Source organism: Dunckerocampus dactyliophorus, chromosome 13 (genome assembly GCF_027744805.1).
Source record: "Dunckerocampus dactyliophorus isolate RoL2022-P2 chromosome 13, RoL_Ddac_1.1, whole genome shotgun sequence".
In the NCBI taxonomy this organism is placed as follows: domain Eukaryota; kingdom Metazoa; phylum Chordata; class Actinopteri; order Syngnathiformes; family Syngnathidae; genus Dunckerocampus; species Dunckerocampus dactyliophorus.
This window is the reverse complement of record NC_072831.1, coordinates 30,056,647-30,117,594: the sequence shown is the minus strand read 5'-3', so window position 1 is coordinate 30,117,594 and position 60,948 is coordinate 30,056,647. Positions and strand designations below refer to the sequence as shown.

The 60,948-nt window shown below is 43.2% G+C and overlaps 3 protein-coding genes across 7 annotated transcripts in view; all 3 read right to left on the bottom strand.

Annotated features, from left to right (window-relative positions):
- Positions 1-1,226: 1,226 nt before the first annotated feature.
- On the bottom strand, positions 1,227-32,421 carry LOC129192776 (synaptic vesicular amine transporter-like). The gene is made up of 16 exons (XM_054797102.1): positions 32,346-32,421; positions 32,141-32,277; positions 27,543-27,876; positions 18,578-18,636; positions 18,383-18,466; positions 17,278-17,370; positions 15,910-15,999; positions 15,742-15,785; positions 15,387-15,447; positions 15,095-15,190; positions 11,250-11,328; positions 8,498-8,549; positions 6,529-6,592; positions 6,343-6,462; positions 5,910-6,043; positions 1,227-2,476 (listed from the first exon to the last, which is right to left on the bottom strand). Exons 2-16 carry the CDS (start codon positions 32,271-32,273, stop codon positions 2,369-2,371), a joined length of 1,551 nt encoding a protein of 516 aa, XP_054653077.1. The 5' UTR covers positions 32,274-32,277; positions 32,346-32,421; the 3' UTR covers positions 1,227-2,368.
- Positions 32,422-37,209: 4,788 nt separating this feature from the next.
- On the bottom strand, positions 37,210-47,034 carry si:ch211-125o16.4 (neuroblast differentiation-associated protein AHNAK). 3 transcript variants are annotated; one of them, XM_054797560.1, is made up of 6 exons: positions 46,880-47,034; positions 46,105-46,254; positions 44,206-44,265; positions 44,019-44,130; positions 43,779-43,954; positions 37,210-40,967 (listed from the first exon to the last, which is right to left on the bottom strand). In XM_054797560.1, the coding sequence occupies exons 3-6, from the start codon at positions 44,209-44,211 to the stop codon at positions 37,443-37,445; spliced, it is 3,819 nt and encodes a 1,272-aa protein (XP_054653535.1). In that variant the 5' UTR covers positions 44,212-44,265; positions 46,105-46,254; positions 46,880-47,034; the 3' UTR covers positions 37,210-37,442. The 3 variants fall into 3 exon arrangements, with proteins under 3 accessions (XP_054653535.1, XP_054653534.1, XP_054653536.1); XM_054797559.1 differs by lacking the exon at positions 46,105-46,254 and having other exon boundaries at positions 46,880-46,984; XM_054797561.1 differs by lacking the exon at positions 46,105-46,254 and having other exon boundaries at positions 44,019-44,143; positions 46,880-46,950.
- Positions 47,035-56,269: 9,235 nt separating this feature from the next.
- The window catches only part of exo1 (exonuclease 1), a 15,429-nt gene continuing 10,750 nt past the window's right edge, over positions 56,270-60,948 (bottom strand). Inside the window, exons 10-14 of one of the 3 annotated variants that reach the window (XM_054797730.1) lie at positions 59,896-60,088; positions 58,634-59,099; positions 58,477-58,548; positions 57,623-57,813; positions 56,270-56,450 (exon numbers count right to left, since the gene is read on the bottom strand). In XM_054797730.1, the coding sequence (XP_054653705.1) occupies positions 56,375-56,450; positions 57,623-57,813; positions 58,477-58,548; positions 58,634-59,099; positions 59,896-60,088 (998 nt within the window). In that variant the 3' untranslated portion in view covers positions 56,270-56,374. Of the gene's footprint in view, positions 56,451-56,724; positions 57,025-57,597; positions 57,814-58,476; positions 58,549-58,633; positions 59,100-59,895; positions 60,089-60,948 lie in introns of those variants that run through there. The other 2 variants (XM_054797731.1, XM_054797729.1) reach the window with 2 other exon arrangements.

Sequence of the window (60,948 nt, the reverse complement as noted above, 5' to 3'; positions counted from 1 at the left end):
GACGCAAGGTGGCAGGAGTGCGTTTGATAAGAGCTCGTGTACGTTAAAGCACTCCACGGCAACGAGGAAGTGAGAGCGTGGAGGAGTGTAGCGTGCAGAAGGTTACGCATTGTAGGGAAATGTTAACGCATGCACACACAATGCTTGGTTCCAGATGTGAGAATTGTAAATAGCTGATGGTGTTATATTTGTAAATAAATTGTTTTGATGCAAAACAAGCCTTTTTGGTGTTGTTTATGTTGGTTTAGTTGTTTACATATTTCAGCCGTCACAAAAGCAACAAATATTTGTGCCAAAGTGGAAGTTATGCTTGAAATGTGTCTTTTCACACAAATTTGCTTCACTCCCTTTTTTAGTCAGGAACTGATATTTTCCTGAACCTTACCTGTGTTCTACTGCTGATTACTGAAGAAATGAAAACAGTTGAAACAAACTTTTTTTTCTGATGAAAATTGGGAGTGTAATGTTTGTCCTTGTAGCTTCCGTGTTTGTCGAACCACACAAGACAATATTCTGAATGCCTTGGAATAATCAGTCAAAATGGCCGAGTTCATATTTCAACTTTATGCTATTTTTTTCTCAATATAATGACTTTATTCTCCTAATATTTTGTTTTCATTCCTGTAAAATGACTGCGCTTTTTTCCATTTTTGCAGTTTTTAAAAATTGTGTTCTTAGAATGTGCCAATAACGGCCGTCGGGCCGCACTGTGGACACGGCTGGTTTATGTTGCTATGCATTGTAGTGTTAAGGTCATCATTATGAACTACTGTCTACTTCCACAGCACTAAGACCTGCACACTGTCACTTCCTGTTCAGTGCAAAGTAAGCGTCAACATTTCAAAAACATCCAATTAAATGTTTAAAAAATGTACTGTAAATTAGGGTAGAATTCACATCTTCCACACAGGGAAATATAGAAAAAAACATACGCATGTCTGACTGGGGGCATTTTTATGGTAAATGCCTGGAACGTTTGGACACAGGAAGTGTGGAAGTTCTTGTTTTGCAGATGATTTAGGAAGAAAATGGAAAATGCTGCTACTGCCTTGAAAAAACATCCAGTCCCCGTACGACATGATTTTTTTCATCATAATACTCCTGGACTTTTCCCGCTGGCCGTCCCGCGGGCGTGATGGTAGCGTTGAGTATTTGTTGCAATACTTCATCAACACACTAAGAAGACGGCAACCAGTTTTATTTGATCATTTCATTCTACAGCTGGACGACCACAAGCATCAACACTGACAATCTGTTTGTTTGGCTTTTTTTCTTGACACACGTGCGTGAAAAGTGGCGTCTAATGGAATCACCGACGGCACATGCATGCGGCAAATAGGCACCTTCTGGTATTACTTATATACTCGAATACTTGGGACTTCACATTTACTTCCCGCCCCTCTGATTCAAGTGTTCCCAAAAGTGAATCCTGCGTGTTGGGTTTGTGATGTCTACATGCCGTAGAAGGCGGTGTCACTTTTACCGACACCGTCGTCCGCTACTTCAAGGAAGGGGGGGGGACACTTTTTCAACAACACATTTAATTATTTCAGAGTCATTTCAAACAAAAATTCAAAATAAAACAGGCTTTTCATGGCATGGAAGAGGATGCGTTAGGATTTTTCATCCAGGGTGTCCCTAAAGTCTGGAAATATTGTTCTAATCTGCGTACGTTATCGCCACAAGAACAATGAATCATGAATGAAACAGAAAGAAAGTGGTGCAAACAGGGAATGATTGTAAAAGTGTCCCACTGATGAGACAACGGCCACCACAGGAAGCACGCGGCCCACAAGAAAACAACCAGGAAGCCTAGCTTACGTCTCATTTATGTCTAATATGTCGTATTTCCTGTTATGATGTCTGCTGTAGTAGCTCATAAGAGTCTAGGGATGTTATTTCGCATCTAGAGGGCTCTAATAATGTTGAAAACCGATTTTAGAAGGTCGTAAACAGGTTTTCTGTGTTCAAACTATGAAAACATTTCTACTTTGCGGAAATTCACTTATCACTGTCCGTAAAGGAGGGATTGGTGTGTATGAATGTTTGCTGATGTGTCCAGACTTTAGGGACGGAGTGTGTTTGAAGTGAACGAGTGAACATGTGCTCTTTAAACACGAGTGTGATAAATAAGGCGGTTGGCTGCAAATGTCTCTCACACGATGCGCCTGCAAGCACGGATCAACTTTGGTTTCCCGCTACGAGCGCTGACAGGACACTGGACAGAGACGACGCAATGCAGGACATTCACACGGAGACATCGCGGCCGCTTTGTTTTCTTGCTGTTTTTTCCACGTTCCTCATTTTTCTACAACAAAATAGATCATCTGAACCCTCGCTCGTGTTACCCTGCATGGCCGCCATCCTGTTAGTCGTAGTCTTCGTAGTCTGGACCCATGCCTTCACGCTGATAGGAGCCCCCCTGCGTGGAGTAGGACCTGGTCTTCATTGAACAGTTGGAGTCCATCAAAATTGCCTGAAAGACAGTTGATGGAAAATTCCACATCAAGCATCAAAATGAATCAACTCCTCACCGACATTTTCGAAAGACATGCGGGTGTCACGTGCCAGTCCTTCACAGGTATACTTGGGGGGAATCGCCCTTTTGAAAGCGCCGGACCCCCGTGCAGCATCTGTATCAGCGTACACGTGCTGACGTCACGGGGGTCCAAACGCCACAACGTGAAAAATGCAACTTTGCAGCACATGTAGACATGCTAACAGTGCTGTGGTTCCTGGTGTGTTTTGCATGTTTGTCACACTTAAATGTTTGACATCATCAAAGAAATGACAGCATTAGTGGACAAGGGTGGACGCTCGTTACACCCCCGCTACAAAGCAACACACCGCGGCTGCTAAACGCCCACACGGGAGCAGCAGTGATAAATGAATCCAGCAGCAGATAACAACATCAGCCTGAGACTGAGGAGCTCCGGGGGCTGGAACAGCAAACGGAGTGTGCTGGATGTGGAAGGGGGGGTCACGTCCCACTAAGATCCCAAACAACCAGCACGAGATTGCATGAGCAAAGTGAAAAATGCCACGTACTGTTGGTGGGTGTCTTGTGGGTGAGGACTGGGTGAGGCTACTTAAACCACCATTGGGGATTTGGGGGGCCAGAGTGACCATTCATAAACGAGGTTGAAGGCATGGAGTTGGAGGTCTCGATGAAGGACGCATCATCATAATAATTCCATGCTAACGTAGTTTGCCTGCACCCTTCCTGCTCCTGCTCGCCTTGGCCGTTTCATCAAGCCTGACACGGCCTCTGCCTTTGCCTCTCTGCTCGCCACTGCATCTCGGGTTGCAACGGCTCCAGACGCTGCTCTTGATACTGAGCAGCTAATGAACTGCTTTACTTCTACCTGTGCTGATGTCCTGGACAGTCTAGCCCCGCGTAAAACCATGCGCCCTAAAACTAAACAGGATGTGTGGCTCAATGATGTCACACGAGAAGCACGCCGCGAATGCCGAAAGGCCGAGCGCAGGTGGAAGAAAGATGGTCTGCAAGGTTCCTTTGAAACCCTCAAAGCCAGTTGGAGGCGATATCAAAACATAGTGAAGGCTGAGAAAAGAAAATACCTCTCAGATGTGATATCAAAAAATATAAACAACCCATGTGTTCTTTTTAAAACTATTGACTCTGTTTTAAACCCCAGTCCATCCACGACACTGGAAGTCTCATCTGACACTTGTGAACATTTCCTGCACTTTTTTAATAATAAGGTTGCGTCTATACGAGCCAAATATATCACCCCCCTCTATTAATTTGTCTACAGTGACACAGTGTTCTAAAGTTTTTAATCAGTTTGAACCTGTGTTGCTGGCCTTCATTACCAAGGTAGTTGATGGTCTTAAGCCTTCTTCCTCTCCCATTGACCCACTCCCCCCTCGCTTTTTTAGGGAGGTGTGGGTAACTATTGGCCCCTATGTGTGCAATATCATCAACAGCAGCCTGTCCTCTGGTATTGTTCCTTCCTTTTGTAAAAAGGCTGCTGTTGAACCTTTGCTTAAAAAAACAGGTCTTGATCCTTCGATTTGATCAAATTATCGGCCCATTTCTAAACTACCTTTTATCTCAAAGATTTTAGAAAGAAGTGTTCTTGCACAGATGCAGCCTTTTTTAGATGAAAATGGGATTTTAGACACCTTCCAGTCAGGTTACAGGGCCTTTCATAGCACTGAGTCTGCACTTTTAAAGGTTTTTAATGACCTGTTTTTAATGACTAATAATGGTGGTTCAGCCATTTTAGTGCTTTTAGACCTGACTGCTGCCTTTGACACAGTGGACCACACTATTCTTTTATCTCGCTTGGAAAACTGTGTGGGTGTCAGGGGGACTGCCCTTGATTGGTTTAGGTCTTACCTGTCAGGGAGATGCCTTATGTATGTATGTTTGTATGTATGTACTTTATTTATCCCACAGCGGGGAAATTTACTTGTTACAGCAGCAAGCAAGCAAGATACGCAAGTAAAGAGTACAGTGTAAAGGATGCATATTGACATAGTTACTGTGGGACTTGGTGACTCCACCTCATCTACTGCCCCCCTTGAATGTGGAGTCCCCCAGAGATCAATCCTGGGCCCCATCCTATTTGTTCTCTACCTAATCCCACTTAGCACAATTTTTAGAAAGCATGGCATCTCCTATCACTTTTATGCAGATGACTGCCAGATGTATTTACCAATTACAAGAAATGACCATGCCCCCCTGACTCCCCTTCTTGAGTGTTTTAGTGACGTCAAGGTCTGGTTGGCTCAACATTTTTTAAAGCTCAATGAGGGGAAGACAGAAGTTATCATCCTTAATAATAATGACCCCCACTTGGACTTGGGTCCCATGAAAAACCATGTCAGTCCCACAGCCACCAGCCTTGGCGTCATCATTGATGGTGATTTTAAACTTAATAAACAAATCAATGCCGTTGTAAAATCTTGTTTTTATCATCTTCGGCTTTTATCCAAAGTCAAATCATTTTTATCATTGCAACATTTCGAACAAGCCACGCACGCTTTTATCTCGTCACGTCTGGACTACTGTAATGCGCTTTACTCTGGAATAAACCATAAATGACTCTCTGGCTTCCAGTTAGTCCAGAACTCTGCAGCACGGCTTTTAACAGCAACCAAAAAGAGGGAGCATATTACCCCAATTTTAGCTTCCCTGCACTGGTTGCCTGTGCGTTTTAGAATTGATTTTAAGATTTTATTGTTTGTTTTTAAGGCTTTGAATGGGCTGGCCCCTCAGTACATCTCGGACCTCATCCAAATTTACACTCCAGTGCCACTTTGAGTCCGAAGGCCAGCTCCAACCGGTGGTGCCTAAGACCAGACTTAAGACCAGGGGAGACCGGGCCTTTTCTGTAGTCGGCCCAAAGCTGTGGAACACTCTCCCCCCTCATGTAAAAACGGCCCCCACAATTGAAAGCTTGAAGTCTCGTCTTAAAACCCACTTTTATTCTCTGGCTTTTAACTCGGCGTGAGTCGTGTGGTCCTCTGTGTCTTTTATTCTTTTTTACGTTTTTATTGGTTCTATTTATTTTAGTTTTTTAAATTAAATTTACTTATTTATTTTTTACCTACTTCTTGGACTTTTGGCTTTTATTGTTTCGATTTCTTGTTTTAAATATTTTATTGTAGTACGTTTCTTTGTTTCTATTTCATCTTTTAGTTTTTATTGTGGCAATTTTTACTTATTATTTACATTTACATTCCTTTATTTACTTATTATTTATGGTTTTGTTAGTCTGTGCAGCACTTTGGAAACAGTGTTTATAAAATGTGCTACATAAATAAAGTGGAGTGGATTGGATTTGTCATTTCATGTGCAGTGGAACCTCTGCTAGCATCCAACGTGCGTGTGAATGGAAACGTTTATTGGTTGTTTTTCAGAACCAATGAAATCTTACTATTTTCTCCTCTTGTCCCGGGGGGTTCCTGAGGAAGAGACAAAGCGGAGCAAAGATAATGTCCACGATTCCAATGATGGTCATCAACCAGCGGAAGCCAATGGTCTCAGCAATGGATCCTCCGATAGACGGGCCTGAAACACAAAGAATCCTAGCTGCCTGTTTGGAGGAGACTGCTAACAGCAGATCCCCGCACATTCAAGCATTCACGCAAATATGACTCATACATATATAGATGTACTGTGTATGTTTTCCTTTTCCTGTGGGTGTTTGTGTGTTTTGGATCAGTTGCCCGCTGTCGAGCACCATGCAGAAAGACCCTCGATAATGTATCTGTGTAGTTCCCGTCCACCGCCGGGGGCCAAAATGCTAAAGTGTGTCCAGAAATGAGGCCATATGTTGTAGCGTGGAAGTTGTGGGCCTTCATTCTTACCCAAAGCAAATCCCATGCAAAAAGCCACATCAGCAATGGCATACACACTTCCATAAACTGACACGTGCCGCAAATCCACCAAGTATCCCATGATTGGCATCATAGAAGAGTCCACCATGCCTGGAACAAGCAGTCAACATTCAGTGGGGAATACGGAGCTTATTTGGAAACAGGTAGCATTCTTACCGATAGCAAAACCAATCCCGAACATTGGGAGAATGAGACCATAAATACTTGCTGCAAATGGAACCTGCAATATGGACACAATAAAAGGCTCAAGTGAAAACAACCAATGGAAATAAAAAAGGAACAGGAAGTCCTCAGTCTACTCCTTACTTGTCCTGCACACTGGAAGGGGGCGTTGCAAGGGAGGGAGAGACAGGCTTATAGGGAGGAGGAAGTCTCAATAATGAGAGCTCCACACGGCTTAGTTATCACTGTCTATTTCATAGGAGCTCAGAGACGCCATCTTTATCCTTCAGGATGGGCGTTGGAGCAGCTTGGAGCGGGTATGCCACTGATGTTGATTTCTCCGCTTTCTGAACATTTGACTGATGTCTTAGGGCCCTGGCACACCTTGACGATTTAGCCAGCTTATGCCAACGTATGAAAAACTTGGCCAATACGCTGGCGTACGTCCAATAAGTTATGGGTACGTTTTGTATAAGTTAACAGTACGCGGAAGCACGCCGGCACACGTCATAGTACGTCTAAGTCATCCAAAAGTTTTGTGCCTGCACAAAACTTTTCGACGTACATCAACGTATGATTCATACATGAATGGAAATACTCCTATGCACTTACGTTGACGTGATCAATAATGCTTGATTAAAACGTGCATTGTTTCTCTCAGACGAAGCGCAAAAAAATAAAAAAATAAATGTTAGTTCCATTCCCAGTGTCACAGTGCCCTCTACTGGTCAAGCTAAGATAGTTCTGTCTCAAGGTATGTTGCCGTATTACGACTTGTGCATAACTTACAAATAACGTCTGTGAACAGGTGTCAACGATCGCATAACTTATTGCCCGCGGATGCGGGACGCATGAATCATACGTTGACATACGTCAAAAAGTTTTATGCAGGCACAAAATTTTTGGACGACATAGAGGTATGCCGGCGTGCTTCCGCGTGCCAACATATACAAAACTTACACATAATTTATTCGACGTACGCCAGCGTATTGGCCAATTTTTTCATACGTTGGCGTAAGCTGGCTAAGTCGTCAAGGTGTGACAGGGCCTTTATTTCACTTCACTAAAAAGAACAAGACTGACGTCGTCCGTCCTCAGCGTAGTGAGGTGCCGCCACGTATTGTTCTGCCGCATGCACGTGCAGTACCCTCCAGAGCCCACACGTGTTGGGACAGTGAGGCCAGTTCCCTTACTTTTACTGAAGGCTGAAAACCAGGGTTGTCAAAGTTAACGCAAAAGCTTCCCTTATCCACCCATCCATCTTCTACCGCTTATCCCAGGTCAGGTCGCGGGGGCAGCAGCCTACCCAGACTTCCCTCTCTCTCCCCGGCTACTTCGTCCAGCTCCTCCCAGCAGATCCTGAGGCGTTCCCAGGCCAGTTGAGAGACATGGTCTCTCCAACGTGTCCTGGGTCTTCCCCGAGGCTTCCAACTGGTCGGCTATGACCGATGTTCTGATTGATGTGACATCTTCTGTCACATTCACAATTGCTTGTTTTTCACCCGTAGACGGCTCTCTGGTTTTCATGTTGTTTTCACCTCTAAATGCAGTCAATGCAGACAAAACCTATCCTACACTATCTGAAGCTGAGTAGGCGTTCAGTGTTACTTATTGATTGAAGAAGTCATGTAATAGGACACGCCTGGCAACAAAACACACCAATTCTTTTGCTCACATGAAAAATGGGCGGGTTCAACCAAACGGTGCTATCTTCTAAGTGGTGCATCCGATCAAATAAGAGCTGAAATGTTTCTCATTATTTTTAATGTCAAACCCAAATGTTTTCAGTAAAAACTAAGGAATCTGCCTCACTGTTGCAATACTTGTGGGGGTGGGGGAGGCACTGTAAGTACTTCTCGTTGTCTTTTTGTACAGTATTAATAACTTGTGGGAATGCGTACGTAAACCACGAAATGCCGGAACACGAGGACCACCTGGATAGTAAAGAAACAGCGGTACTTACCCCTATCGCACAGACCCCCACCAACGCCATTCCGATGAGGGCAGAAAGCCATCTGTTTGGGAGGAGACCCAACAAATTGATCAGGTCATGCAATTTACAACCTTGTCTGCTATTATCACATTGAAGTATTACATGGAAGTATCACATGGAATTATCACATGGAAGTATTACATTGAAGTATGACATTGAAGTATGACATTGAAGTATTACATTGAAGTATTACATGTCAAACTGCGTACAAATAATGCACACATTAAAATTCGATATCACCTTAAAAATGATTTGAAACAGTGCTGGGGAGGAAGATGACTGGAATATTGTTCAATTTCACTTCCAAATTTAAAAAAAACAAAGCATGCCAATCATTTTGAATATTACCGTCATCCCTAGCCACATCACAACTCCAATTTTGCAGCTTCACGCTAACATGGTTTTTCAAAACTGTATTAAAGATGAAATCATGCTGTTTTGTGGTTAAATGCAGCCTATTATTAGCAACAAATACGCATATTGAGGCAAACCTTACATATTTCCTGCCTAAATTAAGCACTTTCAAGCATAAAAATGGCTAAACGAAGTAAAATACAAATAGGAGGCATTGAGAAGACACATTGAAATCGGATATGCAGTACTCTACACTGCTCACTAGGTGTCAGTAGGTGAAACACACAAGCACCAAACTTGGTTGCTGGAACAACAGGCTTTTACGGCAGGTCTGAATGATATAACAATAACAAAAACATAATAATCATAATGATGCTAACAAAAGCAACAACACAGTGTAAAGGTGACTATAGGGGTGTTATGTCATGTCTAGAGGGCTCTAATCATGGTACAAAGCGTATTTAAAAGGTCATAAAAAGGTTTTCCATGCTCTAACTACAAAAATATTACATTTATGAGGAAGGAGTTTTTTATCTGATGTTTTTAGAAAGTGATGCAAACGTGATGCGTGAGTGCACTCTGCTGCATGTGATGTCATCCCTGAGAGGCTGCTGGATTTGTAAATATTATTGCATTTTTTTTGTCATTTATTTGTCCAGAAAGACTTGAAAAGAGAGCTACAGGGGTGTGAAAAAGTATTTGCCCCCTTGCTGATGTTTGTCCCACTTCAATGTTTCAGATCATCAATCAAATGTAAATAGTAGTCAATGACAACACAACTCAACACTTGATGCACTTTTTACATGAAACTTTTTAATATTATGGGAGGAAAAAAAAGCCAAACCTACATGTCCCTGTGTGGAAAAAGTGACAGCCCCCCTGTTCCAAAACATGGAACAGTGGTGAACCTTCCCAGGAGGGGCCGGCCAACCAAAATGATCCCAAGAGCGCAGCCAAGACTCATCCGTGAGGTCACAAAAGACCCCACAACAACATCCAAAGAAGTGCAGGCCTCACTTGCCTCAGTTAAGGTCAGTGTTCATGACTCCATAATAAGAAGGATGCTGGGCAAAAACGGCCTGCATGGCAGAGTTCCAAGACCAAAACCACTGCTGAACAAAAACAACATTAAGGCTCCAAAAACATCTTGATGATCCCCAAGACCTTTGGGAAAATACTCAAAAGTTGAACTTTTTGGAAGGTGTGTGTCCCATTACATCATAGCAAGAGTAAAATACGGTGGTGGTAGTGTGATGGTCTTCAGGACCTGGAAGACTTGCTGTGATAAATGGAAGCATGAATTGTGCTGAAGGAGAATGTTGGTGACCTCAAGCTGAAAGCAACTTGGGTTCTGCAGCAGGACAATGATCCAAAACACACCAGCAAGTCCACCTCTGAATGGATGAAGACTTTGGAGTGGTCTAGTCCAAGTCCTGACCTGAATCCTATTGAGATGCTGAGGCATGACCTTCACAAGGAAAAGCCTCCAATGTGGCTGAATGACAACAATTGTGCAAAATCCCTCCCCAGCACTGGAAGAGACTCATTGCAAGTTATCACAAACGCTTGATTGCAGTTGTTGCTGCTAAGGGGGGCCCAACCACTTATTAGCTTTAGGGGGCCATCACTTTTTCACACAGGGACATGTAGCTTTGGATGTTTTTATCCCTTCAGAATAAAAGGTTTCATGTAAAAAGTGCATCAAGTGTTGAGTTGTGTTGTCGTTGACTAATATTTACATTTGATTGATGATCTGAAACATTGAAGTTAAAAAATAGAAATTAGGAAGGGGGCAAAAACTTTTTCACACCCCTGTCTATTCTCTGACAGGGTGATATCTATGATATCTTCAGTATTTCTATGAGTCGTTAATTCCAGAGATTTTCAAGTTATTTTGTACCACTGAAACTCATCAAAGAGATATTATTTTAGACATAAAAAGATGTTGAGTGATCAGAATTTGTGTCTTTGATTATTAGCTAGTATTTTGTAATATAATAATGTTCTACCTACACTGCGGAGACATTGTTTAACCGTTGTGAGACGATGACATCTATGAGTAAACTTGAAGTATCATTTGTGCTAATGAAAGTGTGGTCTCTGTAGAATTACATATTTTGCGTGTAGTAGTCTACAATCCACCCACTATGGATCCACGACCCACCAGTTGATAAGCCCTGCAGGTCTAAAGTATTCAAAACCAACCTTTCCACGCAGACATCATGGATGCACTGAAGCGTCACGCAGGCCAGGCTCACTAGCATTAAAAACACCAAAATCTAATTTTGAAAAGCGGAAACAGATATCGCTTCCCACCCGAGGGAGCAAACGAACCACTGAGGATAGATAAGGCCTGTTTCCCTCCTACCTCCCAATCTTGGTTGCCAGTGTTCCAAAGATGTAGGTTCCAAGAAGGTAGGAGATGGATGCCGGCAAGAAAGCGACTCCTGGACACACAGAGAGAACAACCAGGAGGTGGCAAAGACTGAAGGTGTGGAAGATAAGCAGATTGTATCAGGGTTTCATCATTGAGCTGCTGTGCATCTTCCCTTGGTTCTAATGAAGACTTGTGACACCCTAATATCCTGTTCATCGTCCTACTTTTATCTGACCAAGACTTCATATGCGGCAGACTAAAGGAGCAAAGCAATAAAAAATGTAAACATGGACAAATGTGGTTGTTTCTACGGTGCAGCTCGTTCACAACACACAGTACACAAGTCGCTACCCCCCCACAAACATCGGGACATACAGACTATCATGTTAGTCTGCATTTTGAGTTGTGTGCCTTCAGTGTAGTACGACGTTTTGTCACAAAATCCACGTCATCCCCACAGCGTCACTTTGGGTTCGGTTTCGACAAACGGTGGCACAGATTACAAATAGTGACATAAAAATGATAACAACAGCAAAATGGCAAAATAACGACACACGGAAAATTCAAGGTATGAACAGCATTCTGGAACGTCCTACAGTAGATCCCCGTTCTGGGACACCCATAAAAATGACATTTTCATTTGGCAAAAGTGGCTCTCAAAAGACAGAACCTTGGAGACCCCTGGTCTACATCAAAATCAGCATCCGACCAAAAGTTGGCATTGCTGAGAAAGAACGCAACTTAGGGAAGCAGGGGCACGCCACCTGCAAAATCTACATCAAAATAAATGGAGGATCAGAAGAAGTTCTATTAAGCCCAGGTCACAACCGGTTGTGCGGCTCCACCAAGCTCAAGTCCAAAATAAGGTCTTTTAAGGTGGACTGGCTGTCTGAGTCCAGTGGTGTGAAAAAGGGTTTGGCCCTTCCTGGTTTCTTATTTTGTGCATGTTTGTCTCACTTAAGTGTTTCAGATCATCAAACAAAAGTAAGTAGAAGTCAATGAGCAAAGATAGCTTTAGCTTGAACTCGATTGCTAGCTGTCAGTCTGGCAGAGCAAAAGGGGACGATGGCTGACATTCAGACCTTTGTGGTGGTAATAAGATCGGTGGATAAGATTGCTTTCATATGTAAGGATTCCCCCAAAATGTAGGAAATCTGCACCAATCTATCAGCCGTGAAGATTTCCTTTTCCTTTTCCAAAAAAATCAATTATATAATCATATAATAATCGATCAACTATATCAAACTAAGATGTTTTCATGTGTGCTTATTGTGGTTTATGTTTTTTCAGTGTGCAGGAGTAGGGGGGTACATGTCTGGGGACAGTGAGAAGTTTGGGAATCATCGTTCTAAAGTAACGCCCTTGTAACTTTCCAGCTGTGAATGAACAGCTAAGTGAGGGCTGGAAAGTTGTGCTGCCTATTTGGATACCGTGACGCCTGGCAGGAACATCTCCTACACACTGTTTAACGCTCAAGGGAAGCAACGGGAATTGACTATTCATTTAGCAAAATGTGTGTTTGCTGAAGCTACAAAGACTTATCTTAGTAAGGTGGTGGGGCAGGGGAGGTGTACATTTTGGTTACTATCTTTTGTTTTGTAGAAGCGCTGCACCTTCAACTAACTTGGGAAAGTAACATACACTACTCACAAAAAGTTTGTGATATTGGGCTTCTGGGTGACATTTCAGGATGGAGCTAAAACCCAGGTGAACTTCATTTGACCTTCTCTAAACTTTTGAATGGTTTACTACTTTTTACACAACGTGCTGTTCTCTAACAAGTTGACAAAGGTGTGTGTGATCCGTGACTGGATCAATAAATGTCCTGCTTGGAGAGTCCTACCGTCTTCAAGATTCAAGAGTTTTATTGTCATATGCACAGTAAAACAGCAGTTCTACTATGCAATGAAACTCTTATTCTGTTCATTCTCCCAAGAAAAGGAAGAAAACACAAGAAAAAGAATAAGAACATAAGAAACATAAATACCAATAAATTAAGCAACAACAACAGAAGAGACATTAATACCAATAAATAAAATAAATAAATAAAGTGCTATGAGTGTGTGTGTGTTGCGTGCGGCGTGTGTGAGTGCTTCGTTGAGAAGCCTGATGGCCTGTGGGTAAAAGCTGTTTGCCAGCCTTGTGGTCCTGGACTTCAAACTCCTGTAGCGTCTGCCTGACGGTAGGAGTGTGAATAATGAGTGTTGTGGATGTGTGCTGTCCTTGATGAGGTTGTGTGTTCTTCGTAGGACTCTAGTTTTATAAATGTCTTGCAGTGAGGGGAGGGCTGCCCCAACAATGTTCTGTGAGGTCTTGATCACCCGCTGGAGTGCCTTCCTATCACGTGTTGTACAGTTACCGTACCAAACAGTGATGGAGGCGGTAAGGACACTTTCCATAGTGCATCTGTAGAAGCAACTCAGGATTGTGGTGGACATGCCAAATTTCCTCAGTCTTCTCAGGAAGTACAGTCTCCTTTGGGACTTCTTCAGAATTTGTTGGGTGTTGTGAGACCAGGTGAGGTCCTCGCTGATGTGTGTGCCAAGGAACTTGAAGGTTTTCACCCTCTCCACCTCAGTCTCATCAATAAACGGGGGTCTATGCGGCTCCTTTTCCCTTGTTCTTGGGTCGATGATCATCTCTTTAGTCTTATCTGTATTGAGGAGATTGTTATCACGACACCAAGCTATGAGGTCCGCCACCTCTCTTCTGTATGATGTTTCAACACCACCAGTGATCAGTCTGATGACTGTAGTGTCAGCCGCAAATTTAATGATGCTGGTGTTGTTCTGGGAGGCCACGCAATCGTAGGTGAAGAGCGTGTAGAGGAGCGGACTCAGCACACACCCCTGTGGGGTCCCAGTGCTCACAATTCTTGAGCTGGATGTGCGATTGTGGACTCTGACTGACTGGGGCCTGCCTGTTAGAAAGTTAAACACCCAGTTACAGAGGGAGGGTGACAAGCCAAGTGTGAGGAGCTTATCTCTGTTCTTCCAGTATGTGGACGGTAACACCAGGGGCAACAGGACTATACACCTAATGTATGCAAACATCAAAGATAATGCCAGCACTGGGGAAGGCACACCACATCCTGGTCCTGCTCAAACCTCAACATACACAAAAGGGTGAGGAAATTACTAATAACTGCACACGCATTCAGGAAGTGGTCCCTAGTGAGAATATGGAAGAAATGGTCGACTGCATCAACTTGTGCCATCAAGGACCGTACGCTGCTTTGCCAACAACAGGCCCTGAATATCAAGTGACATCAAAGACCTTCTGGACCTGAAGAAGAAGACATGTGGTACACAAGATCTGAAGCGGGTACAGAAGGAACTAAGAGTCCAGCTAAGGAGCAGCACAGAAGGAAAATAGAAGAGAGGATGCAGAACAACGACATGAAGGAGGTGTGGCAGGGGATGAAGACCATCACGGGCTGCAGCACAAAGAGAGGTGCCCACCTTGAGGGGGACGTGACAAGCAAACCAGTGAAAGCACACACAGCAGCTTCCACACAAGTCACCAGCACACAAGGTGGGGTGACCTGAAGATGGGCTGGGACATGATATTTTTGGAGCCACTTTGCGAGGCCGAAAGGGAAAGCTGCACCCCACTGATAAACTTCTACCTAACAAGACTGAAAGTGAAAGTTTCCAAAAAGCATCAGTGTATGTTTAATATGAGTCACTTGATGAGAATATGTCATCAGGAGCAGATTTTGGACAACATAACCTGGAAGTGTGCTGTGTTTTCTGTCAATGGGATCCAGATGAAGATGTCAAAGTGAGCCGCACATGGATGTGTTTGCATCGTATCCAAATGACAAACTACCGTACCTAGCTGCCATTTCCTGGAACACATGGTCTCCATCATCCAGATTGGCAGGGTTGGCTCCAGCATGGCGATGGCCATGTTCCCAAAACAAATGGCCCCTGCAAAGTAAGATCAAGGATTCAATGGATACATGTTCCTCTTTGTCTGGAAAGATATGTTTCCCACGACAACGCCGTTATAAACTATGACAATTGAATGCACCTTTTCATGCACGACCCGAAACAAAAGGCATGTTTCCATACTAGAACATTCCTGTCATTTTGTGCCAATACTGTCCAGGTTTTAGGCTCTTACCAGATGCAATTAAAATGTACGGATCCTTCATGAGGGTCAACAGTGGGGTCCCCTTTTGGCTCTGTGAAAGACAAAAGCTCCAACGTTTAGTTCAACCAAAAGGGCTGAACCGAGGCAACTGGGCTCTTCTTGTTTGTTGAAGACGTTTCACATTTCGTCCAAAAGTATTCCATTCTAAAACGTAATTGTGGGGTTTGGTTCGACATACTTCCTTCACTCCTCTTTCAAATGAGCAAACGCCACACCTGCATTTTCCAAGTGAAGAAGGCTTTTGGACCAACCGTGAAGCATCTTCAACAAACAAACAGAAGAGTCCAGTAGCCTGGATTCCCAACAATGAGGTGAACGTGCTCACCTCTGGTTCTACTTTGGTGGGCTGAAGTGCAAAGAGCTGTAGAGCTGTAAAGAAACATTTGTTTCAAATGGAATGAAATCAAATCCAGTGGGAGAGCTACAAAGCATGAAGCGTCTGGAGGAAGCATTCTTGTTTTTTGTGGTGTGAAATATTGGAATGCTTGTGTACCTCCATCAAACAACGCCAGGAATGCCAGAATGAGGAAAGGAGCAGTCTTCCCCACAAACTCGTACATCACGCTACCAAATGGGGGTCCAACTGGAAAGAACAAACTGGATCATCAGTTATGACACTTTCTCCTTCCTTCTTTCTCTCCTCAACATTTTCATAGCACAAGAAAACCAAACTGCGACATTACTTATTTGGACATGGACAAGAGTATTAGGAATTAGATGACTGCAATATCACGAGACATTTCGTGTGAATGCGTAGGCTGGATGAGGGGGTGAACAAACACAAATGAGCAGGAAAGTGTCCATGTTGATGTTGGAATGGTTGGAATCTGTTGAGAAATGAATGCCTTTGATCTAATTAGATCAAAGGCATTCAGCATTTTGTAAAAACAGGAATTGCTGTGATGTGGATAATAGCACAAATGTCCTGAATTATTGAATGGTTTGATGTTTGAACGGTTGGAATCTGCCGAAGTAGTTGCTGAATGCCTTTGATCTACTTAGATCAAGCCAATGGTCATCCAGACATTTCAGGTATCAACTTATTGGCACCCCCATGAAACATTTCTGTGCTGCTACTAACTGCCGGTTGTTTATACTAGGGACTGTCAATAAATTACTATTGCGCTGAAGAGAGTTTGTTAAAAAAAAAAATCAAAATCACACCACAAATTGATCTATAATCATGTCAAATGATTAGTCCTACCCTAACAGTATTTAGCACACACTTTTTTTCCCAGTTTTATCTTTTATTGGATTAGGGAGCTGACTCACAGAGGTTTGTTCCAAAAGCCAAACAATATTGTTGCTCACGCTGTGGAATAAAAAAGTACGTTCAGCAACACTTTGCTTGCATTCTTTGAAGAGATATTTTCATAACCATACTCAATTCCACGAGTTCATGTTTGTAACAAAAGCTTCTGATTAAAAATATATAAAAAAGGATCACTAGCGGACCGGATCGGCAAGACTATAAAAAAAGTGAATCCAAAAGCTGTGGATCGAGACGTCCCTCACGCATGCACATGGTAACGTGTCGAGGCCAGCAAAATTGTTGAGTTCATTTTCATTTATCGTGCGATAAATTTATTTATTATGGTCCCAGGACTAGTGGCATTTTTTAATCTCGTGAGATGACACAAGATCTCATGACACCCCAATTAGGAACCCTTGATGAACGTACATAAAGGCAAAGGTGAATTTGGTGTGGAGGAGCCAGCCTGGCCTGCGGACAGCCATGACTTCAACAAACACCTGCTGGATGATCAGCCAAGCGCAAAGACTCAAGGACATCCTAGGCCAAGTATCCCGATACTTGTATGGCGTGTTACACTTGAAATGTTTTAGTTGTATGTCGGCATACCTAAAACTCCCATTGCCAGACCTCCGAGGGCAATCCCTAGAGCATGTCCTCTCTCCTTATCATCTGTGTACACACTTGCAAGCATGCCCATCCCTGAAAATACACACAAATACATGGGAGTATTTCATTCTCATATTCTACAATTTTATCTGTGTGGGGAAAGTATTTATTTAAAACTCTTCTGATTTGGTAAGTTTACCCCATAAAGACGCTTTTCCACCAAAAGCCCAGGAACTTTCAGTGTTGTGCAACTGTAGTTGTGCTGTGTGAGTGTGTGTTTGTCACGAGAAACTATTCGACCAGGGTGCGGCACGAGGGCCATTTGCGACCCGTGGCTGTTTTTTTTATTGGCCCACAGCACATTCACAATTTTACAAGAATATCATCGTAATATTATGAGGTAAAAAAATCACATCGTTTTAGTAGCATAAAGTATGACTATTCAGAGAAAAAAATTTATGGAAAAACAACCACACAAAATAAAATTGTAATTTTTGGAAAATTTGGTTGAGTAAGCAATCATTTTACAAGAATAAAGTCAAAATATTCAGAAAAAAAAGCTGTAATTAACAAGAAAATTTGATGACAATATCATCATAATACTTTGAGGAAAAAATCATGAAATCATTTTAGTAGCATGAAGTTTGAATATTCCAAAAAAAATGTTTTTAAGTCGTAATATGGGAAACAAACAAAACTAAATATTTTTTTTTAATAAAGTGATCATATTATGGGAATGAAGTCAAACTATTATGGTGATAAAGTCATAATACTATGAGAAGAAAATGTATGAAAACTATTTCTGAAGAAAGAAAAAAAATGACAGCAAAAATGGGCAAAAAGAGCAAAGAGTTAAGTTGTTAGCATGTCTGCATGTGTTGCTTTACTAAATACCAAAGTGGATTCTGGATTTTTTGGGGGGGATGTTCTGTCTTTCACTGTTAAAATAAACGGACCATAAAAATGATGGACTAGTCATGTCTTTGTCAGGGGGTAAACTTACCAAATCTGTTTGGGATCAAGTCATTATTTCCCCCACTGTCATGCATTTTCAAATACCAACCAATGTGTAGATAAGAGCCATAAATCGGGATTATGGTCTTACCGGCCACAGATGAGCAGGAGGAGCCCACACCTTGCAGGGATCTGGCCACAAACAGCAACGCGTAGCTCGAGGAGAAGGCAAACACTTGACGAGAAGAAGGAAAACAGAAAATAGGCGACGACACATCAGATATGAAGCAGACACTTTTCCCCCTCCTCTTCATTTTGACGATATGAAACGTGTTTTGGAACTTACTGATTGTAGAGCTAAACATGATGCAGAAGCCAATGAATATCGGAAGCTGGTATCCGATCCTAGGGACATAAAAATGGATTTTTTAAAAAGAATGTTTCTCCAAAAAGACACCATCCATCCATCTTCTACCGCTTATGTGAGGTCGGGTCAGTAACCTAAGCAGGAAAGCCCAGATTTCCCTCTCCCCAGCTACTTGGTCCAACTCCTCCCAGCAGATCCCGAGGCGTTCCCAGGCCAGTTGAGAGACCTGGTCTCTCCAACGTGTCCTGGGTCTACTACCGGTCGGACGTGCTCTGAACATTGTTATTTCCCTTTTTTCTTGACACTTTTGTAGCAACAAATGACTTTCTCCAGTACAGTGCAGTTCAACTGATGGTAAAGTACCACAATGTGTTCCGAACACTATTTTTGTGCAGGCAAAAGATGTAGTAAATGTTCCAGACCCAGTTGACAGTGAAATGAGCGAATCAGCAATCCTGAAGTATAAACCTCCACTGGGGCATTTTTCGTTGTTCTGATCCAGAGACTTTACCGATCCCCAGCGACTTTGTCTTTGTTAAAAATGACTAGGGTTGTGTTTGGCCACTATCTTCTGTCACTCGGTTTCTCTTCCCAAAGAGGCACTTCTCCCCCCGTCACAATAACTCAGCTCCAGCTGCTAGCAAGCTGCACATCATGGCAGATACTAGAATTTCCCTCCTTGAGTGACCAGCAGCTGTTTGGCTCCTTGGATGGAGGCCCACAATGTTAGACTTTGAAAACCCCTGGGCTTTATAAAGCGTTAGCGAGCTTTATATTCACGGAACATCGTCGGCACGCTTCACTTGCCTTGTGTTGTCCTTTCTCAGGAAGGAAGGTGACGACGCAGCAGTAATAACGCCCTTCTTTGTCTCCATTACGCCATATCTGAGTGCACAGCTGAGACACTAAATACTACCTTCTAGGTGCAGGCCATTAATGTTGGTGCACTCACAAAGAGACAAAATATGACCTAAAACTCCTCATGAAGCTCCATGAAGCCAAGAGACACACTTTTTCTTCTGCATTTATGCCGTTGGAGTTCTCCACTGTGACAAACAAATGTAAATGAGTGTAATCAGGAACTCAGCTCTGTTAAACAGAGTGGGATGACTTAATAGGAATCATCCATGCAGAATATCATGTCTACAACCTGTCTTCTAATGTCTGCAGCATATACAGTACTGTACACGGGAGGTGACGTAACAGGGTGATTATGGCCAGTGTCTATCCTGAGGGGTGATAGAGTGAAGATAATTTCACTTAATCATAACCAGATTTGGCCACCGAAGACCAGGGTGGTGGAAGACCGGGGTGGTGGAAGACCGGGGTGGTGGAAGACCGGAGGGTGTGTTCCAACTATAGGGGCATCGCACTCCTCAGCACCCCCCGGGAAAGTCTTATTCCAGGGAGCTGGAGAGAAGGGTGTGACCATCGGCTACTGGAGGTGCAATGTGGTTTTCGTCCCGGTCACGGAACACTGGACCAGCTCTGCACCCTTGCGGGGGTAGTGGAGGGTACATGGGAGTTTGCCCAACCAGTCTAACTTTCACTCTCTTAAGTTTAGAATAAACAAACTGGAGGCTAACTAGTTAGCTCGGTAGCATGCTATGTTTAAAGTGATCCAGCGATCCCGTAGTGTGCGCATTACAGTTGAGCAATGTGGTGTAAACAAAGAATAATGGGAGTGTAAAGATGACTAACAGGGCTCTAATAATGGTAGAAATAATGCATTTAGAAAGTCATAAACAGGTTTTCTATTCTCTAAGTACGAAAATATTTCATTCACTAATATTGAATCCTACGTTGCGGAAATTCTCTTACTGCGGTCAGGTCTGAACCCAATTAACCTCAATAAACAAGGGACAATTGTACTTATATATGCTGTCATTCCCAGCGTATAAGATGCTACTTTTTTCCTAAACTTTGTACCCTGCGGCTTATATAGCGATGCGGCTAATTTATGGCTAAGTTCTAATCTCGTGACATCGGCTTTGCTTCAGAACTACTACTCATCATTTAAATCCTGTGCCGCTCGCGAGTCAGTGAGGAAACAGTCAATCTTTTGTTGGCAGGAACCAATCACAAGCTATCAGTGAACTCACAACAAGCTTGTCAACCCATTGGAAATTGCAAGAAGTTGTTTGTCATCTTACAAAGAACGGTAAACTAATCACACAGCAACTTAACACTCAAAAGGTACCTGGGAAATATACAATACAAGTGCCAATAGGGGTTTGAATTAAAAAACAACTATTGTAATGTTTTCCCATAATGCATTGCGCCCAAGCAAAGCAATCATTGGTGCCTGCCGGAGCGCTGCAGTGATGTCACCTCGTGACCTCGTTAAAAGACATATGATTCAATGTTAAATTATATATTATAATAATTATTATATATTTTCACAGTTAGAGCATACGAAACCTGTTTATGATTTTCCAAATAATTTTTTTTTAATTATTAATGACATGAAATAACACCCCTATAGTCACCTTTACACTCCTAGACGGCCACTAGCCAGCAAGATAGCGAGCTAACCAGTAGCCTCCATTTTATTTCTTCTTAACTTAAGAAGCCATAAGCTAACCACTTCCACACAGGATAGGAGAAGAGCTTTTTTTCACTCTGTCATGTCGGATATGGCATGGCTGACTTCATGCAGTGTTAAGGTAATGTAATGTAAGTTAATGTTTCATCATTGTTTTGTGTCATTACTGCCACCTAGTGACCAGAATACTACATATCAATTTCTATATCAAGCATATTTGTGTATGTTTTGACTGATAATAGACCATAGTCTATTATTATTAACAGCCATCATTTGTTAATTCATTAACTTCTGAAAACCCGCCATGTAGCGAGGGTCGACCGTAACTAAAAAAAATATGACTAAGCCGACTAATTCAAACATCCTAATGGTGTAATTACTCTACAAAATAAGTGCAAAATAAGCTGTTATAAAGGCTTGCATTCTAGTTATCGAGATGTCCATCCATCCATTTTCTGTGCTGCTTATCCTCATTAAGGGCTGCGGGAGCCTATCCCGGCTGACTTTGGCGAGAGCCGAGGTGCACCCTGGAATGGTTGCCAGCCTATGGCAGGGCCTACGGCCAATTTAGAGTCGCCAATTGCATGTTTTTGGATGTGGGAGGAAACCGGAATACCCGGAGAAAACCCACACACGCACGGGGAGAACATGCAAACTCCACACCCCAGCGGAGATTCCAACCCAGATCTCCTGACTGTGCGGCCAACATGATAACCACTCATTCCTTGTGCAAGAAAACATTGGAATTGTGCAGAGAACATACAGTATTTAACATAAAACCAACCCGACAGCTACAAATTGCCAAATCTAATCTTTGATTTTTAAATAAGATGATTTATTACATTTAGTGGTAGCAGTAGAGTAGTATTTCCAGTTGCACCACCTGACTAATTGCATATTAAACAGGCTTCTGTTTGGACACCTGTATTAGCTTTTGCTTTTGCTAACATGTTTAGGCATATCACTTTTAAATATACAAAAGGGATTAATGATAAAATCACATTTTCATAGTTTAACACCTGGCATGAAAAATGTGCCACCTTCATATGACTGCTCTTTTTTAATCAATATTTCGTATTGGTACATTTATTTTCCAATAAAATGTTGCATAAATCTCAAGTTGTGTTCAAGGTAAATCTGCATTCTTCTCCTCCTGACTGACAAGCTCAGATTCAGCAGCCTCCTCCCCGGACCATAACATGATTGGTCAGGGGTTGAGCGTCGGCTCCCGTCCCCCAGCCCCACATCCGGCCAGGACTCATAGCTGCATAGAGACACGCCCCCCTTCAAGTGGTTACGTGCTAATGGTTATCAGAAAACAGTAATGAAGAACTGAATACTGGTGTGGAAATGTTACCTGTGGAATTGTTAACCAAACAGCAGTCCATGAAGTAGCGAGAGCAGTGGCACAGTGACTGTGAGTTCGATCTTTATCTCCCCCCCAAACCAGAAAATCTTCTCACTTCATACACTTTCTGGCTGCCATTTTCAAGAAAAAAGTGACTGAGCAGCGGTTGCATGGACTTCCTAAAGCTGTGACCATTTCATTCCATTGTCTTCCGCTTACCCGGGACCGGGTCGCGGGGCAGCAGTCTCAATAGGGAAGTCCAGACTTCCTGGTCTCCAGCTACCTCTTCCAGTTCCCCCGGAAGGACACCAAAGCGTTCCCAGGCCAGCTGTGAGACATAATCCCTCCAGCGTGTCCTAGGTCTGCCCCGGGGCCTTCTCCTGGCTGGGCATGCCTGGAACACCTCACCAGGGAGGCATCCGGACTACATGCCCAAGCCACCTCAACTGACTCCTATTGTTGAGAATGAGTAGCGGCTCTACTCTGACCCCTCCCAGATGACCGAGCTCCTCACCATCTCTTAGGGTGAGTCCAGCCACCCTAAGGAGGAAACTCATTTCAGATGCTTGTATCCGCGATCTCGTTGTTTTCAGTCACGTCCCAAAGCTCATGATCAAAGGTGGGAACATAGATTGAGCAGTAAATTGAGAGTACTGGAGAGAAGGGTACAACTGTTAGTCCAACCTTGGTTACAGGAGCTGCAATGTGGTTTTCGTCCTGGACCAGTTGGACCACTGGCCCAGCTCTACACCCTTGCAAGGGTACTGGAGGGTACTTGGGAGTTTGCCCAACCGGTCTACATGTGCTTTGTGGTCTTGGAAAAGGCATTCGACCGTGTCCCTCGCGGTGTCCTGTGGGAGGTGTTCCGGGAGTACGGGATTAGTGGCACTACTACGTATCATTCAGTCTTTGTAGAACCGAAGCAGGAGCCTGGTTGGCATTGCCAGCAGGAAGGGGGGGGTTTGCATCTGAGTGTGAAGCTTCTGGGATGAGACTCAGCACCTCCAAATCCGAGGCCATGGTTCTCAGTGGGAAAAGGGTGGGTTGCTCCCTCAGGGTTGGGAATGAGGTCCTGCCCCAGGTGGAGGAGTTCAAGTATCTCGGGGTCTAGTTCACCAGTGAGGGAAGGTTGGAGCGTGAGGTCGATAGGCGGATCGTCACTGTACCGGACCGTGATTGTGAAGAGGGAGCTGAGCCGGAAGGCAAAGCTCTTGATTTACGCCCCCATCTATGCTGTCACCCTATCTACATGAGCTTCGACTGTGACTGAAAGATCGCGGATACAACTGGCTGAGTTTCCTCCGTAGGGTAGTTGGACACAACCCTAAGAGATAGGGTGAGGAGCTCGCTCATCCAGGAGGGGCTCAGAGTAGAGGCACTGCTCCTTCACATGGAGAGGAGCCAGTTGAGGTGGCTCGGGCATCTAGTCTGGAAGACTTCCTGGTGAGGTGTTCCAGGCATGCCCAGCCGCGAGAAGGCAGACCTAGGACACGCTGGAGGGATTATGTGTCACAGCTGGCCTGGGAACACATTGGTGTCCTCCTGGTGGAGCTGGAGGAGGTGGCTGGGGACCAGGAACTCTGGGCTCCTCTACTGAGACTGCTGCCCCCGGGACCTGGACCCGTATAAGTGGAGAAAAATGGATGGATGGATGGATGTTGGATGGATGTCGGACATGGCGTGGCTGACAACATGCAGTGTGAAGGTAATCTAATCTCAGGTAATGTATCATCAATGTAACGTTACTGCCGCCTAGTCACCAGAATACTCCATATGACTTGTCTTTCAATATTTTTGACTAGGCCATAATCAACCATGAAACAGCAATGTTCAAAGCACGATGTAGCGACGGGCAACTGTATATTTATAAATATGTGCATTTATGTACATCGTACACACATACACGTGAAAATGACCTATCTCTTAATATACAGCATATAATAATATATCATATCAAATCTAATAATAATAATAATGTATCATATCTAACTGGTAACATTTGAAACTACTATACTAAATACTAATGATGAGTATTTCACATGCACAGTTTCAAAGTCTACAGGTCATCAAAATAGTTGGCATCATTAATTCAATCAATTCACAGTTCAATTCAATATGTCAATAAAGATAATTATACATAGTTCCTCAATAGTTTTGTGCGTAACCTGAGTAGTATGTCAGTCAAAATAGCATTTGCTGTCAAACATTACAGATATGCAAGAAATGAAAATAATTACGCAAAAGACAATGCAGCCGAAGTCAAGGCAACATATTAAAAAGGTTTCAGCAATGGGCATATTTTCCAATTCATCATGATGTAATAGTGTAGAAAACACACATTTTCTATAGTGGAGTTCAGGACGCAAAGCGCAGCCATCGAAGTATTTACTTTTTTTCTACATAGCTAGCCGCTACAAGTGAACAGATAGCTTACCTCTAGTTAGTTTGTCCGTAATTGGAATAGTAAAGATGAAAGATGCATTTCCATGTGTTGCTTAAGTCGTCTGCTCACCGCTTACTTTGCCGCAGAGGGAGGGACTCAGAACGGCGTTATCATATGGCATCTACAAAGTGACGTTTATGACGTGAGTGACACATGCGATCGACCCACACCACCTTCTCGATCGACCGGTAGCTCGAGATGTAACGGGCACCCCTGGTCTAATAGCGCAGTGTATTTTCAGGCAAATCATTTCTCACTGGGGCCTTCAGGACACACACACGCTCACCCTCCATGGCACACACACACACACACACACACACACACACACACACACACACACACTCGCATAGCAATCCGATTTGCACAACATGTACATATGACTCATGGAAAACTACTGGGAGACACATAATAGATGCATTGTTCTCACTCACACCAGCTTCACTTTCACTTTCCAGGCACACAAGCTTAAGTTTCACTTTATAGAGGGTGTGACAACTGCCATATATATTATATATATATATATATATATATATATATATATATATATATATATATATATATATATATATATATATACTGCACTTTCATTCTGGGCTCTTTCCTCGATCTTCCTCGCCGATGAAAGAGTCTGGCACTGGAACCAAATATATTGCCCTTATTTTTTTATACCATTTGAAAACGTTTGAAATTGTGTGATAATTGACTATTTCTACAATAGAAACACGGTCCGAAGAAGCAGGCATTACAGTACAATTTTAAAAATCATGGCACTGGAGTGCTACGTGACAAAAATGATATTATTTGAATGTAGTGAAACCATATTCAAATCAAACTGATTTGAAAAAATAAAGTTACACATGGCATGAATTGATTTTTTAAAAAATGTAATACAAAACATAGTTTTTTGCCTCAATGAAGCATTTTCAAGCATAAAAATGGCTAGATCATGTCAAATCCAAATACAAGTATAAGGCATTCACAGCACGCATTCAAAGACGCTGTGAATGATATGTAGTATTCTACACTGGTCACTAGGTGTCAGTAATGTTACTGTACTGTTGGGTGAGACACCAACGCCAGACTTGATTGCCAGAACAACAGGCTTTTATTGCAGGCTTGAATTGCCTTACAACAGGCACAATATTCCCTAATAAAAATCCCAAATAAAAACAAGGGCAGCTGTTGCAGCCATAACCCACTCCAAGCTGAAACTAAACTCTGAACCCCCGACATGACACCACTCAGCTCCCCTATGGAACACATTTATCGCAACACACACAAGCACAAGTCTTGTTTATATCTTAAATGTCTTATTTTCTCACATTATGTCTATTGTATTGGGTTATAGCAGTGTCGACATGACTATAGGGATGTTATTGCATGTTTAGAGGGCTCTAATCATGTTAAAAACTGTATTTAGAAGGTCGTAAACAGGTTTTCTATGCTCTAACTAAAAAAATATTCAATTTACAAATAAGGACTACTCCGTGGAAATTCCCAACCCCTGGGAAAGTGTTCAATTTCAATGGATGTGAAAATAATCTTTGCTGTCCTGTGATGTGTAGTGACAGCCTGTTGACATTCACACAGAACAATAAGCCTTGGCACATTGGTGGCGTTCTTTTCATTTTTTTAAACAGGCAAAATGTTCTCAAGAGAATTTGTGAGTCAATCAGTTCAAAGGTTGGCCATGATGGAGACAATCAAAGATGTTTCCATGAGTCATATCTTAAGTGTTATGCAACTCTGATTGTGCTAGGTGAGTGTGTGTATGTGTGTGTGTGTGTCCCCTATGAGAAGCTATTAGACTGACAATGCACTGAGCTATTAGACCAGGGGTGTCCAAAGTGTGTCCCGGGGGCCATAACATTATGAGAAGAAAAATTTATGAAAATTGTTTATGAAGAAAGAAAATGTAAGAAAAAAAACAACAGCAAACATGGGAAAAAAGAGCAAAGACCAAAGTTGAAAGTAATAAAAGCTCTATGACAAAGCGGAGATGAAATAATGTGTTAGCATATCTACAGTACGTGTGTTGCTTTGCAAAAAATCAAAGTGGCAAAGTTACATCCTTTAATTTTTGACTATGTGACCCTCAGTTGAAAAAGTTTGGACACCCCTGTATTAGACTGTAAACTACACTACTGGTCAAAAGTTTTAGAACACTCCGATTTCACTCCAAAAGGAAAAAGCTCCATTTTGAAGAGTTAAGATGGTCTGTCTCTCTTCCACTGTTCATTCGTGCTGTTCAACTGGTATTCACCAGGGTATCGTACCACAGTGTGTATGCAGACAGAGGAGGTGGTAAGGATCCAGCACTTGGAGTGCCTGTAGGAATGAGTTGCACCGACTGCCAAGGCTCGATCAACCTCCATTTCTGCACAACAGCTTTAAATTGTTGACCCGTTTTGTGTTCCCTGAAACGGTATCATTCTGAAATACACTTTATTTTTCACTTTTGGGCAACCTTACCTTATTTTAACCTCTGGCACTTCACCACTTCCCTTTGTACCATTTCAATCCAATCACCATGTGTGTAGCAAGCTGCTGCCACAGAAGCGACTGTGGAAGAGCAAATGAAGCCAAGGAATGCTTGAACACGGCTGACCTGTTGGTGAGCGGTCCAATGAAGGGGTTGATTATCAGCTGCACTGTGGCCTTGGAGGCGAACAACAAGCCCACTTTGACATTCTCGGTCGCCACCTTGCCGGTCGAGTTGGGGCAGTCGGAAGAGTTGTCCGGCGGCTCGGCGGCAGCAGTGGTGAAAGTCGGAGCGTCTGTCGACCCGGCTGTGACGTTGGAGCCTGACGACCTCACCGTGTTGTCGTACAATGACACGACCCGATCGAAGGTCGCTGGGGGTGTCTGCTGCTGTGATGAGGTGTTCAACACCACGGCTGCCGACACGTCCAGGCTGTACAGGTAGCTCGGGATGATGGGCACTGTTGGGCATATCAGGGAGTCTGATGGGATTCAATCTGACGTGACCACTGATTCCGGATGGCAATACCGTGCACGCATGATCAAAAGTGCTGCCTTGTTTTCTGGGGCCAGCACGTGCACAGAACTAAGAGTGTTTGTGAGTACTAGTATACGGTGTTGGGAGTAACGCCATTACTGCGTTCCAGTCAAGGGTAATGTAATGAATGACTTTCAACCACTGCAACGGCATGCATTGACATGCGGGGGGTCACGAAACACTCGGTTGACGAGATGAGACGATACACAAGATTGGGTCGAGATGAGACAAGATTTTAACTTTACAGTACCGTAAAGCACCGTGTATAAACCGCACCCGTGTATTAACCACACCCCCATTTTCAGGCTCATGGTGGGGAAAATTTTTTTTTTAGTTCATAAATGCTTGCCAACTCTTTCATCTCAAATCAACATGCGTAATGGTACTACGCAATTTCAAAAAGAAGAATAAAGGAGAAATCTGAACTTCGGCATCTAGATATTTAATATTATGGCTAAGCACAGATTAATAATAATAATAATAATAATAATAATAATAATAAATCAAAATAAAGAAATTTGCAATTTTCAGAGATGTTTTGATGTTTTATCTTTCACTGCTTCTCTTTTTCTCTATTATTATTTTATTGCATTGCTTCGGTGTGAATTTGAATAAACTCCAACGTTGTATTGTATTTGACATTGGAAGCTTAGCTTAGCTTCAGTGTATATAGAGATCGTTTCACTGTGTGAAAATACAGACAGCCGTCAGATAAGTTAGTTGCATACACAAGCACCTGGTCACAGACCTGTCATCGTGTATAAACAGCACCCCGATTTTTTGCTTCTTACCATTGGAAAAAAAGTGTGGTTTATACACGGTGCTTTACAGTACTTCTAAGAAAAGTACAATGAAAAAACGCATAATATATTTCAATCTACTAGTATAATTTCCACTAGGTTACACTCTTCTGTACTCTGTGTGCATGCCACCGGCCCCGCCTCCACCCACCGAGACAAAGAGATTGTATGCCCTTCTCCAGAACAAACACACCATCTATCTATCTATCCATCCATCCATTCATCCATCCATCCATCCATCTATCCATCCATCCATCCATCCATCCATCCATCCATCCATCCATCCATCCATCCATCCATCCATCCATCCATCCATCCATCTATCTATCTATCTATCCATCCATCCATCCATCCATCCATCCATCCATCCATCCATCCATCCATCCATCCATCCATCCATCCATCCATCTATCTATCTATCTATCCATCCATCCATCCATCCATCCATCCATCCATCAATCTATCTGTCTATCTATGGGGCGTTCAGGGTGTGTTGGATGTGTAGCTTCTTGCCTTAGAGAAAGCAATGAGAAATGACAAGCAACAAGCAGTGGGGGCCAGATGCAAAGCAGGGATGTTGAGTTTAGCGCTCTCGACCCCCAAGGCCATGGCAGTGCCAGGAAAAGGAACTTTCTATTTAGAGTGGGGGGGGGGGGGGGGGGGGGGGGGGGGGGGGGGGGGCAATGTCGCAGCAGACGAGAAGCACGAGCGGAAATCTAAGCTTCCAGTATCAGGGTGTGTTATGAAGCCATCAGTGCTGGGGGGTTATACCACACACCAATTCAAAGCAATTTATATAGCTTGTTTTTTATTGGCCTGTGCACGTTCTAAAAATGCAATCACACACAAAAAAGCACCAATACCCTGGCTACATCGCGGTTCCGACATCACTCCCTTAATCTATGGCGGCTTTTACATATGAGTTAAATAATTAGTTCATTAATTGATGATCGCTGTTTCCTGGTTGACTACAGCCTGCAAATGTTACGTATTCTTGGCCTAATTGGCCAAAATTATGCATTTTCAAAGGTAAAAATGTTCCAAATGAACTAAAGTACAGTACAAAGACGTTAATGAACTGTAGTCTACACCGGCCCCCAGGTGTCACTAGTAACACTTGATCACCAAAGGCAGCCTCTTATTATTTTATGTTTATCTCACAACAGGCACAAAAAGAACGTAACAATAACAATAACAATAATAGTTGTCATCATCATCATCATGATAGCAACACGGGCTACTGTTGTGGCCATACTGCAACTAAAACTCAACTCTGAACCCCCGAAGTCACTTCCTGTCCACACATCCGCAAGACGTTATTGAAACACACACGAGCACGAGTCTTATTCATGTCTTAATTGGCTTATTTTCTCTGATTATATCAACTATTTTGGGTAATAGGAGTGTAAAGGTGACTATAGGGGTGTTACTTTGTGTCTAGCAGGCTCTGATAATAATTTAAACAACTTATTTAGAAAGTCATAAATAGGTTTTCTATGCTCTAACTACAAAAGCAGTCCGTTTAACCAACGAAGCACATTAAACAAGGGATTCGCAAACAGAAGAAGCATTGTAGTATTCTACACTGGCCACTATGTGTCAGTATTTGTTTGGTGCGACAGGCACCGGACGTGCTCGTGACAACAGGCCTTTATTGCAGGCTAACGTTATAATGGGGGTGTCATAAGATCTTGTGTCACAAGATTTTGCGAGATTAAAACGTGACAATATTTGTTGTTCAGAAAAAAACTGTCTTGGCCTGGGACAATGATGAATTCATTCATTCATTCATTCATTCATTCATTCATTAATCACATGATAATGCCGGCCATGTGCATCAGTGTCTGTTTCCCTCGTCTCCCGCCTCCACGCAGGAAGGAAGAGAGTTCACTCTGTGCACTGCCTTCAGCAACTTGGCACGTTTGTTCCGTAGAACAACACCACGAATGGTGTGAGGCCTTTTGTCTGTCATACATGGGAGGAGGCGGGGCCGCTAGCATACACACAGAGTGCAGTAGAGTGTAACAGAGTACAAATGATATTAGTAAACCGCCCTATATTGTCATATTGTGTATTATTTTAAATGTTTCCATTGTCATTTTTTAAAATAGTGTCGTCAACCTAGTCTGAGTGTCTCATGACACCCCTAAATAATAATTCTAATAATAACACGGGTTACTGTAGGGTCCATAACCCACGACAAGCTAAAACTCAACTCTGAAATTCTGACGTCACTTCCTGTCCTCCATCTGGAGGGGACTTAGGTCCCCTAGCGACCACATTCACTGTGACACACACGAGCAGGAGTTTTATATATAGAAAAGATGATTGGGTGGCAGTGGCTCAGGAAGTAGAGCAGGTCGTCCACAAGCCGGAAGGTTGGCGGATCGGCCCTCGCTCCCTCCAGTAAGCTAGTAGCTAGCCGGTGTGGCATGGCTAAGTGTGGCTAACAGTAACGTAGTTCAATCGGCGTAACAATGTTAATAATAATAATAACAATGTCGCTGTAGCTTGGTTAATATCCACGTCACATTCTATGTACATGGAGCCTTGTTGGCGCTTCTTGGAGACTTTTCCAGACAACATTATGGATGGAAAAAGTAAGTCCAGTAAGTTACGTGCAGTAAAGAGCTGGCTCTTTCGATCTGTTTTTCTATCTTTAAACACACAGAAAAGAGAAAGACGTTTGTGTTCATGTCTCACATTAGGATTGCTGACGATTCGAAAAAAAAGTGCAGTTTTCCTTTAAGTTTAGAAGAAATAAATTGGAGGCTAACTGGCTAGCTCGCTAGCTCACTGGCTTGCTAGCCAGGGGCCGTCTGGAGTCCCTGCAGCATAAGATTTGTTGTAAAGAATGAATAGTCTAAAGGTGACGACAGGCGTGTTATTTCATGTCTCGATGGCTCTAATAATGTTAAAAACAGGTTTAAACAGGTTTTCTATGCTGTAACTACAAAAACATTCCATTGAATCCTATATCGCGTATGTTCTATATAATTCATTTATGGCTGTGGAACCAATTGACCGCGATAAACGAGGGACGCCTCTACTGCAAACACACTTTCTTTGTGTCTGTTGGGTATAAAACACCATCTGAGCCGAACGAGAACGAGAAATTAATCACCCCCCTATGTTTGTATGTACGTATATATATACAGTATATGTTCTTGTTTTGTTTTATTTCATTGGATTTTTGAAACACTTACTTAAACTTGGCAGTATATAAAAAAATACTTTTCCATTGGGGGGAAAAACGGTAACGCTACGACTGTAATATCCATCACCTGTTGCACCGAATAATAACACTACTACTACTACTACTACTACTACTACTACTACTACTACTACTACAAATGCTAGTAATAGTAATGTGAGCTTTGCACCTACCGACCACGGTGAGCAGCATGTTATCCAACAAGAGAGCCACAAAAACAATGACGAGAATGAGTTTCCTAGATTGTCTCTCCTCTCGGAGCCAGCTGAGTAAATTAAACTGCCGGATGGCGTCCAGTCTCCCCATGGTTCTGATAAAAAAAAAAACACAAGTGAGTATTCATGCATCAAGTAAGATCAGCAGGCATGAGCATCTTACCTGGGATGCACGCGGGTCAGCAGAAGAAGAAGAAGAAGAAGAAGAAAAAGGAAGACGCGCAGTCTTTCTACTGCCTGATGACGTCAGGGAGTGCGCTCCGTCCTATGAGGCACGCGCACCGTGCACAGAAGGAAGCCGGTCTCCGTTGATGAGATAAATAGTCGAAATTATGAAATAAGAAAGTCATCATGCTCAGATAGCAAAATCTGAATTTTGAGATAGGAAAATCACAATTATGAGCTAAAAAAGGTGAAGACAAGATAATAAATCACAATATGCGATAAAAAGTCGTAATTACAAGATAAGAAATTGAAATTATGAAACAAGAAAGTCGAAATTACAAGATCAAAAGTCACAATTCTAAGATAAAAAAGTCAAAAGTCATAATTATGAAATAAAAAGTGGAAATTATGAAAAAAGAAGGTCGAAATTATGAGACAAGATGTCAAAACTGGGACAGAAAGTCATTATTATGACGTAAAAAAGTCATAATTATGAGGTTAAAAAAGTCGCAACAATGGTGATGATGATTAAAAATGATGATTAAAAAGTCAAAATTATGAGATAAAAAGTTTAAATTATGACAAAAGAAAGTTGAAATTATGAGAGAAAAAATCTAATTTGTGAGCTAAAAAGTGGAAATTATGAAAAAAGAAAGTCGAAATGATGAGACATGAAGTCAAAATATGACATAAAGTCATTATTATGAGGTAAAAAGTCATATTTATAAGGTGGACAAATCATAACTATGAGATAAAAAGTCCACATTATAAAATGAGAAAGTCAAAATTACGAGATAAAAAGTCACAATTCTGAGATAAAAAGTCAAAAGTCATAATTATAAGATAAAAAGTTGAAATTACGAGATAAAAAGTCACAATTGTGAGGTAAAAATCCTTGGTCATGTTGTGATGCGGCATGTGTACTTTAGCTTTTTCATGAAACAGACGCGTTGCACTTTGGACCCCCCTGCCCTGCACCACACACTGCAAATGAAAGGATGCAAGTTGGCCACGTTGATGTTGTGAGAGATAAGATATGCTCAGGAAACCACTGCATCTCAGCTTTGTCATGCAGGTGAGAAATTGCCCCTTTTTTTATAACTGTTTTTAAAGAATGTTCAATATTTCAACTTTCCTCTTAAGTAAACTGCAGATGTTATTGTCATAAACCTCATTTTACAAAAATGACAACTTTACCAAGTAGTTCCATCCATCCATTTTCTTTACTGCTTGTCCATAAACAAAAAAACACTCACGTAATCTAATGTCGTTACCAATATATGTTGTACTGCTGACATCTGCAGGACAAAATCAGTACTGCAACTTCTTTTTTCTGCATCGAAATTATTTTTATGACATACTGATCTACAGTGGTGTGAAAAAGTTTTTCCCCCCTTCCCGATTTCTTCTTTTTTTGCATGTTTGTCACACTTAAATGTTCCAGATCATCAAACAAATGTAAATATTAGCCAATGACAACACAACTGAGCACTTTTTATTATCAAGTCAGAAAAAAACAAAGCTGGCCCTGCATGAAAAGTGATTGCCCCCTAAGCCTAACAACTGGTTGTTTTTCTTCATCCATTCGGAGGTGGACTTGCTGGTGTGTTTTGGATCATTGTCCTGCTGCAGAACCCGAGTTGCTTTCAAATCATGCTTCCATTTATCACAGCAGGTCTTCCAGGTCCTGAAGACCATCACACTACCACCACCATATTTTACTCTTGCTATGATTTCTGAAATGCCAGATGTGGGACACGGGACACACGTTCCAAAAATTTCAACTTTTGAGTATTTTCCCAAAGGTCTTGGGGATCATCAAGGTGTTTTCTGGCAAAATTGAGATGAGCCTTAATGCTGTTTTGTTCAGCAGTGGTTTTGGTCTTGGAACCTGTTTTTGTCCAGTGTCTTTCTTATGGTGGAGTCATGAACTCTGACCTTAACTGGGGCAAGTGAGGCCTGCACTTCTTTGGATGTTGTTGTGGGGTCTTTTGTGACCTCTCCGCTGCGCTCTTGGGGTCATTTTGGTTGGCCGGCCACTCCTGTGAAGGTTCACCACTGTTCCATGTTTTGACCATTTGTGGATAATGGCTGGAGTCCCAAAGCTTTCGAAATGGCTTTATAAAAGCCTTTTCCACACTGATAGGTCTTTCTCATTTGTTCCTGTTCTTTAGATGTCTGCATGATGTCTAGCTTTTGAGGATCTTTTGGTCTACTTCAGACCTTTTTATTTGCCTCATGAGTTTAGCGCTGTGTATTTAACTACTGTTTACATCCCACCACGAGCTAACACCGCTAACGCACTAGGCCTCCTGCATGACATCATTGATAAACACGAGACCAAACACCCGGATGCTGTATTTATTATATCTGGCGATTTCAACCACTGTAACCTCAGGACTGTCCTCCCCAAATATTACCAGCATGTGAGCTTTCCCACAAGGGAAAATAACATCCTGGACCAAGTCTACTGCAACATGAAAGGTGCTTTGAAGGCTGTTCCAAGACCCCACTTTGGAAAGGCTGACCACATCTCTATATTCCTTTATCCAACATACAGACAACTTCTCAAACAAGCTCCCCCTGTAAGTACAGCAGTTAAAGTGTGGAATGAAGAAACTGATCAAGTACTTCAGGACTGCTTTGGCTGCACAAACTGGGATGTGTTTAAAACTGCAGCGGGGAGGGAAGATTGTACTGTTGATTTGGATGAATATGCTTCTGCTGTTACTGGCTACATTAGCACATGTATAGAGACTGTTACCACCACCAAGTATTACAGAAAATACCCTAACCAAAAACAGTGGATGAACTGTGATGTAAGGGCTAAGCTACGTGCTCGTTCGACTGCATTTGTCATGGGCACCGCTGAGGACTACAAAAAGGCCAGATATGACCTGAGGAGGTCCATACGAGAGGCCAAAAGACAGTACAGACAGAAGCTGGAGGGCTACTATTCCACCTCAGACCCTCGGCGCGTGTGGGCGGGGTTTCAGCACATCACAGACTATCGACAGCAGAGTAGCGTAGCCACGTCCAGCCAAACCACACTTCCAGATGAGCTGAACGAGTTCTATGCCCGCTTTGACACCCAAACTCCTGATGAGCAGAGAGGGTGGCTGGACTTGGGGAGCACACAGGACTCACCTCTCATGGTGACATCAGCTGATGTGCGCAGGGTTCTGAACAAAACAAACCCACGAAAAGCAGCAGGCCCAGACAACATCTCAGGACGTGCACTTCGGGTTTGCTCATCAGGGCTAGCTGATGTGCTTGCTGACATATTTAACCTGTCGCTCGCACAAGCATCTGTACCGACCTGGTGTCGTGATAACAATCTCCTTCTCAATACAGATAAGACTAAAGAGATGATCATCGACCCAAGAACAAGGGAAAAGGAGCCGCATAGACCCCTGTTTATTGATGAGACTGAGGTGGAGAGGGTGAAAACCTTCAAGTTCCTTGGCACACACATCAGCGAGGACCTCACCTGGTCTCACAACACCCAACAAATTCTGAAGAAGTCCCAAAGGAGACTGTACTTCCTGAGAAGACTGAGGAAATTTGGCATGTCCACCACAATCCTGAGTTGCTTCTACAGATGCACTATGGAAAGTGTCCTTACCGCCTCCATCACTGTTTGGTACGGTAACTGTACAACACGTGATAGGAAGGCACTCCAGCGGGTGATCAAGACCTCACAGAACATTGTTGGGGCAGCCCTCCCCTCACTGCAAGACATTTATAAAACTAGAGTCCTACGAAGAACACACAACCTCATCAAGGACAGCACACATCCACAACACTCATTATTCACACTCCTACCGTCAGGCAGACGCTACAGGAGTTTGAAGTCCAGGACCACAAGGCTGGCAAACAGCTTTTACCCACAGGCCATCAGGCTTCTCAACGAAGCACTCACACACGCCGCACGCAACACACACACACACTCATAGCACTTTATTTATTTATTTTATTTATTGGTATTAATGTCTCTTCTGTTGTTGTTGCTTAATTTATTGGTATTTATGTTTCTTATGTTCTTATTCTTTCTTGTGTTTTCTTTCTTTTCTTGGGAGAATGAACAGAATAAGAATTTCATTGCATAGTATAACTGCCTGTTTTACTGTGCATATGACAATAAAACTCTGGAATCTTTAATCTTTGTCAGGCAGGTCCTATTTAAGTGATTGAGAAGAAGTGTGGTGTTATCAGGCCTGGGTGAGGCTGGACAAATGGAATTCAGGTGTGATAAACCAAAGTTAAGTTATGTTTTGGGGGAACGTCACTTTTTCACAAAGGGCCATGTAGCTTTGGATTTATTTCTCCCTTAATAATAAAGGTTTTCATGTAAAAAGTGCATCAAGTGTTGAGTTGTGTTGTCATTGACTAAGATTTACATTTGTTTGATGATCTGAAACATTGAAGTGGGACAAACATGCAAATAAATGAGACCTTCACTGCACCTAATAACAAGGTCTCGTTGCGAGAGGCATCTGCCAGGGCTTTCCAGCTAAACTTAGCATTCAAAATATCATTTTCTTTGACCATTCCTCCTCAATATTTGTTGCCGCTTGTGGCTCCACATCCACCTCTGTGTTTCCTCAAACTACAGTGAGGGCCGAGAGTCAAAGAGGACGTGCACACGTTAATCACGTGTAAAAAAAAATAGGACATTTATGTTCACGCGTATTTCACGGCCCTAATTTTAACATAACCACAACTTTGGTTTTTGCAGAAACTCGCTGCTTAGTGATGATTAAGTTAGCAATACTACAACGCGTCAATTTTTCTTATTTTGCTTTATTTTACCTCTTTTGGTAGAAGATTTGTAGCCTTGCTCAAAATGATAGAGAAATAAATGTCGTAAACAGATGTTTATTGAACAAAAGATTAAAATCTCATTCACTCACAATTTACTTGAAAGGTAAAGCTACTTTTGTGAAGTGTCATCAAATATGTGCTGCAAAAAAAACAGGAAAAGTATATTTGCAAATTAGAAAAAAAAAGCATATATAAATAACGGGAATATACACATCGTTTCCTGACACAACTCTCTTCATTTGGCAGAAAACTGCTCCAAGCTTTGTTCAGCCTAGCATTCGACGTCCTTGACGTTCAGGCCCAGCATGTTGGAGAGGCCTAATGATAACTTCTCGTTTTCATCTGATGAAGCAACCTCAGGAGCAAACAAACCCAGCGGAGACGCCGGCTTGTCCACTTTGAAAGTCCCTCCTCGGAATAAATTGGCTTCCCCTGCCTCTCCGGAGGCGCTGGCATCAGGAGTCTTCATCGCGATGTTCTTCTCTTCTGTAGGCGAGGTGTTACTGGAGGGCACTTTTTCCTTTGCCATTTTTAGCCTCTCCATGATGTCAATCTTTACTCCGTTTCTGGATGGCACGTTCACGACTGGCAAGCGGATTCCTTTGCTGACGACATAATCCTTTTCCTCGCTGTCCAGTTTGGATAGGCAAAAGGTATCAGGAAGTCCTGCTTTTTGCTCAATGCAGTTTCTGGGCAGGTTGTGTAGTCTGAATATGGGCGCGTCCACTTCAGTGCTACCTCCCTCGTCATCGGTGTCTGAGCTGGACTTAAATCCCCATTTAAACGGCCACTTCAGTTTACTTTTTGGGGAAACGTCACCCCCTGCTCTGATGGCTACTTCAGGTGTGTTGGTGTTTATTTCCGGAGCTGAGACAGCGACAGGAGACAGTTTTGGAGTGGTATCAAGCTCCAGAGTTTTAGTTTTTGATCCAGAAAAACTCATTTTTGGAAGCTTGAAATGTGGCAGTTTAGGCTTTTCCAGATCGGTGTCTACTTTCAGACCTGCCATATCGACATGTGCTCCTTTGAGGTTACCCTTTAACATTGGCCCACTCACACCTGCAGCAGGAGCAGAGATGTTTGCATCTGCTTGAGGAGTACCTATGTTGACCTGGGGTGCCTCCAGTCCAGCCTGAATTGACGGATGAACACTGGGAACTTCTTCAGAACTTGAAAGATCAAGTTTTGGAAGATTGTAATGAGGCAACATAAAGTTGGCCTGCCGGGAATCAAAGTCTAGGTCTGGTGTTTTTAACTGTGCGGCCGGGCCTTTAAGCTCTGCAGTGGGCAAGAGACCCACATGCGGTGCACTCAAATCCACACTTGGCACCTTCAGATCGGCATCAACATCAAGATTAGGCTTTTCTATTTTTGGCCCTGAAAATGTTGGCAATTTCAGATCGGGAGCGTGAAGATCTACGTTTGGACTTTTCAGATCAGCATTGAGGTCTGGAGCTTCAATTTTTGGTGTTGAAAGACCAACATGTGGTGGACTCAAATCCACACCGGGTGCCTTGAAATCGGCATCAACGTCAAGATTAGGCTTTTCTACCTTTGGCCCTGAAAAGGTTGGCAAATGTATCTTGGGAAATTTAGGTTTCCTAGGTGAAACATCAAGCTCTGGACCCTGGAGACCCGCTTTAGGTAAACTGAGGTCAACATCGGGTGTATCGAGACTAGATCGTAGATCAGGGGCTTCTAGATCTACATCAGGTGCATCAATATCTATACTGGTACCCACTTGAGGGCCCTTGACTTTCGGCCACTTTGGGACTTTCAATTTTGGTAACTTTACTTTAGCATCAGTCGGGTCAAAGTTGAGATCGGGGCCGTGAAGGTCTACATTAGGACTTTTGAGATCAACATTGAGGTCTGGGGCATCAATATTTGGTGTTGAAAGATCCACATCTGGTGCGTTTAAATCCACCATTGGCCCCTTGACGTCAGCATCAATATCAGGTGTTACGCCTTTCAGTGTGCCAAACTTGGGCTTCTTGAGCCATCTGAATATTCCAGACGGAGCATCGCCATCAATGTCTAACTTTGGTCCATCCAATTTTACATCCGGTGCATTTACCTCACCATCAATCTTTGGGCCTGTGAGATTCAGGTCAGGTGTTGAAACGTGAGTATCAATATCTGGCCCGTTCACCTTTGGACCCGAGACTGACCACCTTGGTTTTTTGAGGGTGGGCCATTTGATCTTTCCGGCTGCATCTCCATCAGGAGCTTTAGCACTGGCATCAGCTTTCGATAAATTCAGATCAGGTCTATTAAGTTCTACCTGTGGAGCAGAAAGGCTGAGGTCAGGGGTTTTCACGTCAGTATCAAGGTCCACACTTGGGGTTTTCACCTTGGGTGCAGAAAACAGAAACTTTGGCTTTTTCAGTGTTGGGAACTTGACTTTGCCAGAAGGAGCCCCGATGTCAACATCTGGCGTTTTAACATCAACATCTGGTAAGTTGAGGTTTGGTGTATTCATGCCACCCTCGATACTTGGACCAGACACATCAATATCCGGGGTGTTCAGATCTGTTTTGAGGTCCATATCAACTTTAGGGTCGGGTATTTTGGGTTTCTTCAACTTCCAGTGAGGCCAGGCAATTCCTCCAGATGGCGCCTCAATGTCAAGATTTGGGGTCTCACCATTTAAATTGGGACCTTTAATGTCAGCTGTTGGGAGTTCCAGCTGAGCATTAATGTCATTCTCAAGACTTGGAGTCGAGAAATGAGGTGTATTCAGGCCTGCGTCTATGTCCAAGTCTGCCTTTGGACCCTTCACTTTTGGTTTCTTCCATTTCAGGTGGGGCCAGTTGATTTTACCAGGTGAGTCTAAATGGGGTGGGGGTTGTATGTCTAAATCAGGGCCTTTAATGTCACCCTTTGGCAAGTTAACATCAATATCTGGTGCGCTGAGCCCACCCTCTACTCTCAGGACAGAGACACCAAGGTCTGCATCGCACTCAAGATCAGTTTTTGGAGCAGGAAGTTTGGGCTTCTTCCACTTCAAATGTGGCCAATTGATTTTTCCAGATTGGGCACCCAAGTCCAGGTTTGGGGCTTGAACATCTACATCAGGGCCTTTGATCTCACCCTGGGGCAAGTGGATGTCTGGTGTGCTTAGATAACCATCAATTTTTGGTGTATGCAGGCCAGCGTTTAGTGTGGCCTCTGGTCCTTTCACCTTTGGTCCTTTCCATTTTTGGTGGGGCCACTTGATTTTATCTGAAGGCACACTGAGGTCAGCATTTGGGGTTTGTAAGTTAACATCAGGTCCACTTAAATCCAGCTTGGGTTCATTCAGATCCACATTTGGACCTGGTACTTCTATGTTTGGTGAAGATAGATTGAGGTCCATTGCTTGTCTATGAACTGATGGGAGGTCTAGTTCACCATCTACATCTGGGGTTGGGACCTGAGGTAGATCAAATCTTGGCATTGTGAATTGTGGGGCCTTGTACTTCAGGTTACCTGTCTTCACAGTGGACTCGTCAATATCAAGAGAGGCATTGTGGCTGTTGAGGTGCGGACTTGCCAGATTGACAGCTGGTAATCCGAGGGTGCCATTTAGATCTGGTCCGGCCTTTGCAACACAAGGTAACGTCAACTCTGCCCCGGCATCAGCTGACGGTTTACGCAGATTGACATTGTGAAGATCATTGAACACCGACCCATTTAATTCACCCCCCAAGCCCTGAGCTTCATTGAGCTTTCCTGTGAAGCTATCAAGAGAAAGGATGGGTTTCTCAGCTGCTCCATCCAGATCCGCCTTCTTGATCAAGTTCCCACTAAGCACCTGTTGGCAAAATAAGTACAGAAAGTTAGGGTACTTTTACACAGCCAAGGCCTCGTAAAAACAGGTGCTTTTGAATACACGGTTACTGTATGACGATCGTCTTTTGAACAACCCTTGTGGACGTAGAGGTAAGTTAGGAATTCATCATAAGTACACAATGTTTGTCTACTGGACAAAGAGTAGTAAATGTACACTTTGTCACGCACTCACACATGTCCACACTGAATACTTCAATGAATTCTTAATGCTGAATACTTAACATATCGTTTTCAGTGCTTGAAACGTGTCATTTTGAATAGCTACCATTTGAACCCATAAGAATCCAGATCCGTTTAAAGTGAAATGATGGTGGATATACGAGCACATAGAAGAGACTTGTGATGTTTTTCAGTGACGCTCAGGCAGGTTCAGGACTTGTGAGGCACGGACTCCTTTGGAGTTTTTTTTATGTTAATACAGGTTCCTCATTAAGAGGATAACAAGAAAGGGAAGCGAATATTTCACTTAGGGTTAGGGGTTACGGGTTAGGGTTAGGGTTAGGGTTAGGGTTAGGGTTAGGGTTAGGGTTAGGGGTTAGGGTTAGGGTTAGGGGTTAGGGGTAAGGGTGAGGGGTTAGGGTGAGGGGTTAGGGTTAGGGTGAGGGGTTAGGGTGAGGGGTTAGGGTTAGGGGTTAGGGTTAGGGTGAGGGGTTAGGGTGAGGGGTTAGGGTGAGGGGTTAGAGTTAGGGGTTAGGGTTAGCGTGAGGGGTTAGGGTTAGGGTGAGGGGTTAGGGTGAGGGGTTAGGGTTAGGGTTAGCGTGAGGGTTTGGGTGAGGGGTTAGGGTGAGGGGTTAGGGTTAGGGGTTAGGGTTAGCGTGAGGGGTTAGGGTTAGGGGTTAGGGTTAGGGTGAGGGGTTAGGGTGAGGGGTTAGGGGTTAGGGGTTAGGGTTAGCGTGAGGGGTTAGGGTTAGGGGTTAGGGTTAGCGTGAGGGGTTAGGGTTAGGGATTAGGGTTAGGATGAGGGGTTAGGGTGAGGGGTTAGGGTGAGGGGTTAAAGTTAGGGGTTAGGGTTAGCGTGAGGGGTTAGGGTTAGGGGTTAGGGTGAGGGGTTAGGGGTTAGGGTGAGGGGTTAGGGTGAGGGGTTAGGGGTTAGGGTTAGCGTGAGGGGTTAGGGTTAGGGGTTAGGGTTAGGGTGAGGGGTTAGGGTTAGGGTTAGGGTGAGAGTTAGGGTTACGGGTTAGGGTGAGGGGTTAGGGTGAGGGGTTAGGGTTAGTGTTAGGGGTTACGGTTAGGGGTTAGCGTGACGGTTAGGGTGAGGGGTTAGGGTTAGGGTGAGGGGTTAGGGTTAGGGTTAGCGTGAGGGGTTAGGGTTAGGGTTAGCGTGAGGGTTCGGGTGAGGGGTTAGGGGTTAGGGTGAGGGGTTAGGGTTAGGGGTTAGGGGTTAGGCCTCCATCTTGGCAATGAAATTCATTCATTCATTCAGCATAGCATAACAATATCTTGCATTGGATTTGCTGCTCTCCAGCTGGTGCTGCTGCTGTAAAAAAAAAAAACAAACACAGGCTTTTCCTCTCTGTGGAAGGACGGCAGTGACAAGCATCTTCCAGCACGTCAGGATGAGAAGGTGAAGGATGAGAATACTGTAAGTGACATTTCTCTATATTTTATTGTCCCACAAGCAGGAACCTCCATTAAAGACATTACACGGGATTTAGAGAGTCACGGTGTAGAATAAATGTTTCGACAACATTATATTATTGGACACATGCTGACAAACACAAACTGGTAGGCACCATGATCCAACTCAGTGCACTCACTGAGTGCACTCAGACGGTAAGACGAAATGTTCGCGGTAACCTCATTTTTGGTTTCTATCTTGCATATATATATATTTATTTATTTCATTTCATATTTTATTTTATTGTTTCTGTCACGCTACACAGGACAGGAGCGTGCACTTCTCGTTCCGCGCCATTATTCTGGCAAGCGGTGCTTCCGGTGTGGTGGAAGGGACTGCCGCTCCACGCCTGGGAGAGACTTGTTTGTATTATTTTTGTACAAGTGTCTTCACAGAGCCTCTCTCTGTTATTTTTTGTTTTTTGTGTGCAATAAAGACACGTTTGAATGCCCTTCGCCGCTTTCTCTGCATTCTGGGGGTCAAGCCGTCGACAGCTCCAGCCGTCACGTGACAGTTTCATCACGACTGCCCCCCCTGACGGCATGTCACTGTTTTTTTGTAAAGTATTACTAATTCATTTTATTTTGATTACTAATTCATGACCAGTCATGGTGAAAAATGAACATAAAACAAATATGAATAATTTTCCATTCATCTGTGATCTAAATATATTTTCTGGATGAGTCTAATCGTTTTTAACATTTTCTTACGTAAAAATGCTGATCGTGAGGCTGTCGCGAGCGTGCCTTCGTCCCGCCGCGTTGCACGCTGAGTTGGATCATGGCGCCTGCCAGTTTGTGTTTGTGTCAGCTATAATATATAATAACGTTTATGATACACCGTGACTTTCCACAGCCTGTGTAACGTCTCAGATGCACATGTGACATCATTATTCTTGCTAACCCGACAGAAATGTCATACTGCTGGAGGGTGCTTGTCACTGCCATTCTTCTTTTGACAGCAGCAGTATGAAAGCTACTTTGTGTCTAGCTAGCTGGCTAGCTATGTATCAATATATTTTTATGATGAGGCACAATCAGAGGAGTGAAATATGTTAGATTTTGGGAACCTATCCCCTGTGATAAACGAGGGAACACTGTATTTTTGAGAAACCGTGCTCGAGTAATGCTTGACTTGCGTGATGATGATGATTACCTCAGCTGAGTCTTGAAGGTTTAGTCCCAGGGAGCCGATGTCGGCGTTGGCATTTGCTTCATTCTTTGTCACCACCTTCAGGTTGTTATCGTACGGCTGCAGCACCTTCAGGATGTTCAGCACTTCCTTCTTGTCCAGATGATCGAGGCGTATCGTGGCTGCTACGATGTCGCCCCCTGGAAAGGTGACACGTAACGCCGCTCACTCACTGCTTCCCGCTGAGTGACTGCTTTCTCCTACCTGTCTGCAAGACGCCGTTTCCAACACCGTCCGGCATCCCCTTCATGGCCACGCCTCTCTCTGAGCCATCCAGGACCAGGCCTTCAGAAAAACTGCTCATGCTGTACTCGCTCTGCGTGATGGAGCTGTGGGTCAGCGTTGCCGCGCCGTGTCTCAGATATTTCTAACTTTGACTTGTCGTACTCACCGTCATATCTCAGGGGTGTTTAGATCCACATGTCATGGAAGCGCTTCTGCGCACGTATCTCTAAAAAAAGGGTGCATTTTCTGTTCATTTAAAATGTGAAACATTTATTGGAAACATGATGAGGATACACTCCAAGTACAGCGGAACCCTGGACAGTGGAACCTCCTTGATAGCATCCACCGCACGGACACCATCTTCCTGATTGACTACGAGTTCTTTCTTGAATTCAGTCGTGTTTCTCACCTTCTTCATCCAAATGCTGGCAATCGCACCTTTCTTTAGCTCCATTTTGGTGATACTGAGATGAGAAACACCACTGAATTCCAGGAACAACATAAACAGGAAGGTGGTGGGTGCTGGTGGTTGATCTCGCTGCCGCATTGTGTCTTTGGGGAAGGTCACGTCAAGAATCAACCTTAAATGTTCATTCATCCCCTTCATTCGTCCCTGATGTGTGTTTTGATGCATTTGGAATCGTAAAACTATAAAAACGTACTTTCTGGAACAAATGAATTGGACTGACATGATTTCTTCTGTGAAAAATCCATTCAGTTAGCGTTCGTTTCGATTAGAGTCAGACCTTCTGGAAGGAATGAAGGTTCCGTTGACCAAGGTTCCGCTGTAATACAAACATTGATGAGTAAACAATGAAGTAGTACCGCAGATGCAGTACTACTTCATCACTTTGGGACATTTTTCCAAGACAGTTTTTTCTCCCTTGAGAGCACATCATGAGCCCCTTTTCGTTTCCTATTTACCCTGCTAGTTTGAAGAACCCCCTGCACTTCCACCTCAAGTCTACCTCTGCTAACGAACGCTGATTGGTTCTCCTCAGCCGCCTTGTCTTCGTTTGTGTGAAAAGCACAAAGTGAACATCCCACTGTCACGCTCTGCTTGTGTGTCATTTTTCCACAGATCACATGACCCCCAGCGATGGGCGGAACAGCGAGGCACCCCTGTGGAAGGATCCGGAGGACGTTGTACAGTGTGGGCGAAGCCTGAGGAACGAACGGGCGTCTTCCTGCTGCAGCAGGAAGACGTCGGTTTGTACCTCAGTGTTCCTCCTCACTCCTTCACCTGTTCTGGATCCGTCTGCATTGGTCTGCACGACTCCCAATGTGCAGTCACGGGGGGAGACCACCTTCTTTCATTGTCTTTTTGCTGACACCCTTTGCCTCGTTGTTCCATCAGCGCTCACGGTACACACCTGTTGTTCGTCTCGGGCATTTTTAGACATGGAAAAGCCTCAAGATGGCTTGATAGCTCAGTTGTATTGTATTGATGTTTGATGGCTTGTTTTTGGCTTCAATGAGCCCAAGAGAGCTCTTGCCTGCAGAAGACAACCCGTGGGAAGAAAGACCCACAAAGAAATCATCAAAGCATGTTCCAAGTCTGTTCAAGGACCGATCCAAAGGGGTTATTCTCCTTGCGTTCGGATCAGAGAGACACCGAAACAACAACACCCACAAACACAGCGCCTCAGGAATCCGAGGCTTCTGCAAGGGAATGTATGCATCCCGACCAGTCGGTTTGCATTCTCGCACACACACGCACACACACACACACACAGTCTGTCCGTCAGCCACACCCGAACATCTCCGCATGTAAATCTCACCCAGCACAACATGAAGACACAAAGACGCTGTGTGCCAACACCGGGCGGGGAAACAAGGAGCATAAACAAACAACTGCTGTGTTGTTGTGTTACAAATTAGCTTTTAAAGCAACAATTAGACTAAGGAAATCACTGATGTGTGTGCGTGAGACTGATGATAAGAAGCACTGAAGTCAGCCCACTGATTTTTAGTGTTTTGAGGGAAACGATCCTTTGACCAGAATGTGACAGATTTACAAGTCATGTGTTCCTTCACGTGCACAGGCCCTGTTTTAAAACTCAACTTATGTTCACTTTTCTTTTTAACGTCACGGAAGTTGCTGAATTCATGATTTCCTCTGCAAGACACACATCATGCGGGCCAGCGCTGCACGAAGCCAAGCTGGCGTTTTCTTGAATTCCTCAAAGTGAAGGCGAGGACACAAGGTCACCTCCTAACAATCAAATCATAACAATATGAATGAATACAGCTGACATGATGCTGCGAGAAACGAGTTGAAATGTCATCAGACAACAAGCCGTCACGCAAATATTTGGAATTTGGATTGACTTTTTGTGCGTTTCATTAGCAAATATATCATTCTTCCATTTTTGCGACACCTGTGAAGCACACATCCTGCATATTTGATATACATATAAGATACATACATATACTGTACGTACATAGATACAAGATACATACATACATACAGTACGTATATAAGGTGGAATACGTGCACAAGTATGGTAGGAATTGTCAGGCGCCTGTTAACACGTGTCTGCACTTGAGGCGGATGGTTGCAGGAAGGAAGGAGTGTGTGATGACACACAGGGTGTGCACGGTGTAATCATCAGTTACGTGATAAAAAAACACTTTTTTCAGCTGATTTATGCAAAAAAAAAAACTAAATGATTACCTACAGCATCGTTTAATGCTGCATGTGTCGCACATGTCACGTTGACAAAATATCACTAAATAATTTACACAAGAGTCATGATTCCATCCTGGTCCCAGTCATGACCCTTGGGGTACTCCGCAAAAGACAGCCAAGCATGTATGTCCTCCCAACTTGTACTCACCGTGTCCTGCTTCCAAACACGCCTGGACGCCCGGGGAGGAAAGAAGTCTCCTCTTCAGCGTGTCACTCCGCTCTGTCACGAGCATGGCACGGATCTGCCAGTTAAATGCCGAGCAGCTCGAAAGCAACCAGGAGAACAGGTTGGGCGGCTTCAGCACTGCCTCTCCAGATGCCCCCCGTCCCCTTGCAACACACACACCTCAGTTTAAAAGTATGCCGGAGCGAGCGACATGCAGGCCTTTTGGCATTCGAAACCAGACGAGAAGCACATGGAGAAAAAAAGCACAGCAGAGAGAACGACACCACTCCTTTGTAACTGGACGGACCAGGTCGCGTCTTCTTCACTCACCTTCCATGAATAGCTGAACCACCCCTTTGTCCCTTTTGGCCTTTTGTTGCTGTTGCAAGGCCGCTGCATTTATTACTGTTTCACGTCAAAGCTCATTCAGTCTTGTGTTATATTTGATTATTTGATTCTCCTCGCTGTCATGAACAACAATTGTTACCGATGATCTACGTCGGGGGTGTCCAAACCTTCACCTTAAAGGATGCCACACCCAGACCCTTGTCACCCCCTCAATAAACGTGAAGCTGTCTTTGTAGATGCATCACCTTGGCCTCTCTTGGAAGCTAACAAGCTCCATTTGTATCCCTAATAGTTGGCATACGTCTAAGTGGTGCTGACACAGAGTCCCTCGTTTAACGCGGTTAATTGGTTCCAGACCCGACCGACCGTGATAAGTGAACCTAGTAGAACATAGTAGGATTCCTTCTTCATAAATCAAATATTTTCAGTATCAAGTATCAACCCCTTCTAAATACAGTTTTTAACATGATTAGAGCCCTCTAGACAAGAAATAACACCCCTATAGTCACCTTGACACTCCTATTATCCAAGATAGTAGACGACATAGGAGAAAATGTGTGGGCGATCACAGCTCAACTGTTCTTGCTATGTTCCTGCAAAGGATTCAAAGGAAACAAGCTAGGAGAGTATCACTTATTACTCAAAGCCTGACGTGCCGTATTTGCTAATGCTAATATCAATAAATGTCACACTTTCATGATTTTCAATCAATATTTGTTCTTTGTTCAAGTCAAAGTATATTTGTTCAACACAAACAAGTATCAAGAATGCAGTGGTGTGAAAAAATGTTGCCCCCCTCCTGATTTCTTCTTTATTTGCATGCTTGTCGCACTTCAGTGTTTGAGATCATCAAACAAATGTAAATATTAGTCAATGACAACACAACTCAACACAAAAATGCACTTTTTCAATGAAACTTTTTATTATTAAATCCAAAGCTACATGTCCCTGTGTGAAAAAGTGATGGGCCCCTGTTAAAACATAACATAACTGAGATGAATTGAGATCTATCAGTGTGGAAAAGGTTATAAAGCCATTTCTAAAGCTTTGGGACTCCAGCCAACCACAGTGAGAGCCATTATCCACAAATGGCCAAAACATGAAACAGTGGTGAACCTTCCCAGGAGGGGCCGGCCAACCAAAATGACCCCAAGAGCACAGCCACAACTCATTCGAGAGGTCACAAAAGACCCCACAACAACATCCAAAGAACTGCAGGCCTCACTTGCCTCAGTTAAGGTCAGAGTTCATGACTCCACCATAAAAAACAACAACAACTGGGCAACAACAAAAACAGCATTAAGGCTCGTCTCAATTTTGCCAGAAAACATCTTGATGATCCCCAAGACCTTTGGGAAAATACTCAAAAGTTGAACTTTTTGGAAGGTGTGTGTCCCATTACATCATAGCAAGAGTAAAACACGGTGGTGGTAGTGTGATGGTCTTCAGGACCTGGAAGACCTGCTGTGATAAATGGAAGCATGAATTGTGCTGAAGGAGAATGTTGGTGACCTCAAGCTGAAAGCAACTTGGGTTCTGCAGCAGGACAATGATCCAAAACACACCAGCAAGTCCACCTCTGAATGGATGAGAGTCAATATATCTAAGCTGTTAGCATATGTACACGTGTTGCTTTGCAAAATATCCATGCGGCAAAGTTGCATCCTTTCATTGGTGACCCTGGCTGGCTTCTACGACATGACTGCTTGCCTCGCTGCTCCGTTCACGACTGGACCGTCAGTGGCGTAACCCTGAGCGCCCTCGTTGTCTGCAGTGTATGAGCCTACTTATGCGGGGCTTGTAAGACTGTCGGAAGCTGACTTTCATGCTGCACATACCTGATCTCAGCGTGGGTACCACTTAGCACACGACTTGCAACAACCGGAAAAGCAGCTGCAGCACGTACAGGATACTTTCCATTTACCAACGATATCAGTGTGGCAGCGCATGGCTCCACAATAACGATACCGCAGTGAAGTTGTGCTGATGCACGGGCGTTCCTTCAAGGAAGCACAAGTCAAGACGTACAGGTTTGTCATTTTTGGGGGTCTAAAAAATAAAAAGTACTGATGACATACTGTCCCAACACATATGACCCAATAACACGTCATATATCACAGCATATCATAGCATCCCTCTGATACCATGCAAAGATGGAAGTGGATGTACTCTGCACGGCCGTACCGCCTCACTCATGAATGCCACATTTTTGTGAAACAAAAAAAGCAGGGGTGTCCAAAGTGTGGCCCCGGGGGCCATTTGCGGCCCACAGCTGGTTTCTTATTGGCCCTCGGTATATCGTAAAACACAGTGAAAGACTTTAAGCCCCAAAGGAAAGAAGCAGTGAGCGCAACATGGCGTTCACGTGTTCCAGTAGACTGGTTTGCTAACAAGTCACATGTTTCGTATGAATTAGCGTTGCCATACAAGTCAAAAAGACTATTATTAGCAACTGTGCTCCCCCCCCACCCCCCGTGTTTGCTGTTTAAAAAAAAATCTAAATATTTCAACTTTTTTCTTTGTAAATGTTCTTTTTGTAACATTATGACTTTATTGACATAATATTAGAACTCCTCAATGACAACCTCCTTTTATTCTTGTTGTTTCTCATCATGTTAGTCTTCAATATTTCAACTCCACATTTACTTTACTTTAGTTTGCTCTGCTAAAACTGCAGCTTGGTTTCTCTTTAGAATATGACTTTTTCCTCTTAACACAACTTGTCTATAGCGGCCACTAGAGGGAGTCTGCAAAAGTGGCCGCTATAGACAGGTGGCCTCTATAGACAGGTTGGCGTCCAGTTTGAATGTTGACCAGTAGAGGAAAAAAAAAGAAAAAAAGGGGAAAATAATAATAATAATAATGTTGACCAGTAGAGGGCACTGCGGACTGCAGATAAAAGTTGTACAGCACTACTAGGCTTGTTATTATCATGGTTCATGGTTTTAATCCTGAACATGCATGAGTCAAACAGTAGCACATCACATAGTACACTTCACAATTTTGCATGTCCAAAAAGGAGTAGGAAGAAGCAAAGCTTATTTAATCCTACCCCTCATCAGTTTCACATCAGTTCCAATACATTTATTCACCTCTTGTTCTTCCAAGTGTACTTTGTAGGTCTACATGACAATGTAGTGCAATCATAGCCAAGGTTTTTACTTACTAAAAGGAAGCTAGAGGCTTAATAATAACTGATAACTGATAAAATACTTAAGTACAACCGAACTCAGTTTTGCTCCCGCTGCCGCATGCATGCTAGCGTATGTTTTTTTTTATTGTAGCGTCGCTGGGAGCACGTCCTGTTCCCAGCATACTTTGCGGTAATGTTTTGATGCAAATGCTCTTAAAGTTACATGTTTGACCAGGAAATAGCAAGCTCAAAAGAAGACGGCTTTTTTATGTGGAACAACTGACAGTTTGTGTGGATCTTGTGAATGATTGTGACTGAGCTAGGACTCAGTAATTAAAGTCTACACACGACGGCTTCATTGATTGAAAAATGAAACTTTTTCGTACATGAAGCTTCTACTTGAGTTGGTAATTTGGCCGCTATATGCAGGCAGATATTGACCAAGGGAGACAAAATGGGTGGCCGCTGGCTGCGTTGGACAGGTGACTGCTATACACAGGGTCTATAACATGTACATTTGCTGCAGGGGATTTTTCAGTGGCTGCTATAGGCAGGGGGCCGTTCTATAAAGGTGGCCGCTAAGACAGGTTTGACTGTATTTCATTCTCTTAAAATGACAGCTGTTTTTGTTGTTGTTGTTTTTTTAAATTTCCAACTATTTCAACTTTCTTTCTGTAAATGTTCTTCTTGTAATTCTGACTTTATTCCCACAATATTTTGACTTGATTCTTCTGAGAACATGAGAACTTTGCTCGTCATTCTATTATGACTTGAAGGAGTTTTTTCTTCATTATTTTCCATTTATGCTGCTAAAATAATGTTGTTTTTCCCCGCCATATTAAGACTATTAAGATTACACTATAAGATGATTCTCGTTCAATTTCAACGTTCTTCTGTTGATGCTTTGCCTTTAGTCTTGTAGAATTACTGCTGATTTTTCTTTAGTTTTCTTGTTCAATGATATTTTTAGAATCTGCACTTTGGACACCCCTGTCTTAGCCCACCACTCAATTATTCATGAATGTTCAAATGCACTCTTTTACAAAATAAAAGAGAGCAAATAGTAAAGCATGTTATTATTGCATCATTAAGATGACAAATTCTAGTTGTTTGCTTGAATTCCTGAACAGACAAAAACATCTCAAGCTGCAAAAATGATTCCTTTTTTGGTTTATTATTTAAAAATATACATTTTGTTGTTTCTGTTTACTTTCCAAACAAATAACCATGACAATTTTATTTTGAAACGTTGAAGTTTTTCATAGGTTTCTATGTTTTCTCTTTTTTATGTCACACATTTGTGAAAGGGGTCCTATTCTGCTCATTTCAAATGATACTGCTTGTTTCTTTTCATAAAATGCGACAAAAACCTCAAGTTGTGGACAGTAATCCCTCATTTATGGCAGTTCATTGGTTCCAGACCCGACCGTGATCAGTGAATTTCCACAAAGTAGGATTCCTTATTTATAAATGGAATATTTTCATAGTTAGAGCTTAAAAAACCTGTTTAGGACCTTCTAAATACACTTTTTAACATGATTAGAGCCCTCTAGACATGAAATAACACCCCTATAGTCATCTTTACACCCCATTACCCAATATGGTAAACATAATAAGAGAAAATAAGACAAACAAAACCTTTTAAATACACTTTTTAACATTATTAGAGGGTTGAGTTTTAGCCCGTGTTTTTATGGGGGATTATTGTGCCTGTCACGAGATAATGTAAACCTACAATAAAAGCCTGTTGTTCTGGTGCTTGTGTGTCTCAGCCAATGTTGCAGTAACATTAGTGACACCTAGTGACCAGTGTAGGATACTACATATCCTATGAATGCCTTCTGCTTGTATTTGACTTCTTTTAGCCATTTTTATGCTTTCAAATGCTTCATTGAGGCAAAAACATATGTAAAATGTGCTTAAAAGTTGATATTTCTGATGAATAATACCGTAGCAGCCACAAAACAAAAAGATTTAGGAATGAACATATTGCTTCAAAACCGCGATAGAGTGAAGCTGCAAAATTCCATTCAATTTGTGGCGAGAGATGACTGGCCTGGGTACGTTTGCGTTCCTCTCCTCTTGGCCCAAACGCTCCTGCGACCACACCCCCTCGGTTGCGAGTGGTGTGGACCCGTGCTTTGCTCTCCGCACGGCTGTGGTGAAGTGGCGACGGCAGAGGGTGAGTGACTGTGAGGGAGGTCTCCACAAAGACAAACACTCTTCCCATCGCTGTGCTGCCTTACTCGGGTTTAGACGCACAATCCTTACCCCCCCACGATGCAACATTCCAGCCTCCAGTGCGTGCTTGGTGTGCAATGTGTGGAATGAACAGGATGCCGTTTTGTTTTCCACTCGATCCAATCATCTGTGCCCACATGATAGCATCCTCAAGTCAAACTGACTGGAAGGACAGAAACTCAAGCATTTCTCAATACATTTACATACTAAAGGCCTTTCATCACACGAAGACACGCCTCCACACGCTTGAAGCACTGCCCAAAAGTACTGATTTGGGGGGAAAAGAAAAGTAACTCACTGATAAATATGAATGGAAATGACCTTTTCTAGCTCAACAGCCCATAAGAAGCCGTTTCAAGTCAAATGATGGTGGACATAACACACGTAGAAGATGGTTTGTGATGTTGCTATATGCTACGTACGCTATATGCTACATTCCTCATGCTAAACACACAGAGCCCCCTTCCTGATTTCTTATGTTTGTCACGCTTCAATGTTTCAGATCATCAATCAAATAAATATATATAGTAAAAGTAGTAAAGTAGTAGTAGTAAATATTAGCCAGTGACAACACAACTTGATGCACTTTTTACATGAAACCTTTTATTCTGAAGGGATAAAAACATCCAAAGCTACATGTCCCTGTGTGAAAAAGTGATGCCCCCTAAAGCTAATAAGTGGTTGGCCCCCCTTAGCAGCAACAACTGCAATCAAGCGTTTGTGATAACTTGCAATGAGTCTCTTCCAGCGCTGGGGAGGAATTTTACACAATTGTTGTCATTCAGCCACATTGGAGGCTTTTCCTTGTGAAGGTCATGCCACAGCATCTCAATAGGATTCAGGTCAGGACTTGGACTAGACCACTCCTAAGTCTTCATCGTCACCACGTTTATGAACACTGACCTCAACTGAGGCAAATGAGGCCTGCAGTTCTTTGGATGTTGTTGTGGGGTCTTTTGTGACCTCTCAGATGAGTTGTGGCTGCTCTCTTGGGGTCATCTTGGTTGGCCGGCCCCTCCTGGGAAGCTTCACCACTGTTCCATGTTTTCACCATTTGTGGATAATGGCTCTCATTGTGGTTGGCTGGAGTCCCAAAGCTTTAGAAGTGGCTTTATAAAAAGCTTTTCCACACTGATAGATCTCACTTAATCTCAGTTAAGTTACAGTATGTTGTGACGGGGGGGCAATGACTTTTTCACACAGGTACATGTAGCTTTGGATGTTTTTCTCCCTTCATAGTAAAAAGTTTCATTGAAAAAGTGTTGAGTTGTGTTGTCATTGACTAATATTTACATCTGTTTGGTGATCTGAAACATTTAAGCCTGACAAACATGCAAAAAAAAAAAAAAGAAATCCGGAGGGGGGCACACCACTGTACAGTATGGTTACTGCCATAATTAGTGAGGCTGGATCCACAGTAGAAGTTACTCCAATACCCTAATTGTACATGAAAATAACAACGGCATTCATAGTATCATTTAGAAAGTGACCTCGGGCATGTGGAGCATAAAGTAAAGATTTCATCGGAAGTGTCGTAACAAAAAGGTGTCACTTGGAGTGTTTTTGTCATGCGTGTGCTCGAAAGGGAATGCAGCCTGGCCACATTCTCATCATATTGTTGGACAGAGCGCAGGTAATCTCTGGGCTGCATCGCTCCAGGATTGAAATAACCAGCACAGTTTAGACAAAGTCTGCCCAACATCAGAGAAAAAGCCTTTCCTCCCCCTACATGCGCTGCATCAGGGGTGTCCAGTGAGGGCCACGTGGTGAAAAATGAAAGGATACGACTTTGCCACGTTGATATTTTGCAAAGCAACACGTGCAGATAAGCTAACAAGTGAGGTGTTGTGAGCGCGACGCTGACGTGCCACGACTGAGTCTGCGGTGAAACTAGTTGCTAGTAGCTAGCCGGTGTGTTATGGCTAAGTGTCAACACACCAGTAATTAGCTTAATGAGCGTAACAATGTTAATAAGAACAATAACAAAGTTGCTGTAGCTTGGTTAATATGCACATCACATTCTCTGTACATGGAGCCTTGCTGACGCTTTTTGGAGACTATTTCAGACTTTATGGACAGAATAAGTATGTCCCATACGTGCAGTAATGACCCGTCTCTTTTTATCTGTTTTTAGAGCTTTAAAACACGCAGAAAAGAGAAACACATACATATCGCACAGGGATTGTAGATGATATTGTCAACAAGTACTATCAGTACAGTTGGAAAAGGGATTTTAAAACCTGTTGCACAATAAAGCAGAATGTGCAAAGCATCCCTGCGATAAGGACAATTTATTCTGTTATCTTTTGTCATATTTTACACAAAAAACAAAAACGGGTATCATTTTCATTGGACAGCGACGAAGAAGACGACCCCCCTTGAAAGCTAGAAAGTACGGGACCGACATTGGAGGCAAAGCATCTGAAAAGAGGAGGAAAGCGGCATATGGAGGAGGCTGGAGGCCCCCGGCTGGTCCTTGTGCAACAGTAAGTCAGGCTGGTTGGAGAGACAAGCATGGCTGGTATTTGGATTAGCTCAGGAATTCTGCCCCACAGCAAGTGTGGAATGAGCACTGTCATAAAATGAACCGAGTACGCATCTTTCTTCGTCTGACACACGCCGCAAATATGACTATGGATCAAACAAGCAGGACGGCAAAGTCCTCCATACAGACAATGCATAACTAAACTTCTCTTGATGCGTGAGGTCAGTAGACACTTCTACCATCAAAGCTGCCTTCTGGGTCTGGTACAGCCCAACGTAACATAACATACTCAATGCGGACACAAGCCAGCCTATACACACCTCACCGCTGCCCCTAAACAACTACATCCCTTGGAAAAGAAAGAAATAAAATAAAACACAAGTTGGAATTTTTGGAAAAACTTATAATGTAAGAATAAAACCAACATTTTATGGGAATACAGTTTAAATAGTTGTAAAATTAAATAAAAACCTGTATTCTAATGAGAAAAAAGTCACAATTTGAGGAGAATAAAAGCGTAATATTAGAAGGTGAAACAATTTCATTTTAGTAGCATACGGTTGAAACATTCAAGCAAAAATGTTATTTTAAATGCTTGACTCCTATTAGAGCACATTGTGAAACTAGCAAAGAGCAAATCGGGAATACAGGAAGTCAACAAATGTATTGCAATTGATGTGAAACCGATGGGGGCTGCGATGAAATCAGTTTTACGTCTTCCTACTTAGGCCTGCCTCCATCATCCATTCATCGAACGGTAAAAAAAGAAAAGAAGAGGTTAACATGAACAAAGGTGCTGAAGGGATGCTTTCCCAACCGACAGCCCGTGTGGGAATAATTCATGAACACCAACGACCAACACGGACAATTTGCTCAACTAGGAAAATAAAAAACTACCGATGGAGGTGCGTTTTGACCTGAAAACTTTTCCGTGTGGATAGCCCCTTCAACTAACAGGCTGCTGGAGAGAAGCAGCTGAGTGGCCCAGGAAACATGACGGGGGGTGGAGACGAGCCTGCAGCGGGCAAGGCGGCACCCGCAGAGAGCGAGCCAAGCACACCCGCACGCTTTTATATGCTCCCGAGAGGGCAGGGCCAATCAGCTGCTTCCTGCAGAATCCGAACACAAACAAAACAAACACATCTGGGTTGAATGTAGCTTTATTTTTAAAAGTATGCAGTCAGACAGCCAGTCAAGTTGATGACTATGATGGACATACACAGTATGTTTAAAAGCTGAGCGGAATATTCCAACCTCACTCTGTGCGAAGTTAACTGGCCATCAGGTTGCCTTCACGCCGACACATTGGCTCTCCTTTCTTACAGGGCATCATCTTCGGGGTATCTCTGAAAAAGACACAAGTGGTAAACCGTGTGCCCCCCGGATCCTCTTTAAAATGTTCCGTATGCGTTGAACACATGACCAACTGAACCGTCACTTAAGACCACCCAACCGAAACCTATCACGTGACTTATGTTACTATTCCATTCGTACCGGAGGTGTGCAAAGTGTGGCCTGCGCCACATTCCAAACATAGAATTTAACAAGGAAAAATAAGCAGTAATTTTACAAGAATATTAAGTGAAAAATATTCTAAATATTAAGTGAAAAAAGGTGTAATCTAACAAAAAAAGGCACAATTTTACAAGAAAAATGTCCTAATAGTAAGAGGAAAAATAACATTTTAGAAAGCATAAAGTTCATATACTAAAGACAAGTCGTAATATTATTAGAAACAAACAGAACAAAAAATTAGGCTGTGAAAGAAAGTCCAGATATCATGTGAATAAGGAGACCGTCACTATAGGCTGGATGCTGCAATGTGGGCGGAGCCGATCGGCGTTATAAAGCAAGCATCGGCATACGCCCATACCGTGCTTTTTCTTGGAAATCGGCCGATACTGATCGATCGGAGCCCCCCTGGAATAGAGCCATAATTATGAGAAGAAAGCTGAAATAGTTCAAATTAAATAAATAAATAATAAATAAAAAAAAGAACAGCAGAAATGAAAAGAAACGCTAGTCAGAATATTACGAGAAACAAAATCATATTCTAACAAGAAAAAAGTAGCAATTTTAAGAAAAATATTTTATGAGGAAAAATAACATTTTAGAAGCACAGAGTTGAAATGATTTTTAATACATTCATAATATTATGAGAAAAAAAGCAAAGTTGTCATTTGTCAAATTGAGCGTTATAATATTATGGAGACACGGCCCAAGTCCTAAAATCCACGGCTGAGGCAATCAGCAAGGCAATCCCGAGCTACCGCCAGAGCCATTCAGTCGGTCAAGGAAGGGGAAAGGCCACAGAAAACGCCAGAGAACTGCTCTGCTGGGTTCTGCTGGTCTGCATGTGTTGCTTTACTAAATACCAAAGTGGTCAAGTTGCACACTTTCATTTTTCACTACGTGGCCCTCACTGGAAAGCGTTTGGACACCCCTGGTATATACAGTAGTGAAAGCTATGACGTATATTAGGATTAGACACACCGTACAGTAAAAGCAATGATGTTACTTTTTGAAGCTGTAGTTCTTCCAGAGACTGCTGATGGTGGCCTGTACGCCAGGGTTGTTCTCGTTGTTGGAGGATTTCTTCTCAAGACCCACAGATCTTTTCCTCAGTCCACTCGCCCTGGCCGGGCCCAACACGTGCACGCTTGTGTCCGTAAGCACGCGGCTCAACGTGGGCTTTGGCAGACCAGCAACCTGAGAGGAGCAGATGGAGAACCTCAGCAGCCGACAAAAATGACATACAGCGTTCCTTCGCACCAGCGCCGTTCACCTTTAGTGGACTCGCTGTCTCGCAGATTTGTTTTTAGTGCTTTTTGGGTTGTTTTTTTTTTTTTTTTTTTTAAAGGGCCTGGCCCTTTAAGAAGAATTGCATTGTGGGAAGTTGAGTGTTGCAGTTCTGTGCTTTGGCGGCGTCTCTATTCCGCCAATGAACAACAGAAGAATCAGAAGAAGCTAACCATGTGACTCTGAACACTGTATGGCTGCAAGTTTTCTACCCGACAAAACCCCCACAGTGTTGACGAAACCCAAAAGACAGAGGATGCCAGCCATCACATAAAAAGTTGGACTTCTGGACATGAAGGAAGGCAGAAGTAACAAGGATACAAAAAGGCTTCGGCCAAACGGCGCCAGGATGAAGGTGCCCGGTCGGAGGAGTGAAATACATGTGAGTTACTTAATAATTGTGGCGTACATTCCTGACGTTAATAGAAAAACATGCTAACGGTTCCAACGTATTACAACAAATATTAAACAGTGTCTCCATTATTTCCCGATCGTTTTTCAAAAATCATTTACTAATATAGATCTATAATCATAAATAAAGCCACCACCACACATGTACAGGCCGAAACCTACCTTTGATTTCAATATTCTTGCTTTGTTCGAGGTTGTGCGACTCTGCTCTGACTCTTCTTTTGATTCCACTTTCTGACAAATGAAATGGACATACTGTATGTACCTGTACATGCTGGATATAAAATAGAATGTATAATAGTGCAAAGTACAAACTTACAGGTGCAGCATACACCCCACAGGAGAGGACGTCCTCTTTGTGTAAGCACACAAGTGAAGGCTGGGATTGAGAAAAGTAGGCACTGTCCTGGGAGGGAGCAAAGACCTCATCCCTCAGCTGCCTGTCAGTGGGAGACTTTGTGGACAAGGACAAAGTATCCTTCTTGTACTGGAACTGCTGCAGGGCATTCAGTGTCAGTGATTGATCCACTGGTGGCGAACCACCCGACCAGTTAAACAGCCTGAGACCTCGGCTGCCTGAGAGGGGGGTAGCGGTATTTGGAGACGAAGGTGGACTGGGTGTCTCCACAGATGAGACGTGTGGACTGTCGCCGTCATCGGTCTGGGCGCTGACAGCGGGGGTGTCCTCCACAGGGCTCGCCGCTCCGGGCTCTGCAATCTCACTGAAAGCCGCCTGAGCAGATTCTTTCACGTCACTGGCAGCTGAACAGGAATTGCTGAAGAATCTACATGTGAAAGACAGGGACAGAGTTAATGTGTTACATTAAAAACGTCTAGGAAACAGAGCCATCACACGTATTATTTGTTACTGCATCTCTGCCTCGGCCCACTGTGGCGAAGAGGGAGCTGAGCCGACAGACAAAGCTCTCAATTTACCGCTCGATCTACGTTCCTACCCTCGCCTGTGGACAAGAGACCAAAAAAACAAGATGGTGGGTACAAGCGGCTGAAATAAGGTTTCTCCTTTGGGTGGCTGGGCTCTCCTTTACAGATAAGATGAGCAGCACTGTCATCCAGGAGAAACTCGGAGTAGGACCGCTGCTCCTCCGCAGTGAGGTGGCTCGGGCGTCTGGTCAGGATGCCTCCCGGTTCAGGGCACAACCGACCAGTACGAGGCCTCTGAGACGACCCAGGACACGTTAGAGAGACTATGTCTCTCAACTGGCTTGGCTGGGAAGGCCTCGGGATCCGCCGGGAGGAGCTGGTTTAACATTTCAAAATGTACCTACATTCTTTTGTGACTCAGTTAAACAGAAAAGTCTTGTATTTTGTTAATATATCGTCCTGTCCTTGTGAATCCAGTATGATGTGTCGTCTCGTCTCGTGAGCTGAGTGTATCGTGACACCCCGACTTAATGAGGGGTCCCTACTTAATATGTAGGTCCCAGGACGTGACCAGTTGAGAACATTATCATGAAACGACCTCTGTTGTGATGTGGCGCTAAATAAAAAATACATTCTCATTCAAATCACTTGACCTGCTTGGGGGCGCAGGTTTCAACACAGCATTGAAAAGTGCACCTGCTGCTTGTGGCCGGGCCGTTCTCATCAGCATCCTGGTTCCTCATCTGCAGGACTGTGGCGAAGCGGTTCCGCGGCCGTGGCTGACTGGTGGGCTTTAACATCGACCGGTGCGGCTGCTGCTGCTCGGACTTCCATCGCTTCCCGCTGTCGGAGTACTGCTGCAGAACGTCTTCATCTGACAGCCTGGTGTCTGTGGCAGGGAAAAGAAGGTTTTGTGGCAGTGTCTGTGCAGACAATGAAACAAAAACAGCAAGTACAACATCTATCCACCTGTGCAACACAAAAAAACCCTGCAAGTGGTTTAACTTCACATGAAAGTTTAACTTTTATATGAGGCAACACAACTTGAGCACAAAAAAAGCATGAAAAAGAAATGAAAATATTGTTTTATTGTACACAGGGGTGTGGTCTGGGGGCCATTTGCGGCCCGCAGTTGTATTTTTATTGGCCTGCAGCACTTTCTAAAAATTGAATTTAACAAAAAAGCTAAAAAAAAAAAAAGCAAAAAAAAAAAAAAAAAAAAAAAAAAAAAAAAAAAAAAACTAAAAATGGAAAAGAACGAAAGTAGTTTGCAAGAATAAAGTCAAAATATTAACTCATTCAATACCAAAGACATATTTATATGTTTTTATCAACCCGATCCCCGGCCGATCCCAACAACGTGTTTATACGTCTTATATTTTTTTGCCCGAGAGGCAGAAAAAGGTGATGACGCAACTCTCCACTAATGCATTTCACTTCAGAGCAATTTTAAGACATAAAACGGCCACAAGGTGGCAGAAGTGCAGTTGATAAGAGCTTGGCAGAGATCATGTGGATGAGGGGGGGATGATGATCACAGATGACAGGAAGGAGGAAGTGAGAGCGTGGAGTGTAGCGCACAGGTTAGGCATTCTAGGGAAATTTTACCGCATGCACACGCTTGCACACAGTTCAGTTCCAAATGTGAAAATAATAAATACTTCATGGTGTTATATTTGTGAATATATTGTTATTTTTTGTATTGTTTATGTTGGTATAGTATAGTATAGTTGAGCTGTCACTGTTCTA

Excerpts from the sequence above, each read along its gene's own strand:
- LOC129192776 (XM_054797102.1), bottom strand. The coding sequence starts at position 32,273 with ATGGGGAGACTGGACGCCATCCGGCAGTTTAATTTACTCAGCTGGCTC. Across the intron at positions 27,877-32,140 it reads CATGCTGCTCACCGTGGTCG|TGCCCATCATCCCGAGCTAC; the intron begins GTAGGTGCAAAG and ends TATGCCCAACAG. Across the intron at positions 6,044-6,342 it reads TTGCATGGGATTTGCTTTGG|GCCCGTCTATCGGAGGATCC; the intron begins GTAAGAATGAAG and ends TTTGTGTTTCAG.
- si:ch211-125o16.4 (XM_054797560.1), bottom strand. Across the intron at positions 43,955-44,018 it reads AAACGGCGTCTTGCAGACAG|GGGGCGACATCGTAGCAGCC; the intron begins GTAGGAGAAAGC and ends TCACCTTTCCAG. Across the intron at positions 40,968-43,778 it reads ACCTTCAAGACTCAGCTGAG|GTGCTTAGTGGGAACTTGAT; the intron begins GTAATCATCATC and ends TTTTGCCAACAG.